This window comes from Antrostomus carolinensis, unplaced genomic scaffold (genome assembly GCF_000700745.2).
Source record: "Antrostomus carolinensis isolate BGI_N321 unplaced genomic scaffold, ASM70074v2 scaffold19342, whole genome shotgun sequence".
NCBI classification, from domain to species: Eukaryota; Metazoa; Chordata; class Aves; order Caprimulgiformes; family Caprimulgidae; genus Antrostomus; species Antrostomus carolinensis.
The window spans coordinates 88,358-140,929 of NW_010300393.1; the positions used below are offsets into that span (position 1 = coordinate 88,358).

At 42.2% G+C, this 52,572-nt stretch overlaps 1 protein-coding gene across 1 annotated transcript; it reads right to left on the reverse strand.

Annotated features, from left to right (window-relative positions):
- Positions 1-3,516: 3,516 nt before the first annotated feature.
- FNDC1 (fibronectin type III domain containing 1) lies at positions 3,517-47,133 on the reverse strand. The gene is made up of 19 exons (XM_029083793.1): positions 46,932-47,133; positions 45,129-45,227; positions 43,198-43,312; positions 41,825-42,012; positions 41,068-41,175; positions 37,570-37,758; positions 34,452-36,824; positions 33,344-33,465; positions 31,461-31,572; positions 30,107-30,487; positions 25,268-25,333; positions 23,136-23,297; positions 20,924-21,154; positions 19,371-19,479; positions 10,572-10,651; positions 8,544-8,573; positions 6,167-6,328; positions 4,994-5,116; positions 3,517-3,632 (listed from the first exon to the last, which is right to left on the reverse strand). The coding sequence occupies exons 1-19, from the start codon at positions 47,131-47,133 to the stop codon at positions 3,517-3,519; spliced, it is 4,968 nt and encodes a 1,655-aa protein (XP_028939626.1).
- Between the last annotated feature and the right edge of the window lie 5,439 nt (positions 47,134-52,572).

Sequence of the window (52,572 nt, forward strand, 5' to 3'; positions counted from 1 at the left end):
GGAAAGAGGCATCACTCTCCTGTTAGGACCATCCAGAACCGTACAATGTCCCCTGATATGCAGTGCAGTCACAAAGCTTACAGCTGTTTTGATGGGGACAGGGTTTACCTCCAAGCAGGCACACTGCTTCTCCGATGGTGGCACAGCAGGACCAGTGTGTCATGGGGACAGCAGGAAGGGGAAGAAGGAAAAGGGGGGTGGCCTGGTTGTGAGTGCACTGCCAGGGCCTTGGAGAGAGGATGTGGATGGGAAGTGGCTTTCCTGACCCACGTGGCTTTAGTTGCCTCTTTAATCCCACCACCTCTTAGATAAACAAAGAGCAGTGTGCAAAAATAGTATCACCTCTTCAAGAAACTACCTACTATCACAATAATGTGCTATCCTGTGCATGGGGCAAGGAATGAAAACATGCCCATCAGATCACCTCATGCAGCACAGTGGACCTACCCAGACCCCAAAGTGAAGGGAACAGACCGCATGTAGCTGCACTGCGTGTGTTTCCCTGCTGTGTCCTACTGCTGACTCTGCCTCAGCTGGCTTAGCCTCAGAGACTTACAGTGCCCCCCACCCCTGCCCCCAGCACCCCCTAGAACCTCCTCAGCTGAGGCTGCAGAAAGAATGATGGCCTCAGCTCCTCACCCATGATGACATCCCTGAATGGGCCTGTCCCACACCCAGGGTATTTCCAGCAGGGAATGAAAGAACCGTATCTCTGCAGATGAACAAACCAAAACCCACCTGTGGTCTCTGCAGGTGAAAAAGCAGAATGCGTTGGCTGTGGGGAGGGAACATTCATCTTTAAACATTAGGCCAAATAATGACTGGTGAAACCAGGCCCTGCTCTTTAGAGTCAGTGGCAGAAGTCCCACTCACACGTGCTGAAGGCTGGGCTCTGGGCCAAGTCACGACTTAGATTCAATAAAATAATAAAATACATTTTATTATTGGATGCCTCCTCTAGAATCATAAAAAGTCACTGCATACTTTAGGTTGGAATGGAGCTCTGGAGTGCTTGCATTCAATCTGTTGTCCACAAGCACCCCCAAGTCCTCTGCTGCAAAGCTGCTTTCTAGACAGTCACCCCAGCCTGTATGACTGCAAGGGGCTTTTTCCATCCCATGTGCAGGACTTCCCACTTCTCTTTGCTGAACTGCATGAGCAGTTCCTGACAGCTCATTTTTCCAGCCTGTCAAAGTCTCTCTGATCTGCAGCTCTGCTCTCTACAGCACATCAACCACCCTGCAGCCCAGTTCAGTATCAGGTGCAACCCTGCTGACGGTGCCACTCCATCTGAGCACTCCATCCTATCACCCAGGTCATTAGACAGTATTGGCCCCAGAACTGGCCACTGGGGGTGGCACCTGTAACCAGCTGTCATTTGGACTTTGCATTATTTTTGATCACAACACTTTAAGCCTCATGACTCAGCTAATTTTACACCCACCTTGAAGTCCAACTATCCAAACCATACCCCACTGGTCTGCCTACAAGCACACTACGGGAGACCAGGCCAAACACCTTACAAAAGCCAAAGTCAATGACATCCATGTTCCCTGCTTTGTGCACAGAGCCAGTCATCTCAACAAAGAATATGATCAGGCTGGTCAGGCATGATTTGCTTTTGGAAACTCCACGTTAGCTGCCAACCACCTTCAAAAGGGAACAACACACTCACATGCTTCCAGCCTCTCAGAAAAAGCTGACACCTACTCCTCTCTCAAGGAAGACTTTTTGAAAACTAACAGTTTGTCACTTTGTCAGATTACTTGACACAAACAACCAGAAAGGAGGTAATAGAAATGGAACGATGTATCATAGGTTTATTAGCGAAAAAAGTTATACTTTGAGACCATATATTTGGCACTGTACTGAAGCAAAAGTATGTGAGAACAATTAAAATGTTAAAACCCAAATCACCATGAAAAATAAAATGCTCTTCTAATCACTTTAACTCCAATTTTTGTCCCCATACAATTTACAGTAACTATAGACCTACACTACATGTAAACTGGAATGAGAGTGAAAGATGGACCAGAGATTAGATCTGTCCCCCAGGTATGCTGCTGCTCTCCCAGGCTGTCAGAATGGTGGAGTCTTACTAACATGAGCAAAGGCTGCTAAGATGTTACCATGAAACAGTAAGACCATGGAAGTTACTGAGTAAACCATTAATGCTAGATTGCCCAGAAGGACCACTAAAATCCACATTATTGCAAGCTTCCAAATGCCTGCTAAAAAAAAACCAAACCCATCATTACATCTTTCATCCATGTCAGCTTTTGTTTCCTGAACTGAATGGAAGAGATTTTGGTAGTATTTTAAATGAACTATATCCCAATTTGTCCCCAGGACGGATCAAAGCCAAAGGAGTTTCCTGCTAGTTGACTCTTGTATTGGTGGCTTGGGATTCTTTTGGAGAGGAAATTAAGTTAAAAGCAGTTTCTAATTTGCAAGTTACTCATCCCATGCCTCCTCACAGTGAAGTGAAAGATACTGACAAGGAATAAGTAGCACACCATGTAAGATGAGAATGGATTGTAGAAAAGTTGCACTAAAAGTTTTAAATATTAAAGGGCAGAAGTATAACTCACGCTGATAAACTGCTGAATATGTGTTTTTGCTGGATTATTACAGTGCCACTCTAACAGGGATAGAGGGGTTGACTCCCATTGAACATCCAGTCCAAAGGCTGCCACGGAAGTGGGACACAGGTCTTTGACCCCATGGAAGTGGGACACAGGTCTTTGACCAATAATTCAAATGTTAGATCAACAGTACACACAAGAACATAGTTCTTTCCTTGGTTAATATATTGTGCATAGCAATATATCAAAGAATTAACAGCACCTTTTACATAAAATTTCCAAACATATTTACCTAGTGAACAAGAAAAACTCGGCATCTCTAAGCAGTACTTCTGCAGATGTACAGTACTGTATTTATATAGATATAGATATATATATATATATATATCTCAAAGTGAATTTACACTGTGACCTGGTGATTAGTCCAGCAGTGGTAACCCACAGGGTAAGTCTTCATGAGAATATATTGCCTTTGGTGGGTGGTCAGTTACGTGACACAATTGCATAGGGGAGCCCCGGTGGGCAGCAAAGGACAGTTGAGCATCCCATTAAGCAAGCACAGCATGCTTAGGTCGTTCCTGCAAGATACAAGAAGCTTCCAAATTTTCATGGCTAATACAGTTCTAGTTTTCACAGGTTGTGCACATTGCAACCACCTCTCCATGCCTTAAAGACCCAGAGGAGGAAGGTAGGACACCAAACTTATATCTTGTCCCCGCTTCCAAGAAGAAATTAAGCAGCTAATCCACAAATCCACAGATTTTGGCTGGTAAAGTGGGACCATGCTTGGCTTCATGGGAGTTTCTTGAGCAGCTGGTCTTCACTGCTTTGCCTAATTTCTCTTTTTTTTCTTTTCCAAATCAATTGCTCACAGTCCTCTGGTAGAAATTATTTGAAAAGCATGGTCTGCCTAAGACAGGAAAGCAGACTGCTACCATTTCCCTGGGATGGGCACGCCACACTCATACCAGCCCACGTAGTAGTAGGGTGTTGTGTATCCAATGCGTCCAAATGATACAGGCTCTTGGCGGTACTGGCGATAATACCCTGTTGGGAGAAACACACCCATTTGCATTTCAAAACAAAGACAGAGTAATTTAACAAAAGTAACAGACACAGCAAGTCAATCCCACAGCCCAAATGAAAACTTAGAAGCTGTCTGGTAGGGATTTTTGTCAAAAGGGTATTTGCTAGCCCTGGTATTTGGCTTGGATTTTTCTTTAATGATTTAACTCTGGTCCTTTATATTTCTTGTAGTTTTGATTGGTTTTACTGTTCAAAATCTCTTGAACTATTGTGTAATGCTGTGCTCTGCCAAAGTGCTTCTGCATTTCACTCCAAAGCTTGCAAGTGAGTTTAAATATAGGAAGGACTCTGAGCCAAAACTTACCATCAAATCGTATTATCTCACAGGGCTCAAGAGACTATCAACAAACATCAGCTTTTCACAAAACAAAAAGGTATAATTTCATGCAGTAAATACGGAGTTAAACCCTTTTCCTCCCCTTTTCTTCATCTGTAGAAAGAATGTGACTGCTTAAAGCATTAGGAGAGGTGCAGCATTCTTCTCCGCATAGCTCATGCACTGGAACATGTGAAACACTCACCTCTTGTGCCAATAATATAATTTCTGTGTGCTCTCTATCTCTGTCTCCTAGACCTAGCAATATACATCTGGATTAAACATCCCTCTTTTGAACTGAGAAATGCAGTCCTTCCCAGTGACTTATAAATATCAGTGACTATTTCAGTTTCTTCCTGGTAACACCATAAAAAGAATATCAACAAATAATTTAACATGGAAACCATAAGGCCAACTGAATAATTTAAATCAATAGACTTATTGAGAATATTGGCTGATTTTCATGATTGGGTTCATTTTGTGAAGCAAGTCGTCACCCTCTTGCCTATGTGAGCTGAGCAGTTTAGTCAGAGGAACGACTTCAAGGTGAGAATTTTCACTTGGAGGGAGGTATCTACCAGGCCACAATAAAAGTCCTGCAGTCCAACCTTAAGTCACTAGACATACTCCTACGTGTTTTGCATTGAATGAACCAGTTGAGAAACCATTTGCAAAAGCCATATGTGCAAAGATGTAGCTGGTTCTTTGTGGCACATGGAAGAGATTTTGCACCGCGAGTCAATGATGCAGGCCTTGTAAGTAGGAGAAAGGTTTCACAGACCTATATTTTTTTCTTTCTGTTTTCCCATTTTGTTCCTGTAAATTATTTGCATTATATGCCACTCTCTTTCTGTCACCTCATCACCTACTGCATCAGCAGGACTCCTCAGAATGCTGCCAGTAGCTGTGGACAAAGAGCCCCACTCTGTGCTCCACTCCCTACCCCTTCATCCTATGGATGGGATAACAGGCACCTAGCCAGCATGCCAATCCCCGACTGCCATACCTCTGATGGTGGGCAGGGCTTCAACATACGACTGAGGTCCCGTTCTTCCGTCCAGGTGTGAATCCACAAACTGGCAGTGGTCCTCGCCCCTTCCCCAGCTATCCCCAATGCTGTAGAAGGTGTCTGAAGGGTGATACAGACAGATTATTCGACTCAGTATTGCTTCTGTTTGGGATGTTCTTTACCATCAGGAAAACAGATGTGGAAGACAGCAGGGGAAGTATTACAGTGACAAACACGGTATTACCAATAAACAAACAGTGGCTGGAAAGAGGGAGAATGCTACTTTTGCAGTACGGAATGAGAAATTATGTAAAAGAGAAATGGGTTATGGCTCAGTAAGGAATAGACTTCATTTTGCAAGTCCATGGACACTGCACCAGCAGTGACAGGTGCAGGAAATTTCAACTGGACCAGTCATTTCAATATATCATGACAAAGTAAAAAATGCTCTATATGTCAATACCATTAGTTTGATTACGGTCTCAAAAACTAAAAATTGTGGATCTTTCTCTAATAGACAGAGTGGGTCCTGCATTATTGCATATTCAAACACTGTCCTTAAACTATACCAATGCACTGCAATAAGAGTAACACATTAGCATAATCTTAAAAGCCATTGGGATAATCCTGGTACCCCAGATCAACAATATGGAAAGTTTTCTTCATTATGTCTCAGCAAATACTCATGTATAAGAGTTACTGTTAACTCGTAGGAGTACTGCTCACCCAGTCACTGTAACACCAGTCTTTCCTTCACTGTTCCCCACTTCGATCTGCCCTGGGGCTCTCTAGGGTGAATTGCTCTGTCTGACCATGTGCAGCTCGGGCTCACCTGCCCATGGAGCAAGCTTGGGACTGCCCAGGGAGATGTGTGGGGAGCTGCGCTCTGTTTTCACAGTATCAAGCATATTGCTTTCTCGGGTTACAAACACACACAGGCTTTTCAAGGGAAACTTCCTCCTCTCCTCTGTCTAAAGAGCTCTGCTTGAAAGCCAAAGCCAGGGCATGAGTGTAATGCAAAAGAGATTTCTTTCAGCTACCACATCAGACCTTCTCAAGTGAAGGACTCCCAGACAGCTGTCACACAATTCTTTCACAGACGAGGTGAAGAAACCGAGAAGATGGAGATGACAAGTAATCATATATCAGGAAATTAATCTTGGTGCCTACCTTTCAGGTCATCACTGAGGTAAATCTTGTACCTTAAGGAGTTGCAAAGAACCACTCCTACAAACTTGCGGTACCAAGTTCGTTTCACATACTGCTTGCCACTGCAGTCGGAATAGGTGGGGTCATACTTAAAAGTGAATGGGATCCAGATAGGCTCACCACCTTGGATTAAAAAAAAATTAAAAAAAAAAAATTAATGAGAGACTTGAGCATCTCAGTCTGAGTTTTGCTGAACTTAACATCTGACAATAAGTTTTACAAGAGATGCTGCAGCAGATTAATGCGTGACTTCTATATCCACAAATACAAGTTCAAGAACAAATATTTTAAAAAATAAATAAAAAAGCAAGGAACTTCATTAAATCCCTTCTAGGCAGTAGACAACAATAACTGTTAAAATGGTAAAAAATATGACTGCATGTACTGAGCCATAGTTTTAAGTAAACAAATAGTCTCACTGTTTTTAGTAAGACATCTTCTCTACCTAGTGATACTCGGTTTCTCTTCTAAATAGAGCCTGATCTTAGGTTTGACAGTGACAGTATCTAAATAGTCACTTGCATTTTAACACTAAGTACAAAATTTAACGTTAAAAATGATGCAGTGAGTAAAAGCCTGTGATATGAATTAAAGTCTATTCTTGCTATTTGTTTAAAAAGATCAAATCAGAAACATACTTTTCTGTTTTGTATGCTCACATTACATCAAAACATATGAGGTACCAATAAAAGACACGCGAGACTTTTCCTGAAGAACTCTGTCCAGAGCACTGCTGCAGAGAAGAATGCTTAATTGTATTGCAAAAGTCTAAATATTCCTACTGGCTTGCTTAAATGTTTGCTTTATACTATCCAAGGGAATATACCTTCTTTTGAAATTGCTGTTGTAGCAATGTCCACAGAATTATACAGAAAACTTCCAATGTGATAATTGGTATTTTTTCTTCCTAGCTACAGCACAAAGCCCTGGTTTTGCTGTGCTATTTTGAGGTGGCTTATAAATGAAATTGAAAGTTTTTTCTGTTAGTCATTCTTCCTCCCTGCCACTAGGCACATGGACCAAATCCTGCAAACATTTGCATGTGAGTAGCAATCACTGATCAGCAATCCTCAAAACTCCACTGGTATGGACACAAATGTAACTAGACTGACTCTATGCAATTAGTCACACAATGAAATTATTTCAGGATTTTGGCTGTAGCTTTCTCTTTAGAATAAAGCAGTAAACTATTTATTGAATGCAATTTTACTGCTGTGAATAGCCTGCTTTTGTCTGTCACTTTTGTCCACCTCCAAAAATCCTGAAGGATAAACTTAGCATGTCCTGCAAGAGCTGTGCTGGATGTTCAGAAGCCATACATTTCCACAGGTTCCCAGAGCTCTGCCACCTCTTTTTGGTCTGTCTTATCTCTACTACTGCAGCTACACAAAAATATTTTCTCTTTGTCCAGTCAAAGCAGAAACTACAAGTGCAAAAGCCAACACCTTCCAAAACCTCCTTTCCATAAACAGACCTGCAAAATTACTGACAGTAAAACACCTGAAGGTGACCAGTGACACGGGAATGCCACTGCTCTCCGAGGGCTCCCACACTGACTGCCAGAGACACAGCGTGCTCTGCAATATCTGTGCATCATCAGAGACATCTCAGAGGACAGACTAACAAGCGTAATAAAACAGAAGGGAGGGAGACACTGGACATTGTTTTCATGAACTATGTAGTAAAAAAGCCCCAGAACTAACCATTTGAACTGCTTAAGAGAGCTGACAGAGCGTGATACCCACAAGGTCTTTTTTCCTGTACCTCTTTCAAGAGCATGTGCTCCCTGGGGTTACTCTACTAATGTCCATGGCAGCAAGGTTGGTCCCAGCACCAGGAAATCAGCTCTTCTGGTCAGGGGCTGAACTGGCTTATTTTCAGTTTGGAAATAAATGCAAAGCAAACTCAACAGCTTCATGGCATAACATTCTGGTCAGTAACAAATCCTTGAATTTTTAAATTACTTTAAGGGTGTGATGATCAGTATAGATTAACATAACAGATAGAGACAGCGAAAACTGGTCACATTGTTCAAGCAGTGCTGAGGCAACTGAAGGACATAGATACCAAAGCAATATAGTTTAGAGCTTATTACTAAGCAATTAAAGTTATTGTATCAGGGAAAAGATGGGCCAAAAATCAAGTGCTTAATCTAACATAACGAGATTTCTTTTCAAAGGGGTCCTAAGACAGAAAATGTTTAGTGAATTAGCACAACTAATTATTTCCTGTTCCTGCTTAAAACTGTAACTCAAACTGCCTGTTAATACGCTTCTAACACCAATATTGTAACTGTTTTGCACAGGTTTTACGCACTTCATGAAAGAATAAGACTTACCAGGTGGTCTGACAATGAGGAGGGGATTGTCTAGAAGAATGAAACAAATACAAAAATTAATATTTTGTCCCAAACCTTGTTTTATAATATGAAAGATACAGTGTCACTCAAGAAAATGTCAAGGGCAGAATAACTGCCTTTAGCTACATTATGAATGTGGGATTTACATGTCTCATCAATTTGCAGAGCTAAGGAGCATTTGTTATTCCACTGTTTTTCTCAGCTGATGAAACTTGCTGCAGGATTGTATGTTTATTCTGATACTTCAAAAACTCTACCAAAAATAGTTCCAAAGTTCAAAGCCAGATTTCCACCTCTCAGAAGATCCTCAGAGCAGGAAGACAGTTTCATTGCAGGCTTCTGAATATATAGCTTAAGTTACACCTGCAGGCCTAACTTCCAAAGGGAGATGTAACCTACCTCTTTTATGAAAATCTCAGTCTGAGAGATCCATAATGTTTAGCACAGTTGTTTAGTACTATTCATAAATACGTGAAATATATATTTTTAATTCTTTTTTAATTCTTTTTGCAGAGACTCCCTGGGCAGTGAAGGGAGCACTGTCCACTACCTCAGGAGCTTCTGCTCACTTGAAATACTCTATTTTTTAAATAAAGAAGGATGGAATAGGTGTGGAGTAAGGATAAAAAAAAAACAGCACGATCTAATGCGTGAACTTGTTGGTATTAATTACATTGCAGTTTCTGTCATCTCTTAACTAGGCTGTACTGTGCACAAAATATTATGGTGCTTATCTACCAATGGGGAAGAAGAATTCCAGGGAGTTTTTACAGTTTGATGAAAGAGAACAACAGTTTTCTGGTCTCTGCAGTATCTCACCAGGGGTAAGATGGAACATTTTCAGTAAGATGCTTGATCCCATGACGGCATTTTTCACTGAATATTAGCATCAGCTCAAACCTTCCCATTGCACTAGAAGAGCACTCTGAAGGAGCAATTTCTGTCTCTTCTGACCTACTCTCTCACTGTAACTATATCATCTGGCTTTAGATTCAGCGACTGCTTTTGTACTTGTGCCAGCTGAAAAGCCACCTTTGGACACATGACAAAAGAAATATCAGTGCTGCAAATAAAACTTTAAATTTGGTGGATTTAACCTGTTAAATAAAGCTCACAAGGTAGCTGATTTTGGATGGGAAAAGGAGGCATTCAGACCCATATACTAGCAGCCAGCTAATCTGCAAAACTCCCTGCAAGATACAGCACACTGTATTTGTCCAGTGTTAAATATTATGCTTGAATTTATACTTGACCTTATTACTCCTTTACAAAAATCCTGAATATGTTATGCAGTACCATGTAGTTATCTTGCATTTTTGTCTCCCTTCTGTGAAGACTTACTTCCATCGTTCTTAAGAGCACTACAGGATGAAGCCAAATGACCAAAGGCAGAGACTGTGTAAACTCCATGTTGAATAATTTGCCTTTTATTATTCAGCAGAGTAATTGGCCTCTGGATCATTGACAGAAGAAGAAATGGATAAAAATAGCTTATTTAACATACTATTTTTAGAAGGGAGAGTTGCTTGTGAACACACTATTAGCCCTGTGAAAGAGCAGCATGCTCTGTCAAAAAAGAATGGAGAACTTTGCCCGTCATATGGAAGAATTGTTTCCTATATTTCTTCCAGAGACAACTGCACCCAACTGTTCAGCTGTTCGCAATTAGGAAGCTAATTTACCAAATGTTTGGTCAATCTATCAAAGATATTAAACTTCCCATTGTTTCTGTATTGTTGAACATCAGTAGTCTTTTGTATTTTAGATTCAAATTCCTGTTCCCCTGAAGCTCACTTTAATGTCACTTTTATTTTCATACTATCACTAGGAGTGCATATTATTTTCCTAGCTTTACAGAAAACAAATAATTAACTTAAAAAAATAAATAACCTCAGAGCAGCAAGTTCAGGATAATCACCAGTATTACTCTGCTGGTTTCAGTCATTACCCTGCCACATCTTTTATTAGGAATTCAGTTTTGAGATTAAAATCAAAAGCAACGCATACCAGATTCTGTGATAAATGAGACTGAAGAGCTAACAGGTCCATAACCAAAGGGATTCTTTGCTTGGACTTTAAAATAATACCTGAAACAAAAAGAGAGGGAAAATAAGATTAAAACCTGATTCCACAGCAACTGCTAAATTATAAATAATACAAAAACAAGGTGAGAATCAAACCAGCAGAATTCCACTGGAGTTAGATACTCATCCAGGGTACGAGTTGGCCATTACAGACAAATTTCTCTGTTTTGCAATTGCTCACGTGCATGTTTTTGAATCATTTATTTATACCATTCCCCTTCCAAAAACCACACACAACTATGTTCACTTTAGACAAAACAATCAATAGCAATAGACTAAAAGAAAAAGTTGCAAGGAAATTAAATTCTGATCTCAGGAAGTTTTAAAGTTACTCCTACGAAAGCAGCAGTGTGAACTGCAAACTAAAACTGGATCAGATTTATAAGAGATCAGAAGGTAAGCTTTTGACCTTTCTGTAAAAACTCTAGAAGCATTAAGATCACAATACCTGAGTAATATGAGAAAGCTTCACATGTTGCCTTACTGATTCCCCAAAGTATTTAAATCACATGCTTAACTCGAAGCACATGACTTGCCACTAGAACTCCATTCTTTGCTTGATAGAAGCAAAATTATTCTCACTCTTGGAGAATATGTGTAAGCACATTTTTATTTCAGTTCCAAATACAACGATTTTCAGTTAATGCCTATCCTGACATTTTTTCCTCAGATTAATGTTTTCTCCTTTCCCTTTTTTCTTTGTATCCCATCCAGTAGAAACCAGCTAGAATGGAAGATTACTGTAAAAAGTTCCAGCACAGCATTTTTAAAGTGCCTGAGTGTAGGTTTTCCTTTCTTTCCTGCTTGCTCAATTCCATTCTTGTAAAAAAAAATAATAAAAATTGACCACGCCTCTGTAACATCCACATAGCATTTGGATCTTGATTTAGCCTCTCATCCAAAAGCAAGTATCTCCAAAAGCACCTTATGTGACCCACATAACAGGGCAAGTGCTAACCTTCAGAGAGGGTTGCCACCAAGCACTGGATAACCTCCCATGGCAATGTCCCATCTGAGTAGCAGGCCTGATGCTCCTCAGCTGGTGAAAGTGAACCTGCCCCATGAAAAACATCAGGCTGCTCTTGATAAAGCTCTCCCTACACTGAAACCTGCCAGCGCTTGCTCCGCTTGCACAGTAGACAGCATGGTTCATAGCAAAGGTGGTCTGATGTCCCTGGAAGCTACTGCCACCTGGCACAATTTATGCACCAAGTGTGGACACCATCCACATTAAAAACTTTACTCTCTTTCCTTCCCTTCTGTCCACAAGAAATGACAGTAGCCCTTGCAACATAAAAGTGTAATATGTGGTTAATGCCATGTGAGATTCTCACGCTTTACAGCCTACCAGGCAGCAGGAAAATTCAACATGATCCTGTTGCAGGAACTTTGCCAGTCTGCCACTCAATTTTTACCGCATGAGCTTTCCTGCACCATAAGATGTATCTGTTCCTCAAGGATTTAGACACAGAGCAGGGTCTGGAGGTCACTCCTGAAAGGACCCTCTCTGACCTAAACACCAGAAAAGCACACAAGAAACTATTCGCAATGACAAACCAGAGAGAGCCAGCCCTTTGGCAAAGGTGAATCTATTTTTTTCATTAAAAGGAATGCCTATTTTCCTGCAAAGTGAACTGCTTTGCCTCAAAATCAAACTGATCTCTGCAAAAAGGCCAAAGAGATGTGCAAATAACATCCACTTCTTCAGCAGAAGGGTGGCAGTCCTGTGGCCTGTGAGCACAAGGTTTTGCTGTGAAGCAAGCTGGTTATCTCCAGGGGATGTACCAGGCCATCTTCTTGTCCACTCCATAAAAATTATAGGTGGGTCTTCTAGGCAAGATCAGTGTGGAAGCTACAGGAACTGAAATATTCTGGGCTTCATCCACAGCATGAGCTTCACCTCGTATCTGTGCCAGACCAGGAACACACACATGGTCAGATGCTCTGCAGGACATGTTCCCAACCCTGTTTGGAGGACATGCACCCCTGTCCCTGCTGCATCCCACAGCTGATGCCAGAAACCGATTCTGCTCCTGCTTTCTGCAATCAATTACCCTGTAATTAGTGACTATATGATGCTCACAAAGGACTTGCAGCTTTCTTTTAAAAGACATACATACTATGGCAAAAAGAAGTTAAATTTAGCAAGACTGTGTCTTTTGCTCATTCCTAGCACAGTCCTCTTGCTGGCAGAAATATTTGCCTGTGGTTTTAACTATTGGCCTTGATTCCTTGACTGCAGCTTGTGAGTGTTTAGCATGGCTGGAGAAAGAGGAGAGGGGAGGTGAAAAGTTCCCCACTTCTTGCCACCTGAGCAGAGTACAGCAACCTGAGCAAAACTTTAATCCCCTGAGTTGCCAATGCTCCAATGGAACACCTGCATCCATCCAAACCTCCTTCACCCACCCAAACCTTGTCCATCCGGATCAGGACAGGGGCCAGCAGCGCAAGGCTGACCACAGGGATGGGACACACAGCAGCGATTCCTCATGCTGGCTCCCAAAATGGCTGCAACACAGCACTAATGTGTTAGCCCAGTGCTTGGTGTAACTACTTCAGAAGAGCAGGAGAAAAATGTTTTCCAACCCACATCTTTTCTGTGATGCTTCAAAGCATAGTGAAAACGTCTGTATGGATGTTTGACTTCCCGCTGCTTCCAAAGAGGCATAAGTAGATACCACCTTTGCAACACAGTGGCACCTTCTGAGCAAACCTTTCACTGCACTTAATACATGGGTATTATTGCTAGCTTCAAAACATTCCCATGAGATACATAAGTACAACGATCCACATCCGAAATAGAAGAGACTAGCCCAAGAACCTCGTGCTCAAAATGCATCTATTTAACTGGGGAACAACATGCAGTTTTGTATCTAATGCGTAACACGGGAATGGATCACCTACGCAATCAGGGCAACAGGGCATTCAGGTGTCCTGTTATGTACATAAAAGCCCATCTGGGACACATGACAGTTCAAGTTGCCTGCCTGACTGTCTGGAAAAAGCAGTGATGAAGTTATGAGTACATTTTTCTTCACTAAATTGGAAAATTATTTCCTAAGCCTTTATATATACAAGAAGCCTCTAGTCATGCTAGAAAGAGAGCCAGGTCTCATGACTTGCTGACCTGTTATTTAGACTTAGACGATACTATGATTACTGTATTAAGAACCTCAATAAAATAATGCAGTCAGGATATATTTCGTTCTCAGACATGACAAATAAAAAAGAAATTGCCAAAGCCTTCCTAGATCCAGCCATCTGCCATTTTCATTAGTCAGAATCCTTCAGCTGATGAATTTGCCAGGAAATCTCAAAACAGTATAACTCAACTGTTCATCAGATAAATGCATGAACAACATTTGTAATATGTAAGTTAATTGTGCTTTGATTACATTTTGCTTAGGTAGAACTGCAGTGAATTGTTACCAATAGGCACAGAAGAATCACAACTGCAACAGATGCAATACTGTTTGTTGTACATTTTCAACACAGACAAGAAGAAAGCATTTCCTCCTAAGAATAAACCTCTTCTGAGATTTTATATACTACTTCTGCTGACATTTCAAGAAAGGACATAGTAAACTGCAATGGGGCAATGAATATGTAATATTTTTATTAATTTAGACTGTATGACTAATTGTATCACCATACATGTCAATTCAAGCAAAATGATTTTATGACTTAATTCAAGGTGTCTCCCTTCTGTTGTAATTAAATAGCTGGCACTTGCAACCACAAAGTGAGATAATCACTCAGCATGCTAATTAGGGAGGCAGTTGTTTAAAAAAACCAACCAAAACAAACCAGCCATAAAATCCTTTTTCCAGTCTCTCCGAAGGCATGCCTGGATGGACACCCCAGCTCCATACCCACTCCAGCTTCAGGTTGAGATGGTGGGACGCCAGCCAGTTGTGGGGCACACACTGGCACTGTCCGCACACGTCAAAGGTGGCAGGGCAGGAGCCCGTCCCTGTGACCACACGCCAACTGTGGGGAAGGTGGGATGGCTGCTGCCGAACCTCCAACAGCACTGGGCCAGTGCAAGGGTGGATGTGCAGAGGGTACACACAGGTGTCTGGGAGGGAGAGCCAAATATTGGCCAGGAAAGGTGAGGGGACAAGCTGACGTGCTAGCACCTCACAGACTCAATGCCCAGCACAGTCAGAGGATGCTGGAGAAAGGAGGCTGGGCAGGACAGGCAGGTTTCCTCCCACGAGCATGTGGAGAGGGCAGCATGGGCTGAAACCTTCCTCCTGCAACTGCACCGTCCCTCAGGAGAAAACACATCAATCAGCTGCCTGCAGGTTCACAGGCTAGTGCAAAGTCCAACAAAAATGGCCTAGCACTACATCTGTCATTAATATTGCCAACAAATATTATAATAAGACACCAGAGCAGAGCTGGAAGAGGAGCTTCCTACACAGCTGATATGAGGTAGGTATGTGCCACACAGGCCTACCACTTGCAAAGGACAAGGGTTTCATTGACATCTTACCTCTTCTGTGCTGTCTGCTGATACACAGCAGCCAGCTGTGGATGATGCTACCCGTTGGACATACTGTGGCTTTGCTTTAATGGAGATACAGAAAGAAAACAGAAACTTTTGGTGCATCTGGCCCCCAGAGCCACAAGATCCAGGCTCTGTTTGCAGTTGTGAGCCCTGGGTAAATGTTTGAGAGCCTCCTATGAAATGTTCTGTACAACACTGGAACTGGTAGCAGGCACTGTGGGACCAAAATATCCTTGGAGGGAACAAAAACACTCCAAGTGGACAGGGAAGAAGATTTGATGAGACATGGAGATAGGATGGTAAAGGATGGTGTTTCATGAGACTGTCTAGCCACTCCCATCATGCACTGACACAGCTTTCCTACAAAAAGACAGGAAAAAGTATAACCATGCTCAAGAAGGAGATTAAAATGTTTATGATGAGAATTATAATGTTTGTGACTGCAGAAGACTTGATTTAGTGGTTGAACGGATGCTGTCCAGCCCTTTGCATCAGTCTTCTGTGATGGCTGAGAATTAAGGTTAGGGAAGGGACATTGTCAAGACTGCTGTCTTTAAGATTTAATAAGGTTTAAAGTAATTTTCGTGTTTACATTCACATGTCACAAGGAAGCAGCTCCTGCGCCTGCTGAAGCTGACCAGAGTTTGGTAAAACTTCCACTTCTCAAATGGAGGTTAGACCAGGCCTCAGAAGAAAACTTATGACATGGGTTAAACAGACTTCAGTTTTGTTTGTAAAACCTAAACTTCAAGCAGATGTTTTCCAGGATATGTTGACAGCTTCAAATCTTCTCTGAGGCTGACTTCTGCCAAGATGCCAACCCATTTCTGATATGCTGCACACGCCGCAAGGTTGCACCACCAATAGCCCCTCATGGGACGTCCAACAGTCAATAGCATCTGCATACGGTAAATCTGACTTAATCAGTGATTTCTCACAAAATGCACCAACAATGTAAACATAACATTTTCAGACTAACTTCAGATTTCATGACATATTTTCTTAGTTAGGCATGGGGTCTTTACCAAGTGGTAAGGGAGTTATTTTTAAGACAAAAAATATGCAATCAATTCAGTCTGTGGATTTGGAGAAAGTAAATGAGATTGGCTGATACGCAAAATTTCCCTGTTGCAAATAACCCTTCTTCTCCACCACAGACCCCACATGATGCCTTTATTGCCTCCACAGAGCACACAACAGAGCCAATGGTTTATACCATTCTTCAGTAAAATGCTGAGGAAATCACATGCTTGAAACAAACAGCATTTGCTTTAACCTCCCTACTTTGATACATAACCTTAATATTATAACCTTGCTATTCCTATAAAACTCCTTTCAAATACAGCCAAACTGTGACCTTCTGAAGCACTCAGGGGAGATCTTATCACTCTCTACAACTACCTGAAAGGAGGTTGTAGTGAGGTGGGAGTTGGTCTCTTCTCCCAGGTAACCAGTGTTAGGACGAGCGGTAATGGCCTCAAGTTATGCCAGGGGAGGTTCAGATTGGATATTAGGAAAAATTTATTCTCCAAAAGAGTGGTCAGACATTGGAATAGGCTGTGCAGGAAAGTGATAGTCACCATCCCTGGAGGTGTTCAAGAAAAATGTAGATGTAGCATTCAGGGATATGGTTTAGTGGGCATGGTGGTGATGAGGTGATGGTTGGACTGGATGATCTTAGAGGTCTTCTCCAGCTGTAATGATTCTATTATTCTGTATGTCTCGGCAGATGTATCACGGGTTGGCAGCTCAATTCCCATTAATTCCCCTGCACCAAGCACAGCCAGAACAGTGGCTGCAGGGTTCTTGGAAGCTTTCACTGTAACTGCTCTTTCTGGTGACCTGGAGCCCTTGAGATGTTGGGCATAAGAAGCAGAGAGATACCGCTGGCCTTCAACACTGTCCTTGGGGCCACAGGAGAGGGAGACTTGACTGAAAGACAGTGAAGAGGTGAGGAGCTGGGGCTAGAAGCTGGAAAGGGCAGAGAAGAAAGAGACAGAGGAGCCTGGTCGGGAGAAGATGTGGCATACAGGCAGTGCCTCCCTGGCCTGTGTGGGGGACAGGTTGAGAGAGGGGTAGCAGAGGGGAGGCTACAGAAAACTGGTGAAGGGGAAAAGGGCTGGGGATGTACAGGAGTCTGGGATGTGGAAGCAGGAACTCGGACTACCAGCAGGAGGAGGGAGGTTTAAGGAAAGGATGTCCTCTAGGCACAAGGACGTGGACAAGGCAGAAGAGTCTGCATCCGTTTCTCTCACTATGTAGGAACAGAGTTTAAGAGATCTCATACCTCTTCCATCTTGTTATAGTGGGTGAAACCCACAGATAAACTGTGCCCCACGCCTCCCTCCGTACTCTTCTAACAATGATGTTTTATAACAAGGGCACTAGCAGATGCAGAGCATACAGCTGCAGATCTCTACTGTGCACGTAATACTGCTTTAATGCACCATTCACCACTCTTAAGGACTTGCACTGAGGTCTAGAATATTAATCTTCAGAATAGCTTGCCTTTTTTTATCTCTTGGAGATGTCAGAAAAAGCCTCATGAAGTGTGTGACTGAGAGCGCTGTAGACAAAAAAGGAGAGGATAAGATGGCACAAAGAGTTTTTTTAACTCTTTGGGTGTCCTGTGTGTGCTTACCCTTCCACTCCATACAGCTTTTGCTTGCTAATTTCCCGGGTCTTTGACACTGCAGGTGTCCACTGGCGGACATGTCCCTGGTGCACTTGCCTAAGGAGCTGCTGCTGAAGTTGCTCTGGTGCTGGCTCTCCCAAAGAGAGGCCGTGTCCCCAGAACTCTTTGGTTGGAGGGAAATCTCCAGGGAGGAAATGGGGGAGCAGCACCTGCTTCTTAATACATACTGTGATTTCTTGGTGCCTGGATGTTTCAGGGCCAGCAGTAGCAGCTGCAGGGGAAAGGTGTGTGTGAGTCTACACTAAAGTCAGGGCTGTGAGGACAAGCACTGTAAAGTGGACAGAAAAATATGCCTGGTCATATTTGAGACTCAAATGCTACACTGCACTAACTTTTCATAATTTATTTATTTTCTCTTATTTTGTTATTTAATCTATTATGATTTTAGATGAAGGCCATGCTCAAACAATTCTTCTCTGTGTTCTACATTGAGGTTCTCATTTACCTGCTCTTAACCCATAGAACCTTCCTTTTGTCTGTAAATCATCTTGAAAAGAAAAGATAGTTTAGGTGACATCATTTCTCTCTTCTGTGTTGCCCTGGCACAAACTCTATGTGTTTGTCCTAGGAGTGGATGCTCTGATCTGTAGCTCACCATGAAGTGAGGCATACTAGTCCCAGCCCACAATCCCAGGGCATCTCCCACATTACTAAATACATGAGCAACACCTGCCACCAGTATCTAAGGGACTGTAGGCATCTGCATGTGAAGAACAATCATCTAGTCCAAGGCAGCACCAAAAGTATTTCAGACTCAGAATTTGAGAGAAAAGTATCAGAGCCACTGAGCATCTTTCAAAAGAAGTAATTTTAATGTAGTCCTTTTGTAGTTGTTTACTTCCCACCCAATTGCCATAAATTCTTCCAATATGGACCTGATGATCCTTGTGGGTCCCTTCCAATTCACAACATTCTATGATTCTATGAGTATGCAAAGCATGCATTCTTCTTCTGCCATTTCAGTGAGATTTTTTGCAAGATACAGTCCTGAAGCTCCTGCCAAACTGACTTCTGAGCAACTGCCACAGCCTCATTATATATCACCAAACTTTCCCTTCTGGCAAAACTAACATGAGCAGATAGTGAAAACAGACCAGAGAGTGGCACCTCTCCCCACCAGCCCTTAGGTATCAAATCTTGGCCATGCCAGTATGTGGAAATGGTCACATCACACCAAGGGTATACTTTTGTGCACTCTTAGTAAAAAAATTTAAATGATTCAGTTATGCATAAGACTAGAAAATGCATTTTTAATATAAGATTTCTTTTTCTGTTACTGCGTTTTTATATACACAAACATATATGCATGTACACACAGTCATCTGCTCCTGGGTTCATATGGTAAATGCATCATGTAGTAGCTGTGCGGCTTACAAACAATTTGCAGTCAAACAGAGTGAGTAAAATGTAGATCAGACAGACATTTATACTAAAGCCAAGAAAAATGATTGACAATTCTCAAAATATGCTTTACTTCCCTAACAGAACTGAAAAAGAATGGATCAAGTCCTTACCGTGTGTTGGGCTTCAGGTTCTCAATTGGCAAGTGAGTAGTCCCTGCAGTCCTGGTTGCCCACTTATTCTTTAAAAAGTCATCATAGGATGCACTGTAAACCAGATAGCCTGTAAACAGCAAAGACAAATAGCTGTGAAGGTCCCAAACAAATCTCAAACAGATTATATCCCAAGTCTTAGGTGTTGTGGTAGATTTTATGGGTTAAAAGGATTGGAAGCATCTTTGAATACAAAAGTGATCTGATGCCCAACTCTCCTGGAAAACCGCAGGCTAAAAGAATTTCCTGTCATTAGCCAATAATGACAGAGCATTATATCAGAGGATGGTACCCAGGTGCAAATACTGGTTTAAAACACAGCAAAGGCAAAAAGATGACAAACTGTTCACTGTTTTAAGTGGTACACTGACTGTGCAGGAAGTAATATAGTTAGAAACACTGTGGGTTTGTGTTTTTTTGTTTTTGGGGGTTTTTAGGGTTTTTTTTTTAATGTTACACAAAATGCATTCAGGAAGGTATTGGATTAACAGCTTTGAAGAATGAAATGCTGTGGGACAGACATCACATGGCCTGTTCAAGTGCCACCTTTTCCCTTCCCAACCATTATCACTGCTTTGGTCAGCTCCCGCTGCTCCCTCTCCTCTGCCATCACTGTCAGACGCAGAGCTGTGCCAGGCTCCTCAAAACCCAAATGTTAGCACCAAAGCAGTGGCCTTTTCCAATGCTTACTTCTGAACTTTTGGGTCTACTGACAAATAAGGGTTGATTAATTTCTAAAATATTTTGGTTATTTATTTACTCTAGTGTTTTTCTAGCAACTTTTGAGATTCATTCTTGAAGTCAGTTGGGCTTCTCTCTGGCTCTCAAGATGTTTAAAGACATTAAAGGAAATCTAATTTCATACATTCATCCAATGTATTCCCCACCCCTGAACCTCAGTCGTCACACTGATATTTGAGCAAAATTTCAGTAAAACAAGGTAAGCATAGCCTGGGCCACAGACTCCACTGGAGATAAACAACTCTGATGACACATTTTTTTCCTACAAAAAAAAAGTGGTCCAGAAGGGGCCAAGCCAGAAGCCCCTCTACAGGCAGACCGCTCCTGTAGCCACACTCACAGCCACGAAGGACCCAGACTGGCTCGAGCCACGCAGTTACCTTAGATCAAAGTGGACTGAAGCCGAGTGTGGAAGATGCTCCACGGGCAGGCTTGGAAGGTGCCTGCAGTGATGCCAAGGGCACTAACTGAGGCAGAAGTGTTCAGTTGAGCAAAGTGCTATCACAGGTAGCATCCAGGTAAGAAGCGGTGCCTTCAGAACCCATGGCACGAAAGCAGCACCAAAATCTTTGAAATATCTGTACCAGCATGGGCTGGTTGGCCTGGCACTGAGGGATGACAGAGGGACCTTTCTCGCTTCTCAGAAAGTAGCTCATCTCCCTCAGAAAACTGCAGATGAATGAGAACTTCAAGAGCTATTGGCTCAGTTTAAGATAAAAACTGCCATTGAAGAAAAGCTCCCCCTTCCCCATTCTCCCCTTCCCGGAGATTACCTGTAACCATGTCTCCTTGAGCAGGTTTAGCCCAGTCCACGATGACAAAGGAGTGACAGCCTTCAACTGCCACTACGGTGATGTTGTGAGGGGCCTTCAAGGGGCGTAGCTCTTTCTCTCTGAGGTCATTAGGGATAATTTCATCAAGGCTCTCCACTTGGAAGTGCTCCAGGGCCTCTGTCAAGGAGCAGGGGGCTACTGGATCTTTATTTAGGTAGGTCACATAAGGAGCTAGAAGAGACAGGATGGTGTTTAGTTTCCAGTTTGTAGGTACCACAGAGTAGCACATAGGCTGGCAATCTCCTGAAAGGAGTGCAGTTTTGTGATGCCTTTAAAAATTCCTCCCCTTCCAGCCCACAGACAGTTCACTGCTGCCACCAAAGCATGGCTTGCACTCAATCTGATTGATGAGCAGGGAGAATGAGATGCCAATATTCAGGTCTACCTCACATTCACCACTGTACCCAATTATGCAAAGACGGAAGTATCATCTTTACTATGAAAGGCAGAAGAGAGCGGTTTGACTGCAGGTCCCTCCACACACTGCCTCCAGCTGCTCTGGAGGTGGAGTGGAAATGTCACCCTAACTCAATGCCTTTCTGCATATGGGAACAGATCCCTGCCAGGGCTTTAGATCAACGTCTAAGACTTTACCAGGTCTTAGTGGCTGGTTCTTACACAAATATGATGAAGCTGAGGTGAAACAACAGAGAGAGCAAGAAGAGTAATTCCAAGGTGAAGTCCAACCAGGTTAAACGAAGGGATTATTGCTGTGGTCCCCTGTGTACTAAGGGACTGCGAGTTCCTACCTTCCAGGTACGTGCTCCCAACCTGTAACTTCTATTTTTAGGAGCGTTACACTGACTGGAATTGCACTTCAGTTCAGGAAAAGATTAAACCATCATTTTATTGCCTTAAAAGTCACTGTAACATTCAAAGTAAGGACTATAAAACTTGCTTTGGAAATGTTTATTCAGTTGCAATAATACAATTCATTGAAATGGTAATATTATTTCCCTAGTGCCTTGAAATGTTCATAAACCAACATTTCTTGGTTTATCTTATTGGATTTCATGCCCTAAAGGAATTTTTTCCAGATCTTGCAATGAAGTTAATTTTAGCCTCTCCAGCTAAATGAATTAAGAAGCACTGTCAGTGAGAGAGCCAAACAGAAACATCATGAAAGTGTTTGGACAGAGAAACTGAAGATGCACTGGAAAAAGTTTTGGCATATATAAAAACAAATCTCCATGCTAAGCCACGTGAAGCGTGTGGATATTGGAAGGGAAGGCAAGACATGAGTCAAAGCTGACTCTCCAACCCCTGAACTTCCATCTGAAATGCCAAGTGAGCCAGCAGCTGACCTGACCTCGGTTCAAATGCCAGAGGTTTGTAAAGGGCTGTGGGGGGGTCACTCCTCTGGGGTGAAGGTTTGAACGCCGTGCCCTGACACCTCCAAATCCCTCCAGTCTGGCCCCAAAATGCTTCTCTGACAAAGAAGAAGAGCAGCTCTGAAGTCAGAACACCTACCTACACACTTAAATGGCTCACATATGCAGGAGCCAGCCTCATGGCTTATGTCAATGTATTGGGGGTTCCTTCAACAAGTTTCTTCTACAGAGCAAAGATACAAATAGCAAAGCCAAATTTATCTCTATTAGTTTTACTTTTTGGAAAGTTCATTTCCAAAATACCATTCACTCCTTGACTTTGAAGCACACCTTTGACATACGTGCTTGTGCAAGGTGGATGAAGTCACCAGGGTTTCATGGGCCTGTGGAAAAGAATTAGAACCCCCAGAGAAAGACTCACGCCTCCATGGAGACTTGTGCTGACCAAACTACTGGTGTGAACTTAAAATGATACAGCTGAGCCAAACTGAGCACCAGAGCAGACGCTCTTGCTCTCTTACCGACTTCAGCTAAACCAAACACAAAGCAGAACACAAAGCAGTGCACTTACACTGAAAGAGTGCAAAGAGGTTTGCACTGCTTCAACAAAATCATTGTGGGTCCAGAGGCAGACACGCAAACATCGAAGCTATGAACAAAGTACTGCTGTTTGGGTTTCCCAGGTGGCAGCCCTTACAAGGACCACACACTGGTCTGTTGCTCATATTTGTGCAATGGTCTCGGCTTTAGGGCTGACCTTGCTAGAACAAGAATTCTTTGCAGTGCAAGCAGTAAGCTATATAACCAAAGGATATCCTTACCAGTGAACCGTTTCTTCCCAGCAATATCATATTCTGACACAGGGCCAGTACCAACAACACTAGTCTCCGGATAGACAACTTCCAATTCTGTCGTTGTAGAAGCAGTGGTGGTGGTGACAGTGGTGGTGGTTGGTGGCAAAGTGCTCTCAAAAAACTCGTAATCTTCAGAGGAAACATAAGATGAAAATGTTAGTTCAGATGATGCTATTTTGGCTTAACTATGAGAGGGGAAACATTTCTGCCACCAGGCACAGTCCCAAAGGAGTGCCAGGCGCTCTGCCCTCACTGCCACACACTCCTTATGGGCCTCTAGGTCAGGGATGGTCTCACCTCAGCCTTGCAAGGGTTTCTACCAAACTGACAGACAGCAAGCACAAAGTCTTTGCCTTAGAATAGTAGCATCACTGCTGATTTAGACCTCACTCACACAGGTAAAAAGGGTGACAACAAACAAAGGTATTAATACAGCAATATCCTGAACACACTCTGTCTGCCACCTCCCTTTACAATAACCAAAGAAAGACAGCACAGTAATTGAATCCCTGGCCAAAGCCCTCAGATGCCAATGGAAGGAGACAAGGGAATGAAAAAATGGCTTTTTAAGAAAACTCCATGTTATCATTCTAAAATGCTAGAGCTGGTTCATACTGGTCTTAAACCTTCCTGCACCTTAGAGGCGTGGTGTCTTGTACTTGCCATTCATGGTCCCATTAGGGCCATGAGGGAAGGCAACTGGCACGCATGAATCTCCTGATATTCAGTTCTCCTTGCTATTCAGTCCCATTAAATCCAGTGCTCTTTGAAAAGCTACTGTGCTACCAGATTGACACACAAAATGAAGAGAAAGAAGCATTTGGTATCCCTATCATGTCCTCATACAGGCTGTGGGACTCCGCTCATGGCTTTGAGTGTTTTCTGCTTAAACTGCTAAAGCATCAGTTTTCTATAGGTGACCTGCCCCTAAGGGGAGGCCTGGCAAAAGACCTGTGCACTGAGGACATTCCACTTCTATGGGGATGTATAGAACATGGGGTGCAGGATCTGTGCAGTTTTTAGTTCATTCTCTCCCCCAACATTCGTAGTTGACCTCAGTATGAAGCAATTAGAATAAAAAGCAAAAAAGTCTGTATCTTCCTCCCAGTTGCTGCACTGTCTTTCTAAATTTTTTTTATTGTTACTTGTTTGACTTAAGATCCCAGCACTGCATGCAAAAGAAAAAAACAAAAAAACTTTTATTATTTGAGAGCCATAAATTCTACTAAAAAGCTGATACTATAACGCTTTGAGCTTTAGCAGAGGTCTGTACTTATCTGTTTCAATATGTGGGAGCAGGTGAAGAATCTGAGGATTAAAAGGAGCAGAACATCAGAAGTCTGTGATGGCAGAAAATGAATGCTAGTTCTAGTAATTGAGAATTTGCATTCCTTGTGCAAAGTTACAATTAAATGCTAGGACTTGAGCCTTCCTCTAAGTTTTGTGTGTCCTGAACTATAGTGTAAAGATGGCATGAATATAACTGCAAAAATCTTTCCCTCTTCTTTTATCTGGTTTCAAATCTCTTTAATTTAAATTCCACAATAATTCAGCAGATTAATTATTTTATATGTAGTTGATCTCATTCAGTATGAACATGTTTTGTAGTCTAAATGCAGACTATACCTCAAAAAAAAAAAAAAAGACAAAAAATATATTCACAGTACTGTAGAGAGCTAAAAACTTACTAAGCTATTTCAGGTTTCCAGGGCTCAGACAATATGTTGGTTTTCTATTTTAGAATAATTCATTGACTTTGAATGGGCTGGAGTTAGAAGTTGTACAAGAGAAAGTGAGTCTAAGGTTGAAGTGATGACTGTATAACCCAGCTCTGAATATAATTTATTTTCACAACAGCTTCCTGTTAGGACTGCAAGACCAATAGAAAGGGACCTTTATGGTCAGAAACAGTTGCCTTTTTACCTTTGAACTTCACAAGTGACACAGGACTCTGGAAAGCTTTTCCAGCTCACCACTGCTTGCTTAAGATTCCATTCACAAACCTGCTCCCTCAAACCCAATTCCAAAGAAAGAAGAGAGGGAAAAAAAACCAACCCCAAACATGTCACTTGCAATAGACTTTTACAGTGAAACAGTACCATCATCATATATCACATATGCTTCTGGAGTTGCTGTCACATCTGAATCCAGTCCTGAGAACGTATCTATCAAGGGAGAAAGAAAAAAAAAATGCTCTAAGAACTCAATGTCTCGTTCTCACCCTCCTAGTAAAATACTTCTGGAATAAAATTTAAAATAAAAACCTTTAGCTAGTTGATTTGGAAAGAAATAAGACAACTGCCTAGTTTCCAGATAACACAGTGACGGTCCATTCTGCATATTTAGAATAACAGTGGAGTAGCCAACTGCAGTAGCCAGGAATTTTGCTGGGGGTAAACGGGTTCAGCGCTGCTACTCAAAATTGAGAGTAATGCACCTGCCAGGAGCTCTGTCCCAGCCCTGGGAGCTCTGGAGAAAAGGCCAGCAGCCAGCAACCGCCTAACACTCAGGTCAGGATTTGACAATATTTTATAGCCTCAGGAGCAGCAAATGTGGGAAATTTATATACAAAAAAAACCATGCAAGCAATTCAAATAAACTAAAAACTTCAAATATTTTTGCAGGGGAATAAAAATCAAACAAGCCACAGAATCATGACATTTACAGACTATGTCTATAGTAGCAAGCAACGCAGCCCAGAAGGAATGGATTTGTAGAATGAAGCAATTGGTGCTGGATTTCCCAGGGTTTTCCTTTGCACTAGCTCTAGTCTGATCCTGTGGACTGAATGCCCATTAGAGGTTGGGGCACGTACGCATCATCCTGAAGCACTGCTTCTTCTTTAGTTTCATCCAACAGGAATTCAGTTTGTGCACATCAAGATTGCTCCATGAAGCAAATGAAAGCATGGCAAGAAGAGATGATTGTGAAGTACACATCAAAAATACTCTCCCAATCCACTCCAAAAAACAATGCAAATGCACCCACAGACTTCCCAGATGCCTATTCCTATATATTGTCTCAATGTCTCTGCAGGTCATGTATCCAGCACCAGAAACATCAACCATCAAGTACCTCATCTTACGAATCCTGGAGGCCTCCTTGCACATTCTGAGAAATGCATTTCTCCACATGTTGTACAGGGAAGCCAAAGAGTACACAAAGCTTAGATTAGCCATGAAAAGCAATGCAAACACAGCAAAAGCATCATCCTGCAACCCACTGCAGGTACAATCAGAAGTCATTCGATGAAATGAGAGGTCAGTGTGTGAACAAAGACAAGACAAAGACAGCTTTGACCTCAGGATACTACACAGAAACTAATAATGTACCTGTAACACTTGATATGGAAGCAAGATTGTTATTTTTACTAAGCCAGTAACATGAACAATGCAAAATTTCAACTGCCAATGTCAAACAATTCACAAATATAGTTTGAATGACACATTTTCATTTTGTGGGGTTTTTTTATTTTGAATCAACAATTATTGTACAAGACTGATTCTTTCTATTACAATAAGTATCTTTTAAATAAATAGTAGTGATTTTCATGTCAAAATAAGTTTTGAAAACACAGGAAATGGGTTAATTCTTGTCAGACTTTCATATACCAAAATCTGACATTTTCTCATGGAAGACTTCTGCTGCCACTCTTCAGGCGATCACCCATTTGGAAGCCACTTGACTTGTTTGAGGGTAGTCAGTGACAAAGCAAATCCTTTGCTGAATTCTGCAGATCTTCTCACCACAGTTGGCCAGTATCAACAATATTTATAATGTATGCACTTACCTTTGATTATATCCAAGTAAATAAGAGGCTCAGATATGTAGAAATTTGAAGTCCTTCACAGGCAGATTTCAACTTCACACCTACTAGTTAGTCAGCCTTTTGCCTACACACAATCCAGCATAAACAAATTTTATTTTCTATTTGTGTGCCTGTTTAGCCTCTTCTACTTCACTTTCTGTGCTCCTTTAGCAATAGATGTGGCATGAAGATGAGGAGGTCTTTCCAAAAGACCTCTCAGTTTATAATTTTCTCCACGTACACTAGCTGCAGTTCTCCAGTGAGCTCCATCACCCTTCACTGCAGCTCTTCAGTGAAGCCTGCCAGTACCAGATGAGGATGTCTTGCTGTGACTACTTGCCATAGTCTTTTGGCATCTGTACGGACAGTGAAATCATCACTCGATTTTATCACACACAGCAAGTGGTGAAGACTCCACCTTTTTTCTCTTGTGAGTTCATGAAAAAAGTTTAGCTGATTTCACTGACAAATCACACTTGTGTGGCCAAAGTCCTTCTTGAAAGTTCAAGACTGCTGAATCTAGTGAAATGCTGACAATAAATTCTGCTGGGTCGAGCAAAAATCCTACCAGAGAGTAAGCAAATTTGCCAAAGCTTAAGTAGAACGTTTGGCAGTGGGTTTTGGCACTTGCAGCCCCCGGCTCTTTGGGAGTAAAGCACTTAGCAACAAAAAATCAAGCTTTGGCAGAATAAATATTTCATTAAATGATATGGAGTATTTTCCAGACTCATATTAAAGGGAAAGACAACATAAAATATGATCTGGAAATGCTCAAGGGAAAACTGCATTAAATGTTTTGATAGTTCAAGTAGTAATTGTTTATCCCTCTTGAAATAGACACTGCAACACTGCATTTATTAAACAAAACCAGCCATCATAAAATAAATACCATAAAGATGCTTTCTTTGCAAGGAAGGTCCTCTGAGGAACAGGCAAGTTGTTTTGCTGCATTTGTCAAATGTTGAGGCAGATCATCAGGATGCAAAAAAAAAAAAAAAAAACCCCAACCAAATCCAACCACCAAAAAAAAGGAGAAGATCAAGAAAATCCTAATAGCTACTCTTCAGAGAAACTTTCATAATTGGTAGGTAGGCATTACTATTGCTCAAGGTATATAACAGGTAAGAAGTGGAAATACAGCATCATCTTGTCCTTTCAGTCTTCCACTTTGTTGTATTTGAAGATATACTGTTGAAACACCAGACAATTTAGGAGTGACTTAAGAGCCATTCTCATTGAACATACAGCCTGTGTAAAAAAACTAGTTTTCATTCATACTTTTAAGAATGCTCAGGGATCCAGCAAGCCCACCTGGTAGAAGGCAAAAAAAAAAAAAAAATCAAGCAGAATGTTTTTAAATGTTCAGAAAAATCACACGAAAATTCCCCAGCCCACAACTCTGCTAAAAATAATACTGCAAAGATTTTTGTTGTTCAGCTTCCAGAGCTTACGCTCAGATTAAGCCCAGCCATATTTCATAAAATCTTATTGTTGTTGTAGTATGTATTCTCAGAAGATGTCCTTCAGGTATGAAATAGCACAGGCCAAAGAGAGGAAACTTTACAGGATATAAGCAACACCTAAGGTAAGCAAAAGGAGCTGGTGGGAGTGGGAGGGACACTAACCCTACTGAAAATCATGGTCCTCTTTAAGCAACTTTGAAAATACCAGGCTGACCATATAAAACAATATTTGTAACACTTGTGTAAATACAATTAAGAACCATGAAAGCAACAAAGGGAAAATGAAAAATTTTCAAAGAAATATTTCATTATGATGATCATCTATATATACATATGTTTGTGTGTATACATACACATCTGTGCATATGTATATATGCATGCACACTTCTACAAATACATACTCAAACAGGGGGCTAATTGTTAGATAAATATTAATACTATAAATCATTGTAATTCCATCTGTACAAGGTAATAACATCTGTGACTCATTACTTACCCAGGGTAGCTGGAAAGGGAATTTCCAGTCTTCTGCTTCTGAGATCCTTTCCAAAGATGCCATCATTAGACTCATTGTGAGTTCCAGAAGCCACATCTGTCCATATCTTCTGCACTCTTCAAAGTGATAATTTAGCTTCTCAGGCCATGGTTACAGGACCTACTTATAAATCTGCTTTGGTTTCAGAGATACAGGTGTATCGGGTAAAGGTAAGGGGGTTTAATTACCCATTAAACTGGCCACTGCAGTTGGCAGATGTCTGACTGCCATCCCTTTGTTTAGGTTATGGCCATGCTTCTACTGCCCATCTGTAGACTGAGTTGGGGATTACCTACAAATAAGGATGAGGACTCCTATGGTGGTCCCTGATCTGGTTTTGCAAAATAAGCAGCTAACTGGTTTGCAGTGCAACATTCAGGTGATGAAAGGGTAAAACATGGTATGAACAGGCTCAATGCCCACAGACTCTGGTGTATTTATATCTGTTTACTCTGGATTTCAGTTTGGCACCACATTCTGAACATGTATAACTGCATAGGGAAATAATGACATGTACTTACACTGTTTTATATTTTCAGATGAGAGAGAAATTAGTGTACAACTCTGTGCCTTATCTGTGCAGAGCCAGAGTTGTCTTTCCCCAGCTTCTTCCGTGCTGTGTTACATTCTTGCTAGACAATCTCTATCTCTGAGGGCTGGCAAGAGAACAAGAATCTCATTTTGCAAAAGCTGGTCCCACTATGGCTCAAAAGACTTTTCAGAATTTGTTGTCAGAAATTAACACAAAATAGACAAAATGTATAGCACCTTCAGGTCCTTCCCTGGCCTGAACTGGAGCAAGGGCATAATTATAGTTGAGTGCTTGATCACAAAACTACCGCCTATACCTGTGCTCACATGCATGAATAAATGTGACAAGAACGGATCCAACACAAGGCGAGAATTTTGCTGAAATCAACATATTCCCACAATAAACCTCAGCTCTGGGAAAGGTTGACAATGAAAAACAGTTTAATTCCCAAACCTTTCTTCAGCTGCTCTAATCTCAGCTCCTACCTTATCATGTGGACCAAAATCTTCAGAGGCAAATTCTTTCCCACTTTACCTTTGTGCAACTCTGCTGTACAAACAGCTCAACCAAAGAAGTTCAAACAGCACAAAAGGAAGTTACCTTCTGCATTGCACTCTGGCAGGCCATCAAACCCCAACAGCAAGTTGCCCTCATCATCATACTGTGCATAGGTGCCTGGAGGACAGGTTGGGGGTGGTTTCTCAGTGGGTGGTTCAGTGGTGGTTGGTTCAGGAGTGGTGGTGGTAGTTGTAGCGATAGTTGTTGTAGTGGTTGTAGTAGTTGTTGTGGTAGTTGTTGGGGGTATTGTCGTAGTAGTTGTTGAGGGAGTGGTTGTTTTCTTAAGCATTTCAAGACCAATCAGAGGTTTCCCTCCAAGACTTATTATTGGTTTATCTTGTGCACTCGCTACAGGTTTACTAAATCTGCCATGTCCAAACAAAGGTAATCCATCAGGACTCACCATTGGGGCACCCTTTTCATCTAGGAGAGAAGAACAAAACAAAACAAAACAATCTCACCATTAACCCATTTCAGGCTTATAGCATGGTATTTATCAACAGTAGATGCCACAAGAGCACTGAGAGTGTGATTACAGTCTCCTGTAACTAAGCTGACAGAGAAGGAGGTTGTTATCTAGGAAGGAGACATGGCTAAGGAAGCTGGAAAATGGTTCAGAAGAACCTCAGATAAACCACAGTGTTCACTTTTATCAGCTGTTTGATAAACACATCTTGGGAAGACCGCAGGGAGATTTCACTTCGGAATCACAACGTGCAGACAGTGCCTGCACTTAATCTAACTCAATCTCATAACTGTTGATGAAAGGTATCATGAATTCATATTCTGCTACCTAATGTCAAACATGTGCAACGAAAAACTGGGATAAGCCGGTGAGATGCTGTCACTACAGATAAACTTTTGTGCCAAATTCTGGATACAGTAAATATTCATGGTAAGCAATTTAACAGCAGGCACTGAATTTGCATTCAGGAGATCTATACAGGTGGATTGATATGCAAACAGCAGTGTTTTCAAAGATCACACACAGGGTTTTTTACTATCTGTGGTCAGTTTCAGAAGGAAAAATAAAATCACATACATATGACTGGTACGGTGCTAGTGGTGAGGAATAATTATTTCCATGTATACAGAGATATAAACAAGCATCAATTCTCATTCTGGCTCAGTTCTGTAGTCCTTTCTAGCGCTGATACCAGTGAGATAGACTTGGGTGATTCTTGCTGCCTTGTACTCAGGAGCCCCACAGGATGCCCCAAAGCCTCCACAGGTCCTGCAGTGTGCTGACTGCCTGATGGAGACCTGAGGTACAAGCAATTCCAAATGGCTTGCATGGGACCTGGGAATGCCTGAAGCATTCAACTGATCAAAGATTTGTACCATGTGCACAAAAAAAAGTAGATTTTTTTCCTCTAAGAAGGAAGCTGTCACTTACCAACAATTGTACGTCCATCCCCTCCTAATTTCACTCGGAGAGGGTTGCCTTGGGAATCTTGTAGGTATTTTCCTTCAACATTTAACACTAGCCCTCGGTCAAGATCTACAATCTAAAAGCAATAGATGGACTCAAATTTAGATAACACAAGAGGAGGTGAAATTAAATTTAACAGCAACAGAAATGCTGGGGAAATTCAGATGCTAAATGTGATGCTCAGTAATAGCTACAACACCTACAGACAGACTTAAAAGTGACTGACTAATTGTGCAGTAATCACTGAAAAATCACTGCTAAAGAAGGAAAATTCCCAGGCACTGGCCTCCAGAGCTGCACAGCAACCATATTCATATTGCCTACTGCAGCTCTCACATGCAAAGCAGCAACTTCCTTGATTTTCTTGGGCTGCACAGATCCTAAGGTGGATTCCGGTAATACTGATTTGAGTGCGAGCCCGAGTCCTTTAGAAGATGGGATTTTAAATTAAGTCTACTCATCAAAGAAAAGAAAAATTACATTAGTTAATTTAGATTGAAACAACAGTGAAAACAAAGTACTTAAGATTTTAATTGGGGTAGGAGACTGAAGAAAAGCCCCTGTCTCATAAAACAAATCTGTCTGAGAGCATGGATTGAATTTAAGAGGTAACTGCAGTTAAAATCCAGCCCTTGTTGCCATTTCAACTCCAAATAGCTGTTTTATATGCTGTTTTATCCTGAGGTAACATACACCAAGCCATGGAACACAAAAATGCAGAAGTTCTAAATGCTGGAAGGAAATTGGGAGGAGGACATGAACTTCCATGTTGGCAAGACAGACTTACATTTGGTCCTGGGGAAAAGACTGCAGCAGGAGGGACAGCAGATCATGAGATCAGTCTCTGGAGGCCTCCAGGCCCCAGATGTTGACAGAGGACTACATAGATCCTCTTGCTTTACAAGGTGTTTGTTCTACTTGCAGCAATGTCCCCCTCTCGTGGGGTAGAGAGAGATGCCCCACAGCCTCCCAAGGACCTTTCTAGCCCACTTTCTGGAGTCTATTTAAAGGGCTTTGTGCATGATTTTCAAAATGCCTCCCTTTAATGTGATATACCTGATGCACCTTTTTATGTTCCTCTAAAGCAAATGGTAAGATTGAAGTGGCCATAAAATAAACATCTTCATGTGTCATGTAGCATGTGAGCAGCTCTACTGACACCAGCAAGGCTGATCACAGTCTCCTCCTGCTCAGTGATGGGCAAACACACAGGGAACACCAGTTCCTTCCCTGAGTTGGTTGTTTATAAAGTCACTGGAAAGGATTTTAAAAGAAAAGGTCCGGGCATGCAAGCACCTAGTGGGGCTTTCTTATCAGTGGCATCTCAACTCTTCAGAAAATACCACTGGAAACATGTCTGTATGAACAGCAAAATGCTTAAAGACACTTACGTATGTACATTTAAAGCATGGTGACACTTATGGAGTAACTTTACATTTCAATACTCTTGCTCATGAGCTTCTCGAGTCTGGAAGAAGCACTGCTGAACTCATCTTTCACAGCAGGTATCCCAGGAAGTTCCTCACATGACGCAGCAGACAAGCCCTGAGTCACTGGGGAATTTAAGTCCCACTGACTTTGAGTATAAAATGTGCTACTAAATCTATGGGAATAATGCTATATTTGAAAATAAAAGCCATCGGGCTTTAAATCAGACATTTAAAATATTAAAATAATGAAATGCAGAATTTGTCTTTGTATTTCAATAGAACAGTGGAAACTAGATCACTAAGTATAACCTCACTTTACAGTTTCACTGACAGAGCACCATTCTCTCTTTTCTTAATAAAAATGTAAGTACAATAAAAGGCCAAAGCATCTTGAATTTGGAGAGAAGGTCACCCTACCCACTTTGTTCCTTGAGGGCCATTGATTACTCTCTGTCCGCTTGGTTTTCCATTATTACCAGGTAGTATTTTTCCATTCCCATTTCCATTTTTTGTTGTAAGATTAGGTCTGCCATTGGAACCTGAAACAGAGAAGAAAACACTATTCTGAAGAAAGCTGTGCATACCACAAACTACATTTTAAAATGCAAACAAATGCATTTTCTGACCTATATGAATGTAAATGAGAGAAGAAAGAGCCCTCACCACACTCAGTAAGCCAGACTTTTAATTTCTGCTTGGAGCAACTATTGTGACACTGTCAGATCCCTGCAGCTGACACAAGCATCTGAAATGGTTTCTTCTGAAGAGGTTAAACACTCATGGTTTGTTTCTACCATGTTTATTTGGTCTTTTTATGTGCTCTTGCTTTTTTTTAAGAAAGCAGGGCAACATTTCTAGATGGCACTACAGCCATTAAAATGTTCCAATACCCAAGGTCAGCAGATATTCTGCCAGAAACCAAGCCTCTAACATTTGAGGTAAATCACATCATAAAGGTATTAGAGGGCCTGACTCTGATGTGAGCAGTCTTCAACAGGAATGTGCAACCCTGAGCTGTCGTTTTAAAAAGAGCAAAGTGTCTTAAAAATTAATTAAGAATACACAGAATTCTAGGACAGCATGAGGAAATGTCTTACTGCCTAGGTGTGGGCAAGGTACCACTATGTTACCTACAAAAGCCTTTTAGTAATCCAGATAATGAAGAGCAATATACCTGAGAGGTTGTCATATTCTGAGTACAAATGTGCTTTCAGTGAGCATTCAGTGAAGTCACTGCTCAGTAAGGAACACAGCCCGTTTTCCAGTTTAGTACCTAACTCTGTCATCTCCTCTGTGGCTCACGGGATCCCGTGCTGGTCAGATCACAGGACTAAAGGTGTAGGGCACCACATTACACTGACTGGGCAATGTCCTCAAAAACTGGGCTCCCTGAGAACCATCAAAATAAAAAGTAATACATTATACTAAATAACTGAACCTGCATTCTGATGGAGAACTTTTCATCTAGCTGCTGATCTTAGGGAAAACACAGTTCAGTGAGATTACCACAGCAAAGACAAGATACCTTGTCTATAAGGAGGTCTAACAAACTGCCGTTGGGAAGGGCTCCGTAGTCTGGAGTTCAATAGCCGCTGGCGAGGGGACAATGTGGAAGAAGAAACTGTTGGAGAAACAGTGTGTGTGGTGGTGGATGCAGAAGAACGTGGCCAGACAAAGCTTGGTTTAGATGGAATATGCTTGTTAGAGGACTGAGTAGTCCGTGATTCTATGGCAGAGCTTCCTGGTGATTCGGGAGAAGATATTTTTAATGTTGGAGCTTTTTCCTTCTCTTCCTCTTCAGAGCTTACTTTGTGAGGTAGAAGAGTGTCCATAGATTTCCTTTTATTGCTAGTAGTGTCATCATATGTGTTTTTGTTACCTCTAGAAATAGAAGGGGACCATTTTGCTGCCAAAGATGTGGGTTTCTCTTCCACTTCTTTCTGATCATATTCACTATAGTAATCATCCTCTTCATTAGAAACTGACTGACGAGATTTAGATGAAGAGGAGGAAGGAACTTTTTGAGGAGGTTCAGCTTTGGACATTTTTGAGGGCAACAGGTCATATTTTTTCTCTGTTGGTGACACTGTTCTTGTAGCGACCATTGAGCGAGTAGGTAATGAAGGACGAGATTGTCTTGAAGAAGTGGATGACAACCTTGGATTATACTGGTTGCCTTTTGCTGTATCACTGGCAGAACTGGAGTCTGGTTGAGTAAGTTTTGGTTTGTAGGAAGGTACCTGAGAACCTGGCTGCTTTTGCTTTGATAGAGACGAACTTGAGCTTCCCTGAGAGAAAGATGCAGGTAATCGCCTAGAAGAGGACACATCTTTAGGGAATGCAGAGCGGCTGTTTGCTCTGTCACTGCCTTCTGTTACATCCTCATCATCATCTTCCTGCAACTCTTCGTTACTCTGGGATGAGATTGGAGATGGGAGCCGCCGGCCCCTTGAATGCAGTAAGGAAGGACTGGTGTGTGCCCTCTGCGGAGGCTCTGAGCGGGAGGTCTTCTCCGATGGAAGATGAGAGGGGAATGTCTTTTTAGACAAAGATACACTTGGTTTTGATCGAGCAAGCATTTCTTTCACCTCTCGACTGTCCTGCTCTTCAAGCTTATGTTTAGAAAGAGAAGATTGCAAAAGAGAATGTTTTTCTGAAGCAGCCGCTCGACTTTGTTGTTCTGCTGAGTCAGAGTGGGGTGACTTTTCACCGTGTGTCTCTCTGAGGTGAGAATCAGAATCGACCTCAGTGTTTCTCCTCTTGGAATAGATTGCTGAAGAAGACTGCCTGGAAGAGGGTAGAGAAGGAAATAAAGGATTTTCATCTTGTGAGTCCTCCCTGTAATTCTTATCAGCATACTTTCCATGGGATTTGGCACTGGTGGAGGATCGAGAGTGAGATGAAGTGTGACCCGAAACAGCAGACCTCGATGAGGCTGCCACCGCAGCTAATTTTGAATCCTTCCACGTGTGAGAACTGGATCCTGAGGGCAGCCTTGTTTGTTGTGACCTAGAACTGGGTTGTTGTGCTCTGTCCTCTGCTTCTTCACTGCCAAACTCCTTATGGCTATTATGAGCATGGGAATTTGCTGATTTGGAAGAGGGTTGCTGTGAATGGCCGAGAGAGATCGACCTACTGGGATGGCTTGGGACAACCTCATGAGAGAGAGCAGACTGACGATTTGATGGCAAAGCCATGTGAGTAGGCTCTGAAGTTTTAGAAGACAGTTTCACCAGCCTGGGGTCTGGATTTCCTTCAACATTACCCACAAGATCATTACTTTTGGCAGGCAGAAGATGGGAAGAGGTTTTAGAAGGCACATTAGTGTTGCTTTGCCTCAGTTGCTTTGTTTCATTATCTGTGTGTTTAGGAACAGATGAGGCAGAAGAATGTTGTGTTGATGATGGTAACAGTGCTGGCGGCTCACGTTTCTCTGTGCTTGTCTGCCGTGACGTCTCTGATGTGTGGGTTTGAACAGGGGTCCTCCCTGAGGCAAGGACAGGATGCACTGGCCGACTAGGGGACAAGGGTCTAGCAATCCTCCTCTGATCCTGGGCTTTTGGTGGCTTTGTTGGAGCTTCCTGGGAGGAATCATGATCATCTGTCACTTCGGTGGATTGGAGATCAGGTTCCAGCTCACCTGTCTTTCTAGAAGGTAACTGAGATTTACTTAAGATCCCTCCTCGAGTCAATATTTTATTCTTATATTCAGAAAGAAGACTCTTTTTATCACTAACATTAGGTGAACGAACAGATGACTGTTTAGAGGAAAGCGATGGCTGGACTTTAGAAGAAAGAGAGGAAGTTCGAGAAGGAGAGCCAGCATTCCCAGGTTTTTTAGCCTCTGAGTTATCCTGAATATTTGTTTTTTGCTGAGCAACTGAATCCTCATGAGCATCTGGGGGGGGAAAAATGTGTTTATTCATAACAATAGAAGAAAAGAAAAAAGGTGTTTTATTCACAACAATAGAAGAAGCACAAAAAACTAAGAGAACAAAACGACCACGTAGCAAGAACAAGACAACTTATGAGAATATGAGACAATAATTATTTCTGTATTAACCAGCCTATATGGAATTATTGTAACTTGGGTAAAACTTAGGGCAATTCAAATCAAACATGTAAAAGCAGGGACTGTAACAGTATCAGTGGAACCAAATCTTCAGCAGAGCTTAGTCAAGTTGATGGCATGGTGCTGCATTATCTCATCTGAGGCTGTGGCCCACGTTCTTAGTTAACTCAGCAAATTTTCTGTCCCCACAACAGCATCTTTTTAGCAAGAAGAAAGTAAATGCATGCAGTAGTACATGACTAAGCTAGTCTAACTGACTTTCAAGAGCAGGAGTTGCCAGGAATAGTGCAATCAAAGATCTAAGGCATTGTATTCTTTGGCCTTTGGATAATAAGAGTATGTAGTGTTTTCATGCAGGAAATAGAGTATATCATGCATTTATTTAAATTGTTAAAATGTCCATAAAATGTCATTTTATATGATGCAGTAACAGAAACAGTATTAAGGAAGCAAAATCCCATGGGTTAGATGGAGCGCGGAAGAAGCTAAGAAAAGTCACGAAGAATAAACATAACTGGGACCAAGGCAAGAATGGGCAGACTATGCAATTGGTGCTTGGCTTGGTGCTCACCTGCTGGGATGGCGACACTGAAGGCTTTAGACTGAGGACCTGGTCCCCTCCTGTTTGCTGCACGAATTTTGAAAATATATCGCTCTCCAGCCTGCAGACCATCTATTATGGCTGATGTTGTAGCTCCAGAGTAGGTGATGGACTTTGCTCCAAACGGCTTGAGAGCCGGGGCGTATGAAAGAATGTATTCTGAAATGATTTGGCAGACGGTTGGAAGGAGGAAACTGAAAACAGTCCTGTTTCCAGCGGACAGACTGTATGGGTAGGATGAATTAGAACGTGCATTACTAAAATTAATACACTAGCAATGCACGCTGAGTCAACAGCTGGAGTATAAAGACATGAGAGAGAGATATATACATATATATGTAGGTAAGTTGAACATTTGTTGATCTTAACAGACAAAACCAAACCACATTGATGACCTAATAACTGAGAATATGTTAGCTATACCTTCATAAAAATACACAAGCAACAACGCTCATCAGAGTGAAGAGTCACTAACAGGGGTCAGATGACAGCTGTGCATTCCAGAGAAGGTGTGGGGGACATGAGAAAGCTACAGCACCAACTACTGCGTGGTTTGGCGTGCTGTACCAGGACACCTTTTCTTGTTTCTGGACACTGACTAATAAAGGGAAAAAAATGAGTTATCTGAAAAAAAATAGCTGCCCTAAATCAGAAATAACAGAGGAAATCTACAAAAAGAAAATGCACTGGTGGCAGAAAACACATATGAACATTGCCAGGAAAATACACACTGTCCTACTACTTGTGGAAATCTAGTCTGAAAGACTGGGCAAATGTTAGGTGCAGATCGCTAAAATCAGAATACTCGTGCTACTACACTGATGGACTGCAAGCAGATTTTTTTTAGACTTCCCAAGAGAAAGAGAAATTTTGAACTTACTGATTAGCTACCAAGATATCTGCAATCAACAACACATGATCCAGAGAACATTCTTACAAAACATAACTTGTTCACAACAGTGGACAACACACAACTGCGTTGCTCACTGTAGCTATGTCCACAGCAAATAAGAATGTTAAAAAAATTTCTTTCCCACAGAAATTATTTGGAAGAAGAACAAAATCGTGTATTCACATAATTATTGTTCAAGTCATCAGTATTAAAATCAGATGACATTACTCATTAGTATTAATTACTTTCTTATCATTCCAACAGAGTCTTGACACACCTATAATTGCACTGTACTTTAAGATCCTAGTCATGCAAAAACAGTTTTGCCAGTCCACTGTGGTGAAACTCTACCAGCTCCAAAGGCAATATACTCATTCCTCAGCAGTGCTGGAGCCTGAGGGGCATGCCCATGAAAACACCAAAGTACTTACTTTAATCTTGGGAACAATATTACTGCAGTCAAATGTGTTTCCAGCTGAGTCTTTGCTTAGAGGGCGTTATGCTGTAATCTACAGGCCAGTAGGTAAAATTCATGCCTGGATGATTGAGGTTCTTATTCAGAAAATATAATTCTACCAGGAAATAACAGCACTACATATTTCCAAATGGTAGCAATAGCATGCCTGTTCAACGAAATCAAAATCTGACACACCATGCTTAACCATGCTGGGGCCAAATGCTACTGTAGAGAGAGCAAAGCAAGGTCTTGCTGCCACTTAAGAAACTCATCCTCCTCTCACCTTTCAGTTTAGGATTCCTGTGGTACCTGCGCTCTGTACTAGCTTTCTGTATCAAGAGAAATTTCACCACTGTAGGAATAATTGTAGGCATGGAGTCTTCCCTTTACACTCCCAAGGAGTGTAGGTAAGATCTCAGCCATGTGCAGGCTTCCTTTGCTTTTCAACCCTCTGTAAAAAGCATGGGCATCAGACCAAAACAAGATTTTGTAAATAAATTCCAAAGGCTACCAGTTTTCACTCTCTACACCAAGAAACACAGTAACACTCAAGGAGTCACATGTCATGATGGGAAAACTCTAGAACACAACACCACCTTTATAAACAGGAGATTTATTTTTTTCTGAGAATGAGCCCACATTCATTGCATTAAGAAATAAAACATGCATAGGTCATCACAACCAAGAAGAAAAATCATCAATATTTTATATGCAAATGCACTTAATGCTCAGATGAAAAAAATGTATTAGAAGACATGGGAAGCTTTGGATTTGTGGGGGCGGGGTTATTTTAAGATACATAGGAGTTGCTTTAATTGCAGAGGCACTGTTTTTACTTCTGGTAATTATCAAATGACTACTAGAGGGCATTTCCTCCCATTACTTTAATATGTGGTATAAATATATAAAAGGACAGTGTTGAAAAACAAAAGAACCAAAAGACAAAAGCTCCTGATTATCATGTGCTGTCAAAACAACTGTGAAGTGCTAATTCAGTTGTTTCATTTAGCCAGTATAAATGTCATTTTTGTCATTTATTTAGTTTAAAAATAAGACCTCTGCTGTAATACTTCATAGTCAAGGAAAACAAGTATATATTTGACACATGTAAGTGTTCAGCCCTTGAATATCAGGTATCATTAAAATGGTTGCTTTGGATGAATCATCTTAAGATCAGCAGATAAACATGGACAAAGGGCTACATACTACTCAGAATTAGGAGCAGATTTGAAATATCAAATAATGTCCCTGCATGACCCTACTTTAAGAAATAATAATTCTTGGATGCAATTGCAGCTCCATTGAAGCAATTGGCAAGACTCCTACTGACTTCAAAGAGGAAGGAATTCCAGCACTGCCCTGAAGAACACTTAAAGTAGGTCTTGTATGCAGACATGGTACACTTCCCTCCAGGACAAAAGTTTCTTAAATCCCAAGATGCTGCAGTGCTGATAAGGTACCTTCAGAACCTTGTGTAACTAGAGAACACAATCCCATTAACCCCTGGAGAAACAGAGCAACCAAAAAATCAGCCTGTTTTTTTTCAGAGAGAAAAAAAAAAATCCCAGAAAGCCTTTTTTTTTTTTTTTTAATCCTATGCAAGTAAATAGCCACTGACAAATAAGCTTTATGACCATGTACGATAATGCTATAGCACACAAGGTTTATGCATGATATCTGTTGAAAACACTATTTGCGCTTGCTTCTGAAGTTGAGACGTTCCTTCTGTGATAAACTAGAAATAAAACACAACATAAACCCACTCATCTTCTTGGTAACTACCCAATTTTTCCTTCTTTGCCTAATTGTTACAAATCATTTGGGAATCTTCCTTCTAGAGTTCCATTTTGACCTACTTATTAACGGAAGAGGTATGTGCACACACATGACACCCTGGGAAGCTCTGTGACATCCCAGGCACATAGTGATGACAGCTTCCCAGCAGCAGTGCGGAGATGTTGGGCTGGAAACAAGAAAATCTTGCTCGGGGATAAGCCATTAACAAGTGAAAAAATCCTGGCATAGTCTGTGGTTCCAGCTTGCTGCGGAGTGGAGCATCAGTCTGGCCTTGAGAAGACCAGTTCCTTGAGAGGGTTAAAAACCAACAGTGATGACTTACCTTTGACTTTTCCTTCACTCTCAGGGAGAGCATCCCAGGATGCTGCTACAGAGGTTGGTTTGCCCTTTAATGGCCAAACATCCAAATTTTCAGGTGCGCTGGCAGGAGCTGCGAAACAGCCATATGCAGAAGAGGCAGGTAAGAAAAGTTGACCTAATGCACCTTTTGCTCATTCTCATAGCAGAAATTTCTATACAGCCAGTTCAAAGATAAATGTGAAGAGCACACGTGGCTCAGGTCCATGTGTGCATGTACTACATCTCTGTATCAGACTCCTGTAATGAAATTTAATTCTGTACTTTTAGAAACAGGCTGTCTGCACAAGACTGCTACTGTGGCTTAGCTGGAATTATGTGGTAATTCAGTTGTTATGGACCACTTCCCTGTACCAAAGGGGCCTCACAGCTTCTCCGTGATGGAGGCAGGATTTAAATTTGCTATAAATGGAAAAGGACAGCAGTCAGGCTGCTCCTCCCAAAGGAAGGGGTAAATCCAGCTACAGGGGTCCAAGCTGCTGACACGTGCCCCAGAAATACCCAGCTGCTTCCCCCTGTTCTCATCCTGCTGCAAGAGCAGTCCTAATGTGCTCTCCCAGGCACTGTAGCAGAGATGCAGGCAGCAGGACCAAGGGTTTTCCCAGGCTTCAACCCTTGGCTGCCTCAGGCAATCACTTATTCCGGCTTCTCATCGAGTCAGCCATATTTCACAGCTTAAACCTTAAAACTTGCATCACCCCAAGGACCATTATAATACATACCCGCCTCTGGAGTCCGTTGGTAAACAGATACGCTCCATTTGCCTTCCTTTTCTCCCTCCAAGATTTGGACAGCAAACTCGTACATGGTGTCTGGCAGCAGATTCTCCACCAGCGCCCGCCGGTTGGACACCTGCTTGTAATCCCACCTTGCCGATTCCCCCTTTTCCCGATAGCGAACATTGTATTGCCTGGGACCAGAAACACATGAAAATAAAGATTCACATGTCAAAATCTATAGTCAGCAGAGCCAGAGAGGGATGGGGTTCCTTTCCCCTCAGCTAGCCTGCTGGGGCTTACTAGGGAAGCTACCAAAATGCAAACAACAAAGTACCACCACCACCAAGAGCCAGCATCTTTTAAGCATCTGCCTTCCCCTAATGGAGTCTGTCTGCCTTTGCCCCAGGGGATGGAACGTTCTTTCCAGCCTCTTACTCAAAACACCCCCTGCCTCAAGAGGAAGCCGCAGGGCTTTTTGAACCAAGTCAAGCGTCCCAGGGGGCTCCACACCACCATCCTGCTGCCCCACAGCTGAGAACACAGCCGGACGTCTGGGAGCCCCTCACTCCCAGAGCAGTGCTGGCGGCTCAGTTCCTACATGTCTGCCCAGATAACCACTTCCACAAGGAAACTGAGAACGTGTAAAATTACCACTTCTCCTGCTGTGCCCCTCAGGGTACTTCAGCCCTGGGTTGACAGCCCTTCGCTATTCCCAGGCTGAGAAACACAATCTAGTGCTTTCAGACATTTGGCAGTTTCCAGCCTTTTTCTCTGTTTGTTTTGGTCTCCAACTGCTGTGGCATGCTGCTGTGAGCCAAGCTCTCCCATTCACGGGTGACCCCAACCTGCTCAGCCTCAGCTGCATAGGGTTTCTGGAGGGTCAGCTGATGCAGGGAGCACTGACGGGTGTCTGTCTTGTTGCACAGTGATACTTCCTTCACCCACAGTATGGCTGTCTTGAAACTGTAGTCTGCTCAGACAATCCAGTTCAACACTTCACCTCTGCCTCTCTGCAGTCTGTGCCCCATTCCCATCCCTTCTTTCCCCATGCATGCATGGGGATTTGCTGACCATGATGATATACCAGCATTTGAATAGTATGTAGTAGTCCAATACTTACACAGACCTCTAAAGAATAGAAACCAGGGCGCAGGGAGGTAAGGAGGGTACATCACCTATGTCAGGTTTCTAACAGCTTCTCTGAAGCCTTCCCTACCAGCCGTTACCATAGGTAGGGATATGCCAATTCCTACAAGCTAAGCTAAATTATTCCCCAAACCAACTGTAAGTAAATAAATGCAAAAGCAATCAGTAGTGCATTGGCACTTAATTCACCTTTAGTATGCATTCAGAAAAGAAAACACAGAGCTAACTACCTATTTGCTGTAACCTTCTGTTTTTCATACAGTGGGTCTGTCCAAGACACAAGCACAGACTGAGAGGACATAACTCGAACAGTTACGTCTTGTGCCACCTCCACCTCTTCCTCCTCTGAAATGGCAAAACAAAAAATACCGTATCAATAACAACATAGTTCTCATTAAAAAACAGTAACTGTCTTCAACTGTTATAATATGCACACAGCACAGATGAATAACAAATACAGTGGTAGTGGAAAACCAAGTACATGGTTTACTGATGGTATCTTGTGGAAACATCATTTCTTCTGTTAGTTGTCTGCTTACAAGACCAGAGCACTAATATATTTTACAGTTCTTTAATATTCTATCAGTTCTCAAACTATTACTTACAGCAAATTTCTTATTGACATACTGACATTAATCATCTCTGGCAGATAACCAGAAATTTTACCTTATGAAAAATTTTGAGATTTTAAAATTTTGTTTAATTTAAGGGCAGTAAAACCAGGGACTGTCAAAAATTCTTCACAAGGGAAAACTTCTGCATATTTTACATTTTTGAGTGCATCAAACACATTGTTTGAATTCAGCTTTTCATTTTTTTATGGTATATAAGGTAAAAATTTTAAAAATTAAAAGAAAAAAAATCACTGAAGTTGGCTGTTTTGGCATATCAAAATCTCTTTTGCAAATAATATACAACACTTCAAAATTAAATGAAACTAGTTTGATTTTTTTGAGGTTTTTAATTTTTATGAGGCTCCTTTTTCTATCTATCCAACAGAGTTTTTCCAGTCTAGTCTACCTACTGCCCTGAGAAAGATTTGCTACTCTTTCTATTAGTGTCACAGCAATCATTCCCAAGTGCTCCAGAGGTGCAGAATGCACAAGGTGAAACTTTCCAGAACAAGTTTTACAGGACAGTAATGTTGGGAAAATGATGTCTCAGGAAAAAAAAGTGGCCAGGAAAAGAAAGGAGCCAGTAACCTCTGGAGCACAATTTCATTCTCTAGGGACCTTACTCATGTATGATTGAAGTCAAAAAAGAAAGATTGCCCTTCTCTTCAGCAGGTAGCACGTTACCCTGAAACCCAGCACTGCCCGTACAGAAGGCAGGCAGCAGGGAAGCACATTTCACTTCTTCCAATCAGGTTTTTAATTCAGAGGGTTCTCAGACAGTTCCAGGTTTCCCAAGCCAAACAGCTACTAGACAAAAGTGGCTGAGGACCCAGCTACTACTCAAAAGTGGTTTAGGGGACCTATTCACAAAGTTTTGCAATGGGAGCACCTGAAGAAAGAAAGTGAGCATGAAAAGTGGATGGCATCACCTCCTCAGAAAAGGTGTGAAGTGGGATTTCAATATAACACAGTTCCCAGTTCTGACAAAGCTGTTCTCCATCACCATCAAATATCTGAAACACTCTGCCACCCCCACGGCGTTCTCATCACAATGCGAGGGAGTGAGAAAGCATCACTGGCATGGAGATGACTCAGAATCTTGCTCACCCTTTTTAACCTTGGCAGCAGTACATAATACTTTCTTTCCCAAAGAAAGTGAAAACTTTTGCTAACCAAGTTTAGGATTCTGGACATCAACCCTTCAGAAAAGGCATACCATTGTGGAGAGACTGGCTTTGAACTGCATCTTCTCACACGGTTACTGCAGCATGTAATATTTGCCAACAGCTACAGAGGAGGAGATTAAAAAAATCCAAAACAAAAAACCCAACAACAGCAACCCAGCCAACCAGGTTGAAAAGTTATATAATTTTATTAATCATGCTTGAATTAGAGAAGCAACTGGAGACATTCATTGAGCTCTTTAATGCACAGAGAAAAAAAATAGCAGTTCCAGCACCAAAATATTTGCAGTCTAAAAATCACAAAGCTACTTCACTGCATTCAAATGTCTCCATAAATTGACAGCAGAGGTGAAGGAAACATACCTGTGACTTTCCTTTTAGTTAAAGATGACCTATAGACAGGTTGGCTCCGTCCTTGGGAACTCCTTGATGGCAGCGAAACCACATGAACTGATTCAGAAGCTGTACATACAGGGAAAAAATAGAGGCTTTCTTGTAACCTTTTTCATTGTAAAAAAAATTTCTGTCTTTTCAGGCAGAACTATGCTTTATTCTTTTCTGAGATACAAAAGGAGAAACTTCCTTGAAAGGTAATTTATTTAGACACATAGCATTTATGTCAGAAGTTTCTATAAGATGCAGTAAGAGCAGTAAACTTGGTATTTTAGAAGAAGGAAAGCAAATTATTAACATGAAAAGACCATTACAGGGGTCCTATATTCTAGGATTGAGTTCTTCTGATAATTTGATTATTTAAAAAGCATTTGTTCTCCCTCTTTTAAAAAAAATAGTATAAAAGTAATGAAAACACGAAGTAGATGCTGAAAAATATGTTATATAGTATTTCTCATCAAGATTAAGTTCATTACTGAACCCAACTAAGTACGTGTACCATCCGAACAGGCTTTCAGCCTGCAGAGCAGTGATAAGTGCTGAGCATCAAACAAATGGGACAGCGTCCTCCACATGAATGTGTCTCAACTCTGCGACCTCAGCACAGATACCAGAGCGGCTCCTTCATGAGCGGTGCATAGAAAGATAAAAAAGTGAAAGGATACCAGCGAAAGGATGAGAAATAAGTAAGAGATTCCTGTTAGGAAAAGGTGCAGTAATTGCTCAAGGTGACTGAGGAGTTCTCTCTCTTCAAGCAAACAGAGATAAAGATGTGCATTTAATGCAAAACTCACAAAGCAGAAGGGGAAATAGACATTTACATTGCAAAGTCAGCAATTCTGGCAGCCACGTGTGATTTTGGAATCATCACCTACTTTGTAACCCAAGACCAGACCATCTGTGGGACAGGCTTCCAGCCTAAGAGGTTTTGAGAGGAAGAAGCCTAACCTTGAGCAAACACATCCAAACAAGAGAGAGCAGTCGAAGCTCACAGGAAGAGGATCAAAGTAAGGCTTGTGAGTGCAGACAGAGCGTTTGCTTGGGCAAGAGGAGCTCAGGCAGCAGGACAGAGACAGGTCAGTCACAACACAGGCGAGGGACACAAACAGCACAAAGGGAAATGCTCAGCCTCTGGGGAAATAAAACTGTTGCAAACCCCCTTGCTCCCATTAGATGGGAAAATCTTTTTACCAAGGGCACATGATCTAGGGCATGAGTGCAAACCATCACAGCATGGCAGGGCAGTGAGCACAGAAGAGGTCAACCTGACTATCTCGGGAGCCCTTAGTGACCAGGACCCCATGAAGGAGCTGGAGAGAACATGAACATACAAGTGTAACAGCCCATGAAATAGTTTCACTGGTAAACAGGGACACATTTAATTATTCTTTTTTTCTCCACTGGCCTGAAATAACATAGGGGCACAAAGCATAAGAAGAGGATGAGAAAAAAACAGATTTAAGAGTGGCCCCTTGGCATACAAGGAGAATCCTAGCTAAGTCTCTTCTCCCCAGCCCTTCCCTCTGCTATTGAGTAACTCACACATGGTATCTCTCCAACATAACGTCAAGTTCTGCTACACTTTCTACATTGGTCATCATATTTTTCTGTTAAGAACATGTTACAGAATGCAATTATAGTGAGCATTGTCATTTATAGGAAGAAGTTATTTTGAGGGCTACAACAACATGTGATCTGTGATGCCTAGCAGCCACAGGAGATCACAGAAGTGTGCTAGCTCAGCATCTGTGCTATCAGGGAAATCTGACTCACCTAGTTTTCTCGCTTCCTGGTTTTGTCGCTCCTGTTGCAGTGGAGCATAGCTCATCCTTCGGCTGCTCTCCCCATACCCACGGAGGTAACCTTGAGATCTGCTGCGTGGACCTCTGAAGCCTGCTCCGTAAGGTGGCCTCCACCGAAAAGGTGACTTGCCATCTGGAGACTGGGCGCGCACTCTCAGAGGTCTGTTTGGCATGTCCTTCTCTTAAAAAAATAAGCAAACACACAAAATGCATCTCAGTTATTATGAAGAACGTGACGTACAGCAGTCCACGTCTGTTGCAAGCACATCTATTAAATTACATCAGAATAAAGGGCATATTTTTATACTTTTTTTAAATTTTGCTATAAAAGCCAACTGCAGTAACAACAAGTTTTCCAAGTGGGATGTCCAATACTCAATAGCATCTTTTCCCAGGCTCCTCAGACAGACTGGCGCAAGACACCAAATGTGAAAACATATCATAATACAAGGATCCTTTGCCAGAAACTGGGGATGTCTTGTAGCTTTCCTGTTTAATTTTCTCTCTCTCTGTCTCTTTTTTTTAAATCCCCTTTCCCTAGTTCAGGCACACCAGTACATTATTTTTTTGGCAAGTGCTAAAGGTCAGTGTAAAATTAAGCACAGAACTGTTTCACTATTTTTAAACTTTCTTTTAGAAAGCAATCCACATTAAAAGCAGGTTCTCTTCTAAACCCATCACTAATGATTCTGCTCTCTGACAGCCTCGTATTTAACAGGTCTGTTCTGCACATGCTTCAACTCTTGACTTCCCAAACTTCCATTATACGATCCCTTGAGCACCCAGCTCTGTAACAGGTACCTTATGCAAGTCATTTATTTTTATATTTGCTGGCAAGTTAGCAGCACTCTTTTAAGAAGTGACACTGATGCAAGCATTACTCAAGCAACCAGTTTGGTTGCTCTGAACAGCATCTTCAGTTTTCACGGCATTCTCCATCGCGGGTGACCTGCACTGTGCTACTGTGTGGGCTGCAAGCAGAGCAGCCAGGAATGGCAGGAAGAAGGGTGCTGGCAGCACCAGCCAGGACTGAGATCTCCCACACCTCCAGCGATTATTTGTCTCTGTTACTTTTACATTTCACACTCAAAGCAGGACTCTCTCAGTTTCTTCTAGCAATGCCATTTCACCAAGCACAACGTTGTGTGAACCTGCCAGCACAGAGGTTACACATGGTATTCAAACCCTCACACTTGCTGGGTAAGCCAGTTCCCGCAACCACAGCAATGTCAAGAGAACAAGAGACTGGGACAGAATCAACTGCCAGTCACACAGACCTGGACAGACAACGAAAGACAGTGCACCAAAGTGCTCCCTGTCAGAGCAACAGTGCTCTTTCCAGCAACAGTTCAGGAGCTCGTGTTTATTCATGACAACACTTAAACATTGTACTTTAAGTATGTGTTGATGTCTGCATGTCCCTATATACACCAAAAGCAGGTCCTTCTGCAGTATTTCTGCTCAGTGACAGCTTCTATAACCAAGTTGCTCACCGGGTCTCGATCTGCTGATAAGGTTGCATCTTCTAACACCCTCCCAAAACACATTCTTCCATTAAATTACCCTTTGGAAGAGACCATAGTGACTCTCAAAGCTGTTTGCAGAGCTCCTCTTGAAATCCCTGTAAGAAATGCAAGGTTTCAGTACTGAGGAGGCATATAACATGCAGAAAACTGCACATTCCCAGGGAACTCTGCTTCTCTGCTGAAACACCGGGCAGCAGCTCAGCATAGTTTTAACCTTGCCTTTTCATTTTGCTTAGAGAGAGACAGACCATCACTTTAAACACACAGACTTCAACAGCTTCTCTCTTCTGGCTCCTCCTCAACATCCCAGAAAATGAAGCAGCTATAAACCCAGATTAATCAGCCAATTAAGCCAGTTTTACAGACAGTAGTTGTGTTGCCAGAGCAGTGCATACTAGCTGGATCACAGCAGTGGATTTTATCCTAAGTGTTTAACAAACAATAAATGCTTTTTGCTATACAATAAATACGGTTGCTTTCATGAAGCTGCCTGACCACTTTTCAAGGAATGTTCTCAGTCACATGTTCTATTAAAAAACCACCTGCTGCCACACAATTTCTTTTTCTTTCTCTCCCAAGCAGTTGCTCAACACAGATTTCAAAAGCCTGTTAGTCACTGGCAATGTAGGCACACAGCCTTCATTCATGGCACCACCATGGAGAGGTGCCCTGAAAGAGGGCAAAATTCAAGTTGGAAGGGAGCCCTGGAGGTCTCTTGTCCAACCTCCTGCTCAAATTGGCATTACTCCAATGCTGCATTACTCCAGCCCTGGCTTTTCCCAGGTCAGTCTTCAAAACCTCCCTGGATGGAGACTGCGCAGCCTCCCTGTCGACCTGTACCTATAGTGAGGTTTTCCTAATGTCCAATCCAAACTTCCCAAACAGCAACTTGTGGCTGCTGCCTAGCGTTACATGTGGCCTGCCACCACCAAGAAGTGGCTTCCTTGCAGCCCTCAATCAAGCAGAAGCTGGCTGCTCTGGGATGTCTCCCTGTCCTTCTCTTTGCCAGACTGGACCAGCTCTGCTCCCATAGCCTCTCCTTGTAGCTGTAGGAAGCCACCACCTCCCCAGATCGCAACAACCCTCCTGAGCAGTCCAACCCCAGATGGAGGGCAGGACCACATCCCTTCCACCAGCCATGCTTCCCCAGGCACCTGCAGCTTGCCTGGCTGTAGTGCAAGCACACCAGTCAGGTGTCCTCTTGGTGGCCCTGTGTAGGCCATGAAGCATCAAGAGCCCACTGGCCTGAGATGGTCAGGAGGTACACTGCGGTCCATCAGCTCTGCTCCCCCCGTCAAAGCCGCAGCTTCCAACTGGAATTAAAATAGAGAGTTGTAAGGAACAAAGGATACAAAAGGAACCAGCCCAGCCAGAGAGCCATACGGGAAGCAGTCAATCCAAAACAAATGAGGTTTTAGGCAAAGATACATTTATCAACCCTAATGCTGAATGCAGGGGATCAGCTGAGATTTTAAAACTAGGGCTTTCTAAGGCTTCAATTATTTTCCTCGTGGTAGCACTACACTTTACTGCCCATTGTTCCCTTTCACTGGTTAGCTCCAGTTTCTATCTATCCTGTTTGACCAACAGGAATCTGAAGGTGTCCAGGATGGAACTATCGGAGAATGGTTTAAATGGCTTTGCTGGTAACTGCTGATCCATTAAAACCAGTATTTTTGTGTGAAGTCTGTGCCAGGCTTGACAAGAAAGGGATTTCTCATCAAAAACAAAGAGCAGCAGAAGGAGCTTGCCCATCCCACTGTAGCCCACAGCCTGGGAGCCATCAGCCTGGTCTGGGATATGGCTGAAGGACTTGACCTCAGCCACACAGAGAAAGAAGGTGAACCTGAGCTCACACCACCTCCTACAAGCACCTGCAGAGCTGGTGTTCCACCAGGCTCAGCCATGTCGTAGGGCCAGCGGTCCTTGATGGGACAGCAACAAAAAAACCCTTCAGAACAAAAACATTGTCCTAAACAAGCTATGCTTGTCAAGACAGGCAGGAGGACAAAGACAAAAATCCAGTGCATTATTTAAGTCAGTAAGTCATCATCCAGTGCATCATTTCCCAAAGTAGCCCCTTCCTGTAGGGACACTGAACTCCTCAGGAACAATAGTCTTGAACAGCTCACAGCTAATGAAAAAAGAATTAGGTGACTCTGTCACTGCAGGTCAAGCACTATGAGGACACATCCCATGACCTTCCTGCATCACTAGGATCCCATTCACTGCACATCTAGGTGCTGGATGTGAACCTGGAGATGGCGAGATTTGAACCTCCTCAAGGGACCATGCAGTAGACTTTTTTGCTATGCTGAGCTAAAGAAAGCAAAACCTTTTGAAAAATCAAGACATCATTTCAATTCCAGACCACAGGAGACAAGAATAGGTCCAAGAAAGGGGCATGGAGAAAAGGAGTTGAAACAGGGGAGATAAAAGTCAGTGAAAGAACTACCATAATAATGTTAAAGGTGACGCAGAAACAGAAACACACATGGAAACCCGACGCAGATAGGGAAGAAATGTAGTGCTAAAATTGAGAAAAGGTTAAGAGTGAAGTAGTGTGGGTGGAAACAAGGGAAGGACTAGACAGAACTGTAGCTGATGGATGCTGGGTTTTAACCACCTTCAGCAAGACCCTGCATAAATCCTACAGCCTCCTCCAAACAGATTAATGTGACAAAAAAATTGCCTCACTTAAGCACAGGTATCTACCAGGCATACAAACACACCAATCTCAGCAACAGTGGTATGGAGATCTGTAAATAAAACCTCATCCTCCCAGAGGGAGAAAAGACACATCAGATTGTATCTGAGAGTTTGCACTCCCAGTGATGCAGGAAGTGGTAGACTTACCAACAGGAGGACCAAGCATGTACAGAAACCCCAGTATCTTGCTCACTACCTGGCATAACACATCCCCACGTCACAGGATGGATACATTGCACTGGTGCTTACTGCCAGCATTGATATCACAGCTCCACCCAGGCCAGCTGGGTCCAACCCAGAAATGGTCAAGGACACCAGGCACTTTCAGGGCCCTGGAGCAGTAGGGAACATTTCTACCACTTCTCTGGGCTGCAGTTTGATTGTGCCAGGCATCTCTCCCTACCTTTTGCAATGGTCTAAACTTGGGCAGGTTGTTTGAATCCTCAGTGGAAGACAGCCCTAACAGGTCCTAAGACAAGATTTTGGATCAGCATGGCAGCTGCACAGCTGACAGCTACTCCATTGCCTGTAGTTTCTCCTATGAGAGAGAGAAGATATGACCTTTATGAAAGCGTACAGGACTGCAGCTGTCTGTTCCCCATTTAACACCTACTCTGGAATACCAGGAACCGAACTGGATTTCAGCAAACTCTGGATGAGGTCCCAAATCAGTAGCAATGAAAAAGCTAAGTCTTCATATGCATTCACTTCCAAGCCCTTTTTTTCTAATAAATTTTAGGAACAGCTACCAAGTGCTTGACTGAACTGAAAGTTGATTCTTCCCCATCTCCCCACTATTTCCCCTGTAAATATCACTAAATTTTTCACTTTTGGTTCCAAAACTGATTTAACAGTTTTCTGGACCTCTGTTCTAGCCAAAAAAAAAATTAAAAAAAAAAAAAATCAACTGGTAAATATCTTCAGACCTCATCTAAAAAGCTATACCTGCAACTAAAATAAAATAAAATCCTTTTCTGCAAAAATTAGAATCACTCCCTTGTCCTCTCTTCAGTGTAAAAATATATCATTACCTACAGCTGCAGGAATTTGTATATAGTATCTTAGCCCCAAAAACACAGGGCTGATGAAAGCCTTGGTATTGATTTTTTGCAGTTGAAACATCCACTATTAATGCCAAAGTTTCTGTGCGTGTCAGGACTGTGGGAGAACATTTTACAAATGATGTAAGCCCAGAACATGAGGTCTAAACTGAGGGTAAAATATCTTCTAAACAACCACACAAGGAGGCAGCTTGCACTTGCCAAATCACACAGATTCTTCAGAGGGCCTCATCAATTATCTAGCAAAGGAAAACACAAAATAGCTCCAGAAGAAAAGGGAAGTGCTGACCCCTAGTAATCAATATATAACTGTAGG

Bases quoted from the DNA above. Each gene is read 5' to 3' on its own strand.
- FNDC1 (XM_029083793.1), bottom strand. From the start codon at position 47,133: ATGCCAAACAGACCTCTGAGAGTGCGCGCCCAGTCTCCAGATGGCAAG. The intron at 43,313-45,128 runs GTATGTTTCCTT...TTGCCATTTCAG, and splicing joins AACTAAAAGGAAAGTCACAG to AGGAGGAAGAGGTGGAGGTG. The intron at 31,573-33,343 runs GTAGGGTGACCT...TATTGCTTTTAG, and splicing joins GCCCTCAAGGAACAAAGTGG to ATTGTAGATCTTGACCGAGG.